The 71,361-nt window shown below is 42.8% G+C and overlaps 3 protein-coding genes and 2 long non-coding RNA genes across 6 annotated transcripts in view; 1 reads left to right on the top strand and 4 right to left on the bottom strand.

The window, feature by feature from the left end:
• The window catches only part of MATN3 (matrilin 3), a 16,013-nt gene extending 12,898 nt beyond the window's left edge, over positions 1-3,115 (bottom strand). The window contains exons 1-2 of the mRNA XM_027640929.1: positions 2,971-3,115; positions 720-1,289 (exon numbers count right to left, since the gene is read on the bottom strand). Coding sequence (XP_027496730.1) covers positions 720-1,289; positions 2,971-3,115 — 715 coding nt within the window. The remainder of the gene's footprint in view (positions 1-719; positions 1,290-2,970) is intronic.
• Positions 3,116-5,119: 2,004 nt separating this feature from the next.
• On the bottom strand, positions 5,120-18,691 carry LAPTM4A (lysosomal protein transmembrane 4 alpha). Of its 2 annotated transcripts, none has more exons than XM_027640946.1 (7): positions 18,329-18,691; positions 11,632-11,752; positions 9,338-9,414; positions 9,123-9,245; positions 7,899-7,994; positions 6,419-6,517; positions 5,120-5,289 (listed from the first exon to the last, which is right to left on the bottom strand). In XM_027640946.1, the coding sequence occupies exons 1-7, from the start codon at positions 18,674-18,676 to the stop codon at positions 5,281-5,283; spliced, it is 873 nt and encodes a 290-aa protein (XP_027496747.1). In that variant the 5' UTR covers positions 18,677-18,691; the 3' UTR covers positions 5,120-5,280. The 2 variants fall into 2 exon arrangements, with proteins under 2 accessions (XP_027496747.1, XP_027496746.1); XM_027640945.1 differs by having other exon boundaries at positions 5,125-5,905.
• LOC113946077 lies at positions 12,933-18,272 on the bottom strand. The gene is made up of 3 exons (XR_003527283.1): positions 17,637-18,272; positions 14,277-14,360; positions 12,933-13,465 (listed from the first exon to the last, which is right to left on the bottom strand). It is a non-coding gene; the product is annotated as an uncharacterized LOC113946077 (long non-coding RNA).
• On the top strand, positions 18,648-21,634 carry LOC113946076. The gene is made up of 3 exons (XR_003527282.1): positions 18,648-18,923; positions 19,864-19,981; positions 21,026-21,634. It is a non-coding gene; the product is annotated as an uncharacterized LOC113946076 (long non-coding RNA).
• A 6,671-nt stretch (positions 21,635-28,305) lies between these two features.
• Positions 28,306-56,699, bottom strand: LOC113946063 (protein LYRIC-like). The gene is made up of 12 exons (XM_027640930.1): positions 56,600-56,699; positions 55,790-56,553; positions 45,361-45,420; positions 44,105-44,195; positions 42,602-42,670; positions 40,561-40,776; positions 39,565-39,639; positions 37,898-37,996; positions 31,410-31,516; positions 30,654-30,773; positions 29,045-29,168; positions 28,306-28,585 (listed from the first exon to the last, which is right to left on the bottom strand). The coding sequence occupies exons 1-12, from the start codon at positions 56,697-56,699 to the stop codon at positions 28,530-28,532; spliced, it is 1,881 nt and encodes a 626-aa protein (XP_027496731.1). The 3' UTR covers positions 28,306-28,529.
• Positions 56,700-71,361: the final 14,662 nt, after the last annotated feature.

Consider the following 71,361-nt stretch of genomic DNA (forward strand, 5'->3'; position numbering starts at 1 on the left):
ACCATCCCCTCTGGCCTAGCAACATCAGTGGAGTTCTAACCTAAACCAAATACATCCAGCATTTTTCCAAGATCAGCCCTGAAAGAGCGAAGATAATTCATCCCATCCCACAGTTCCTTGTCTAAATCAAGTTGCAGAGAAACAGAGAGAGGTGCAACCCTGGCACACTGAAAAAGCACAGCAGTGCCTAATGAGTGAAAGCCTGACCCAAGGTGACCTGCCATTGGGCTTGGACACTTCATCCTGCACCAGATTTCTCAAGCCAGCATGGTGGTTCACCTGCCAGCTTACTTTCCTACTCTGATCCTATAAGGAGCCTTCAGCTCCACATTCCTACCCTCCTGGCTTCCCAGCGACATGGGAAAAGAAACGAGCAGCCTGCAGAGCTCTGGTGTGTGCTCTCAGTAAGTCAGTAAATATACACAGCCAAACCCCGTCCAGATTACCGTGATTTCTCTGGCACTAAATCTGACCACCTGCACAAGGAGGTCCACTCATGTCAGGACTGTTACCTGCGTGGTAAGGTCGCTATTCAGAATGAATACTTGGCCTCCACTGAATAAAAGAGTTTGCTTGTTTACCCAATGGATGGCAAAGGAAATATTTAGATGTGATACATAACACTTCTGAAAAAGAAGAATTTCTTTCTTAGGGAGCAAAACCACAGTAGAAACCAAAAGGAGACAAATTACACTACCCTCCTGGACTGGCCCCCTTACCACAGAAAGTCTCTCTGAATTTCGATGTCAGCTTTTCAATCACACCATAGGTCTCTACATAGAAGACATGTTCATCCAGTGGCTCACTGGCCATTATCCTCAGGGACTGCATGTCTGCCCGGTCCACCCCAACCGCGTAGATCTCAATGCCAGCTGTCCGGGCACTCGCTGCCACCTCTTGGACCCGGTCTTGTGGCCGTCCGTCTGTCACAACAATGACCACCTTGGGGATGTTGAGGGTTGCTGGCCGGGTGCCCATTTCCTCGGTGAAGACTTCATCCATAGCAGTCTGGATGGCAAGGCCAGTCATGGTGCCAGCAGACAAGGGCTCAATGCGAGACACAGCCTCCTTCAGAGAGGCTTTGTCGAAATAGGTCCGGAGAGGGAACTCCACCTTGACAGTGCTCGCGTAATTCATGACTGCCACACGCGTCGTCCTTTCCCCAACATCCAGGGTATCAATCATTTCTGACAGAAAGATTTTCACTTTCTCGAACTCTTCAGGTCGGACACTACGGGAACTGTCTACAATGAAGACAAGGTCCAGGGGCCGGTTCTTGCAGGTGGTGTCTGTCAAGAAGGAAGGGAAACACTTCAGTCGTCTCCTGCACAGGATAGGAGCTCTCACCCAAGAGGAGTGAGTGTTGTCATGGCAAACTACCCCTACCAGATAATGTTGCTTGATTCTTTAGGAAGAGGCTTAAAATTATAGTGAGCAACACATTAGAAATTTTTAAATATTAATTTTGACAAGTAATTAAATAATTGAACTTTTCTAAGTATTAACGGATTAACAGATAGGTGCAGATTTGAACCCTCAAACTGCCTAACCATCCTTGAAACTAAGGGTTGTGGCTTTCATGTAGCAGCCAAAACAGAGATGTAGCAATTATATATAAATGTATTTACTGTTTATTTTTGTAACGATAAAGCCAGAATTCCACTTTTTATAAGATAAAGAAATAAAATGGCAAAAGAACTGGCCAGATCACATAGTGAACAGATCCTAATATCTTTTAGGATAGTAGCAATATAACTTGCTAAATAGGAATTATCTCTCTCTAATTCACAATCCAAAGTACACAAGAAGAAATAAAGGCCAACAGAATAAAGACACAAATGATGATGCATAAAGGTTTCTTTAGAAGTTGTTACTGTTTTAAGGCTTCTAGAGCGTAGAGAAAAATGAAATTACTTATGAAGTAACTTTACATGTAAAAATGGACATTTACACATACTTCTAGCTTCCAAAATTCCTCACTGACATATAAATCTAGGAACAGAGAAGCCACAGCTCAGATCAGAGACAGGCATCACTTTTAAGAAGACAAAAACCAATGAAGACAGCAACAGCAGGCACCCAAAACGTACCCTCCCTGTCCTGATACCCTGACCTGACACTGACGGTGCCATGTACTTAGTTTATACCATCAAGGTTGGATTTGCAGCAGGTTTATGAAAAACACACAACCCAAAAGCAGAGTATTTTCTATAAAAGAGACATTCTGGCTCAAGAGTGCATTAAATAGTAAAATATTAGGTGTTCAGTTTGAATTCGCTCCCTGAGAGCAGTTTTGGGATCACACTTCTCCTGGCTACTGCCAAGTTCACTTTTATCATTCCAGCTGAAATGAAACAAGAAAAAACAAACCCACTTCACAGGTCTTTTAAAAGTAGAGGTGAAAACAGCACTTTTTTTCAAGGCATTACAAAACTTTTTTCTGTTGTTCAAGTGAAAACAGAGGGAAAAAAATCAAATTGCACGAATTCCATCAGCAAGCGCAGCAGCAGAGTTGATTTTGCCTTTGGACAGAATAACAGACCAGACACCAGACAAATCTAGGATCTCATACAGATATATTCTATATAAATCTACATAACTCAGTTTTGCCTTTGGGAAGCTGAGAAAACATGAAGAAATGGCACGTGCATGCATAGCTTAAGACATGAAGAAAGACACACGAGGTTTGTCCTAAAAGGAAAAAAAAAAAAAAAAAAAAAAGAAAAAGACCAAAGGCAGGATTTGTAGGTACAATTCCCTTTTATAGATTAAGGAAAAAAATTTTTTTTCAACACCGTGATCCTTCCGCGAGACTGAAATAACGTTGTTCGGAGAAATGAGCTCAGGTAGGGAAGAGCTATGCGGGTTTTACAGCCGTGCCCGGAGCGGCAGCGGGGCAGCAGCGAGCGAAGAGCGGAGCAAGTGAGGCCGGGGGGCAGCGGGTCGGGGGGTCCCCCCGGGATGCGGTACCTGCGGAGGGGCCGCCGGGGCGCGGCTGCCGGCGCGGGCGGAGCGCGGAGCCCCGAGGGGCCGCGGGCAGCGCCAACGCCAGGCAGCAGCCGAGGATGCCGAGCGCTCGCCCCATGGTGCCGAGGATGCCGAGCGTTCGCCCCATGGTGCCGCCGCCGGCCCCGCGCCCACGGCCCCGTTTTTAAAGCTGCCAGGACGGGCAGGGGGGACGGGACACCGCGGTGGCATCGGCCGCACCCGCCGCCTCATCTCCAGGAAGGGCCGGCTGCTCTCGCTTCCCCGCCCCGGCGGGCGCCCAGCCGGGCGAGCATTAAAGCTCAACGTTGTGTTCCTGCGGTTCAAATCTGGGAGCGGGGGGAGCTGAGGCACAAACCCACCCGTTCTTCCTCAACTGGAAGTGTCTGGTCCAGACTAACTTTGCACTTCAGTCTCCAGGGCAGTATTTGCAAAGAACGTGAGAAAAAGCTCACGGCGTGATCACCGAGGCACAAAGAGCTGCCTCCCCTGTTGCCAAATCTTAACCATGGGCATTTTGTCTGGTTCCTGGCACTGGAAATCCTGCCAGTTCCTGTGGGAAGCTGCAGTGAGTTTTAACAGAAAGCACAGCTTAGGGCACGAATCCACTATGATCTCGCACAATGCTTTAGAAGAGACCTCTGCCAAAGCTGTATCGTGTTGTATTGCAGGACCATCTTCTCTCCCATCACCTCCTTAAGGGGAACAGGAAGCCCCGATTTAGAAGAGGAACCACCAACCCACCAGCTGTACAGTTTCAGGCAGGCACTGACGCACTTCAGCAAGTTCTGCACAGCAGAAGAGGCCACCATGGCATTCACAAGGGCTGCAAACTACATCAGGGAAGAGGGACCACTGCCCTTCATGCAGGGGAAGACCATAGGACAGGGCTCCAGGGGAGTACAATGGCTTTCCTCTCCCACAGGGGGCTGCAGTTTTTTCAGCAACAGCACAGACACACACACCAGACGAGTTTCAGGCAGTGCCTCCTGCTGCCAGACACAGCTCACCCACCCACTTGGGAAGTCTCAATATCCACCCCTTGGCAGGAGCTCTCTGCCCACATCCAAGTTCCACTGGTGCCCACTCATGGTCAGACAGACACACTCACTCAGGACAGATGGATCCAGAGCAGAGCATGTTCTGGGATCCATATCTGAGTAGCACCCAACAGTTTCAGCTGTTTCTCAGGCCACTTGGTTTCATATGGTCTTTCAGCTCGCCCCTCTCTCCCCTCCCTTAAAGTCCCATTTAAGCAGTCTGGCAGCATCTAAAGATCCCCTGGGTTTGGAGTCTCTCTGGGAGTCCAGATCCAATGCAGTTCTTCATAACCTGGAAAACCAAGTGCAGCTGCCTCCAGCCCTGGGTGTACTCCAGGTACCCCCTCAGGGTAACTGGGAGGGCAGGGCACTGCCACAACAGTGGCACAAGATGGTCTTAGACCACTGCAGTTGAAGGTGCTCTCACAGGTGGCATCTAAGGGAAAACTAGGGAAACTATTGCCAATAGCACAGCCAAGACAGAGCAATTTTAAACATGTACAGAGGTACACACTGAAAAGACAATAACCAACAACCTGTAGCAACTTGAATCCTTTTTATCCAGAATTTAATCCAAACTAGACAGCTATTTTTTTCTTCAGAAATAAAATCACTGAGTTATCTTTTACCTCCTTATACCTCTTGCCACAAAAGAGGAAGAGCAGAAAGTTGTTTGTAGATGGTTTGGTTTTTATTCTTTCTTTAGGACATTTCTGAAGTTATGGCGTATCTCAACAATGCTGGATATTTTCCAGTGTAAATAATGATATAGTCCTACTGGGTGTCTGTCCTGCTCTTAATGCCTGAGCTCTCCAGACATCAGATTTCCCCGAGGGCTAGAAGCCTCCAGTACAATTCCCTTTTCCCAGCTCATATATAAGTACCAATCAGGCAAGTAGAAGATGACAGAGTACTTGAACTGCAGAGGCTTTAGTACAGGGTTATGTGTCAGAGGGAATCCATGTTCACCACCCACATGAGGACTTCTGCTGAAGAACAGATCAACCACTAAACCTGTAACTAAGTATGGGGACTATCTGCAGGATACTGAAGCACTTAAAGAAAAAACCACCACCAAACAGATCAACCAAGGCTATGGTAAACATTTTGTAAAAGATTTATTTAAGTATCATTTATCACAAAGAGGAAAATACATAGAAGATTAGAAGCATGCAACCATCTTCCACATTTCTATTTATTTTTCTTGCATTCACAGCATGTTGTAATAGTACTCCTGTGCCATCTCACTTCTTCCTCAAAAATACTATGTTTCAAGACATAGGATAACCAACAAAAACACAATAAAAGGTAAGATAACATATGAGAAAAGTGCAAAGTAAAAAAAGTCACGTATATACCACATTCAAACCCCTCCCCTTCCAAAAAATTGATACAGGCAAACTGTCATTTTGCTGTACGATCAGATTGTCTTTATGAACTACTTTACAAAAAATTAATATAAATTAAGGGCATGATCCTGCAGACACTTATAATTGTAGCTAACTTCAATCAGAGTGGCTCAGTTGGTATTATTAAAAGCCACAAGTTAGTCACATGCATAAGTTCTTGCAGTGTAAGGCCCTAAGGCAATAAAATGTTTAAGAGCATTAAGGAGAACAAAAATTAAAGCAAACAAAATCACTCTCAGATGTGTTTTGCTTAGTAAGTTTATATCAAACATATTTTAAACAGAACAGTTTGCTCCTAAAAGCCCTGAATATTTCTATTACTTAAGCAGTTTTGCAAGATTAAAAGACAAAACCTCCAGGAAGCTGGTACAGATGTTAATTAACATAAAAATTGCTTCAGGCAGGTATGTAGGGAGGTGGAGGTTCCTTCTCAGGCATCTTCACTGCCATTTCATAGGTTGGCAGAACATACTAAGAAAAAGACATTTTGAAGTGATTAGTGCAGAAGGTTTGAAAATAAGAAAAAAAACAGAACAAAAACATATATGCCCCATCAGCAACTGAATCCTCTGTTGCAGAAGTTTTTAAGAACTTACTGCTATTTCTAGTAAGCAAATGAGGAAGTGAAAGAAGGTGCAGGAGCAGTTTAGTGCTCTGCTGAGCCTAACCCTGGGTCATTCATTCCACCCCACTACCTCCTGGCTTTGCAAAGCAGCAAGAAAGGTTTGGACTCATGCAATTAAAGCTTCCCTCTACTAAAACAAAAACATTCTAGGACTTCTCTTAATTAACCCTCTTATTTTAGGCACCATCAGAATGCAACTGAGAAATAACCCACCAAAACATTAGCTGCTTTACCGTTTTTAATCTTTCCAGCCTTTCTTTAGAAAGGTGCACAAGCCTTGGAAACATACAGGGATATGGTGATTTTCTACTTAAAAATTAAACAATGCTGATTCCTTTTATCTGAAACAGAGGTTTTACCTGTGGAGGAGCTTCAAAAGCAGGGTACACAGCGATCTCTGGCAAATTTCTGTTGCTGATGTATTTATAGCAGTTCCATACACAGTTAATTAGATATGCCTGAAAGAAGAGAGATTTCTCTTTTTAAAGACCTCATATGCATTGGCTGAGTCAGAAATTAGATGTTTGATTACATTCCTATGACAAAAAGGAGCATAAATCAACTTAGGCAATACATATCTGAGGAAGGGTTGCTATTTCACAGATCTGGCCACATACCTATTGCTCCCCATTTAGCTTTGCTGTCACGGTGACTCAGAGAGGATGAACCACACAGGTTTTAGCAAAAGAATTCACAGATTCATTCAACTAATCTCTGTCAGCCTCAGCAGTGCTAATCAAATTAATCCCCAACTGGCTCATGCTTCTGTGGATCTCAGTCCAAACGTGCCAGTAGGAGGAGAGGCCAACAGTACAATCCCACTCATCCCCCAGGTAGCACTATTTGTCCAACTAACTGCCAGTGTGAAGGAGAGGACTCAAATACACAGCTGGGCTGGCAGCAAAGTGATGGCAGAGCAAAGCTGGTTGGACTTTGAGTCAACACTGACTGCTGTAGAAAGACACACTACCACGATCTGATGAGGACTTGGGGTTTATATTAATTTGTGTAACATTAATGTTTCCCAATCTGGCAAGTTAGCACTTGGTCATACAAAAAGTATCGAATTTCCCAATCTATACCAAAATCTTATCTACTGTATTAGGCTTCTGCTCTCCCCAGTCAGACATTCCTATTGGAGAACATATAGGTAATTAGTGGAATTATTTTTCATTACTTCATTTTTTCTTAAATGCAATCTGAATGCAATACAAGAGCATTATCAGGGCAAATGTACATTATTAATTCATTTCTCTAATATGATTTGTCTGCACAAGAGTTTCTGTAATTCAAATTAATGCCTCTGTACTTAGATTCTCAAAAAGAAAATAACTGGTAATATCACCCTTCATTAGGAAGGGAGATGCAGCTCTGAATTAACTACACATTTCCTCATTCTATCATCTTCCTCTCAAAACATGCATCCTGGTTTGTCAGGTGCAGTGAGGGATTTTAAAAGTTTTGTTTAGAAAATTGTATGCTGTAACTCAATATTGTTTCACCACAAGTTTTCTAACAAATATTAAAATTATCTTCACATAGGCAAAAAGATGTTATTTGAAGCCTTTATGCATTCTTACTTCCTCCTAAGGAAGGGCAGAGCTGCATAAACATGCCCCACTGCACACACACGAGCTAGCTGAAGACACTAGTACACAAAATATTAGACTTAAGTCATACCATAACTGAACATCCTAACAATTCTGCTTAAAGAAGTTCTTATCTCAGCATTAAGAAGCCAGATGGGTTCTGAATTCAGCACTGAGAATTAATGCAGATTGATAGCATCTTAATATTTAGCAACTCTTGAAAAAGACATATGCTTAAATTTTACCTTACCTTTAAAATGATAAATAAGGCAAAGAACACCAGAACAATAAACAAGAGACAGCTGGAGTCCAAGGAAAGAAGGTCATCTTTGTAAGGGAAATCCGGCTAGTCAAAAAAAAAAAAAAAAAGGGGAAGGGAGAGAAAGGGAGAAGATAAGAATGAACACTGCACAGTCAAATATGATAGAAAAACATCCAAACTTCACACCAAATGAAAAACTCTTGTGTAAACTACTCCCCCAGAAACAAAAAGTTCTGTTTCTCACTAGTTTCTTCTCTATGCTCCCACAAAGCACAGCATTTATCCTGCCTCTATCCTGCAAGAACGGGTCACTACAGCACTGTCCGTGCCCATAGTCACATTATCAGTCTCATGCTAATAAAGATATCCACAAAACTTCCTTTTACACAGCTCCAGCACAGAATTTGTACTTGTGGTCCTCTACAACTCTTTAATAACTTGGTATTAATTACCTCATGGCAGTCCAACCTGTAACATACATGTGTGCAGAGCAAAAAGGTAAAAAGTTGTCCCCAAACTTCAGAAGAGTCAAACAGAGAGCTTCTTCAAACTTCAGACTTCACTTTCCCTGACTACAGTAACAAACACCAATCCAACTTTGTTTTAAAAATTACTTTTTTAAACATCTGCTTGATCAGATCTAAACACCAGCCAGAAAGAGTTTGTGCTCTCTGTTAACTGACAGTGCATTTTATCCACTGAGTCTTCTTGCAGTTAAATTACAGGCAGTGTTAATGAGAACTCCATTCAGTTTCCTTAGAAAGTATTGTTGCAAAATAAGAGCCACACAGAATGTAAAAAGAAAACCTCAATCTCAGATTCCATCCCATAATGCTGCAGGACCTTTCCTACACCTTTCCTCCCCTTCTTTACCAAATAAAGGCCAGTACATTTTAATCTGCAGTAAATTTGCCATAGAGTCCCATTGCTTAAAGGGTTACAAACACCCTTTCAAGTCCAGTTGTAGCCAACACAATTTAAACCAGCAATTCCCATCACAATTCTTTTTTTATTCTCCCTGGCTTTCCTTTAGCAATGATACCTTTGGCCCTTCCATCTCTGATAAGCTCCCGTTCTCATAACCACCCATGGCTGCTGCAGGCTGAATTCCTCTTTCTTATGCACGGGAAGGGAACTGTAGCTCAGTCACTGATCCAATTAAACCAAACCTGAATTTCAAATGTAAAATATCGACTTGAGCTGAACACTTACCAACTGATCCAGGTAATCCTTGATTCTGGGCAAGTAGGTTAGAGAGCTGATGGCAACCAGACAACTGAGCACAAAGTCAAAGAGTTGGTAACAGAAAAATGGGATCAGCCAGCCTACACGATGCTAAGAAGAAACAGAAAAAACCAGCAGCCTGTAAGTTATTTAGTTAAAAATTCAAGTAGCAAGTTTAAAAACAGGACTGTAAATATACTTACAGCAATGGCACCATACACCATCATTGCACTGATTGTGAACATGAGGAGGGAGATGGCAAACAAAACACAGGCATTTTCTGCATTAAAAGAAAAACAATAAGCATCAGTAATTTCCTGGAGTTGTCTCACTGCAGCTGACAGGTACCTCAGCTCTGTCCATTACTATGATCTGTTCTCAACTAGTTCATCTGTGCAAACTAGCAGCAGCAGAATACAGTAGCTCAGATCTCACCTAACAGAAAGAGATCTGGTTCAATAAAACCGAAAAGTATTTGGAAAAATCCCTCTGCCTTAATCAGAAGCCTGACTAAAGCTCAGACACACCAATTACAAGCCTGACATAGTTTGATAGTAATGCACCATAATAATGCTGATTTCCAACATGTGTCAGTGCTGAAAGTATGTGAGTAAATAACTTTACAAATGGAAAGAATTTTAAGTGAAGCTAACCCAGTATCAACCTTTATACTTGAAAATGGCTTGGTTATGTAATTCGGTCATTGGCAGCGGGAGCAGCGCTGCTCCTTCAGTAACACTAAAGAAAACAGGAAATCACTGTGTGGAAGGTATCCCATTATTTACAAGAAAAGGCAGTTGAACAGAAGCCAATTTGTAGGAAAATCCAGGACACTCGTGGAAACTGCATGATAAAGATTCTCCTTGTGCATCACAGTTACTGATGACAGAAGCACAGCTGCTTTCCACGAGTTAGATTATACTTTTCTGCTTTTTTAAACACAGAGAAAGGAACCAGTTTGAGAGTCTACAGATGTGGTAAATGAATGTTTTTTACCTATATTGAAGCCAAACTTTTTTGGTTCTCATGCTTGGAAAAGAGATGACCTGAGAATACTTTCTAGTCTGAAATTGATTTGATAAGACACTATAGAAGTACTTATATATCTAATTCAGTACAAGATAATATCTACATACATAGACTGCATCAAGAAAGAGCCCCCCCTCCCCCCCCCCCGTCTGAAATGCACTGTGTTGATCAGACCTAAGTCTCAGCAGTCACCAACAAGTGTGGTTTTCTTCTGAGAATTTATTACTCTCAATATTCACATGCACAATAAAACCTGTAATATTTCTTCATGCACATAAAACCCTCTAGCCCAGATGACAACATGGGAAATAAGAATCTCTAAGCTAAAAGCATGTGACAGACATTTTACACTAAAGAGTGAAGAACCTTCAGCTTCAGATGCATCTTTCATTCATATAAGCTTAAGGCTACCAAGTATATCAACATTCATTACAGAACATAGGACATTTTACAGACATCTGCTGTAACTTTACTTAATATCTTGGCTTTATGAGGCATTTGGTCCTTTCTCCCACTCTCATTTCATTACTAATAAATGTGAGTTATGGTCACAGGTCAGAACTCACAGATCCTCAACTCAGGTCACGAAGATTTAACACAAAACGCTCAAAACCCACATTTGTGCTGCACTGTTTATCCTTTGCTCCACTGGATCTAACCCTCCCTAAATTTCCATATAATACAACAGACTAAGACAAGGCACCTTAGAAGTGCAACACTAAACATATTTCTGCACATTTAAAAAGAAGAGAAGCAAAATATATGCACAAGTTTACAGATATGATAGTTAAAAAGCTTGGTCATTACAGACAAAAAGCTTGACACCAATTACACTTGTACACATCATACACTCAATAACAGAGTGAAAAGTAGGCTTAATTCTTCTCATGATGCTTTCTGTTTCATTTCTTCTGCAGGTCAAACTTAAAGAAATACTTTGGTTTTACTCCAATACTTTGTGTCCCAATTCTTCCACTTTTCTTAGAAAGACAGCATGGTTTTCCTTTTAGGAAAGTCATACAGAACAGCTCTAAGCTCTTTCCTTAAATCTACAGAGATCAAGAAAAATTCTCAAAGAAAGTCTTTAAAACTGTTTTCTGCTGTTTTACTGAGACAGCAAAGATAGTAAATGTTCACGAAGAAAGCAAGTTAGATATGTAGACATATATGTGTTAGATATGTAGTTAGATATAGAGACATACTTCAAGAGTCAAAGCATTATATGGCCAAGAAATCTTCAGCAATCTTATCATCTGAGAGGCTTAGGCATAATATGAAGTAAAAATAACATTCCATGAAGTTCTTTTTATTCTTGTAGAAGAACTCAGTCCCAGAATAATTTAGGAGAAGTTCAGAAAACAAGACAATCACATTTAAAAGCTCTATGCATATATTACACACTAGTGTAAGGCAAATCCACCACAACACTGCTTTATTTTCTGCTCAGCCAGTTGAGTTATGGACCTACCAGCCATTCTCTCGGAAGCATAGTAATTTCCAATGACTTCATACTGGATATCAACTGTTGGCACTATATTTGGATGAGTCACTTCTACTGTCAACAAGATGCCCATCAGCAAGTTCACCACCTGAGAGAGATCACAGTTACCTCAAGGTTATTTGCATTGCAACAACTAGGATCATCTTAATGACACACTAATAATCCTTTATTTCAGTTAGAACTACACTCTTTGCTTTGCCTATATGTGGAAGAAAAAAAAGAGAGCACAACTTACAATTAAATTTCAAGCTGATTTAGTTAAACCTCTACCAAAACAACCAGAAGAGCACCAGACACTTGTTAGGTTTAAAGAATCACAACAGAATAACTTTACAAATTAAGGGGATGGATAATGTTTGTAGGGATTCAAATGACATAATTAATAATATTATTATAATAATAATTAGAAGAGGCCAGGAAGGTAAAGGTACAGCAGACACAAGACGACACATTTGGAAAGTTTCCACTTTCTGTCACAAATTGAGTTAATTTAACCCACAAATAAAGTACTAAGTTTCTGCCACGTTACAGCCTTTATAGAAGCTGGGGAGAACCATCTCCCTCCCCTTCCTAGAGAATTTATTAAAACCTCATCAGTCCTTATCAGAAAGGCTACACGAAGGAGAAAGGCTACTACAGGAGAAGAAAAACCTCACATAAAGATTGAACTCCAAAATGTGTAAGCATTCAGCACAGGCTGTGTGCTCACCAGTCCTTCTCCTCCCTCATACTGCCACTGAAGACTACTTCTGTTACCCAATTTTGGTACATACCAGAAATGTCTTCAGTAAGAGCTCAAAGAACCAAAAGTAGCTTAAGCCTCTGTAAAATTGCCTTCAGAGCATTTATAACCTATTCAAGACTTACAGGGGCATAGTTTCTGTTACTAATATCTGGAGAGACGTGCCAAAGGTTGCGTAACACAAAAAGCCATGATGGTATTTTCGAGCTGCAGACATTTTCCAATCAGTATTCAGTACAGTCACCACCACCAGCAGGATCTTTTACAATTAGCCTCAGAAGAAAAAAAAACAAACTGGTTTGCAGTTTCTCACAACTTAAGAATATTTGCCAGGGATTTCTTCTTTTACTGGCCTGGTTCCAGGAGGCAATAATAGTAACAGTGGCAAGTCTATGTACAATTATTGAAGCTTTCAGTAAGGAAAAAAGCTGTTAAACATTTAAAAGTTTTAGCTTTTGAGACTCACGGTTCCTATATTTTTACCCCCTAATGGTTTTATTGTTTGGGTTTTCCCCCCACCCCCAATGTTTAGAGATAACGTGGTAAGCTTGCTTGCACTTTCTGCTAAAAGCAACTTTCATGATATCAAAGCTAGTCACTTTGTAGAAATGCAACTTCATCATATATTATACAAACTTATTAGAATTTCCAGCTCCTTTGAGTCACTTGCATACTCCACTTTATGCCTTGGAACATAAAATACAGCAGCTAGTGCAGCTGGCAGTGAAGAAATAGGTTCAACCACCATCTTTAGCCTCGAAACAAGCATATTTTCCCACTCGCAGGACACTGCAGGGTAAACTGTCAAGTTGCTCATCTGCCACTTGTCTACATATTTTATTTTGCTTCACCACTGGTCACATGTACAGAGCACTATAATCTCTCACCTGTTTAGTCCTTCTGTATTGTGGCTTTCTGCTCTCAGTGTATTTTCAACCCTTCCATTTCCTCCTCTCTCCGTGAGAGAGCTGAGGGTATCCAACTATACGTTGGAAAATACCTTCCTGCTCTAACTTGTTTTAAAAAGCCAGTGTCAAGGGGCAGTTGAAATGTTGATCTCTACTTTACAAAACACAAAAGGACATGTTCAATTATAGCTAAATTATTTATTGTTTACACACAGTCATAAGTTTAACTGCCATGATAGGCTATCTGCCTAAAGAAAAAGAGCAAGCAGGACTTGAGTTACTATAGAAGTACCAAAGAACTCAAATGCTTTGGAATTTTGAGACTGTAATTCCACATCTGTCACTTTTTTTTTCATCCTACCCACAGTCCAAATTTAGCATACAAAGTTTTTAGTAATTTCGCTAGTTCCTGATCACAGTTCAAAGTATTAAAGATTAATTTTCTCAACCTGAAATGATGTGAAAGGAAAACAGAAAATAGTAATTCAAAAAACAATCTATTAGAATCAATGAGACAGAATAAAAATAGTAACTTAAAAACAACCCAAACCTCTGCCAATTAACACCCCAGGGTTTCCAGTACTCCATTGTTGCTGTTTATGAATCTGTCACAGCCCTGAGCAATTAATCACATTCAACATATGGATTTCAATTAACAGCTACAGAGCCAGAGCCTGTATTTTAACTGCTTCCATCCTTTCACAGAAGCTTCATACTAGCAAGACCACACGGCTTGTTTCAACTTAACAATCAACTTAACAGGCAGCAAGCAATGTAACAGTCCAGGTCTGGACTGCAAAGCATCACTAGAGCTTCTAAGTATATACCCACTGCAAATCAAATGTATGTTCACAAATGTCTACATGGAGAAGAAGTCAGAAAAAATATAAAACTTGTGTACACATCAGTTAAGGATGAGGATTGAAACCACCACCACCTCTGCCTCAAAAAATCCCACCAACCTTGACAAGACAGCACCCAATGAACAGTGCAATGTTCTGAGATAACACCTCAAATCCCAGCAGGCCCCATCCTCATCCTTTTTGCTGGGAAATCAAAAACAATAATAAAAACATTTGCAAAATGCATGTTCAAACTCTTACTCAAAAGGTGGTTCAATTAATATGAAAAACCCCTTAATGTAGTTTTGTAATATTTTACATTTTAGATTTGGGATGGCTGAGTTTAACACAGTTTGGTGTAGCCTGTATCGAAATTTAAAAATCAAAAAGCTGGTAATCATGTAGAAAGTCAGCATTTATTACACAATGGTAACAGAAATATTAGCTCCCCATATGATTAGAACTCAAAAGACAGTGGGACTATTAAAGAGCATTAACTTTTTAATTAGCGAGTTTCACCTCCACAGGGTACACTTACTGCCTTATCGTGTAAGTGCTTCTCTCAGGAGACCTGAACATGAAGTCGAGGTTTCCCCAAGCACTCAGAGTGACTTGAAAAAAACAAAAACTCCTACTTATAATTTGCTTATTTCCTTTTATGAGGCAAAACAGGCAAATTGCCTTGCACTACTATACTTCATTTTCCTTTCACTTTTGCAATATTTTTCCCTAAACTTGCTCCCAAATAAAAAAAAAAAAACAAAACATGGAGTTTCTGATTTGTTTTGGTTTATTATATTGAAATAATAAAAACTGAAAAAGAATTATTTTAAATAGGGTACTTCAGAGCCTCTAGCACTGTCAGTATTAGATTAGGACCAGTTATATTCCCTATTTCTGTAAGTCTTGTTTAGTGAATAAACGACTCCAGAGATCCCCCCTCAGCCTCCTGCTGAGCAGCAGCAGTTGCATCACTGCCTCCATCGCTGAAGTTTGCTGCCAGAACGCACCAGCCCCTCCCTCCAAAACAATGCTATTGCTTTTAGACTGTTTATTGAACTCTGATCCCACTTTTGCCAGTGCAGTGTTCGTGCTTCCGGTTTCTGGGAAGCACTGTGCCTAATATGAAAGTTTACAGGAAGAAACAAACTTCAAAGCCACACGTTTGCAGTTACGGAGCGAGGAACAGGACGTTTCTTTCTCCTTCCTACCCAGAACAGCAGTGGGTGTTGCGGAGCAAACCAAGCTCTATCAGGTCCTGGATCTCAAGTACGACTCCACTGGAAGTGTCCTTAACTTATCTCTTTGCAACTGCAGCGTTATTTACTGATCACAAACAGCAGCAGCCCTTGGACTGAAGCGGGCTTAAGACACTGATCACACAGCATCAACAGCAGACATTTTAGAAGATAATATCCTTGTTTTCTCTGGACTTGCGGAAGCACTCAACAAGAACAGTGACACAACTGTTTTAGCGAGATGAAAACTTAATCAGATGCAAGACTTAAGAGTATGCAAATAAGCAAGGAATATGAAATGCTGAAATGGTTACATAAGATAACATGCATGTATTAAGTAGACAAACTCTTATCTTAGTAAAACATCTGGAGTAGATTGTTATGAGACTCCATTTTATGTTTGGTATCAAATTCCCTGCACTGCACGGGAACCCAATCTATCCAGTAAAGAGCAAGATTTTCAGTAATACAAACCCATTCTTGAACTAAACATTCTCCCCCACCAAAAAAAGCTACCTCCTTCAAAACAACCCCAATAAAATACAAAAAATACAAACAAAAAAACCACCCAACCCACAAACCAAAAAACACTACCCTACAAAGAAAGTTATTATTACTTGTCTTACTGTACCTTACAAGCAGAGATTATTAAGTTGATTTAGAAATACTTCTCATGAGAATCTGAAAGACTACATTAGTGCTATATTTAAGTGGTGCATTAATTTCTAAACAACCTGACATACTCTTGACCATTTAATTTTTTTTAAAGTTTGTGAGCAGACAGATAAGTCTAATTTTCACTGTCCAAACTGTACATTTTGCCTTCAAAAAGGTATAAATTATCGTTGAATTCCGATTTAAAGCATTAGGTAAGACCACATAAGACTTCATTGAAAGACCTTATTTCAGCTCAAACAGCCAACAGCTGTCTGACTTAAAAGTCCTCACCTCTTCCCAGGTCACAGCTGGGAAGAACTGGATAAAAATTTTCAATGCACAGTTTAACAAAGCGTTTAATACATTTTATATAAACTTTTTTTATAGAACAACACAGCTCTGAAGCACTTCGTGTGCCCCCCGCTACACTGAACTCAACTCTGTTTTTCCCTCCAGCAGACTGAGTCGTTGCACAGATCAAAGCCCCATCCGTCCCTGGAGCAGCAGCCTCATGGGCCCCCCGCGCACTTCTCACCGTCCCCAGCACGCGTTCAGAAAGAACAAAGAGGAGCTGCAGCCAGGCAACAAGGCGAAACATAAGCACAGTAAGAGAGAGGTAGCAGCTGGAAGTACTACCAGGTCTGTGGCCACGGAAACACATCCCTGTCCTCCGCCCCCAGCAAGTTCCTGGGTTCACAGACACTCCCGCGAACAGGAAACGAAGTGGGGAATGCAGCGAGGTGCTTCTGTTCTCTAACAAGGATCACTGTCTCCCTACTGATAACGATTTGTGCTTCTCCTTGAGGTACCAGAAGCACATTTTTGAATTCCATCCATCAGCACGGGGCAAAACTTCCGGAGGTTCTGCAGGTTTCCAAAACAAGTCCGACTCTCAATATTACAGTGAACATTTATTTTTCTATTTTAAATGACCTAATAACAGAACCTAATCAGCACCATGACATTTTTTCCCAATTTCTTCTTGAAAATGAAAGAAATATCCTTTTCCTAGAGTTTTGTTACATTTCCAACCCCCTACCTTGCTTTTTTACTTCCAGTCCTCTCTCCGGCCACTTTATTGTTTGACTTTACATTTTTTTGCGAATCAAAGGACCAAAATGCATAAAAATAAAGGATCTCCCCATACTCGCTGAAGATAAACCATGAACTCCCCAAACTCAAATCCCCATGCCTGTAAAAGCAGTTTCTGTGCATGGCTCTTTCACATCAACCCGTTAAAATTTAGCATTCTCTATTTTTTTACAGTCTGGGGAAGGGTAAAGGACAATACAGGCTTTGGCTACAGCTTCAGGAAAACAGAAAAGTTACGATTCAACTTTTGTAAACTATCCTCTCATTTTTACTGCCCGCGAGGGTAAGGGGAAGGAAAGATGAAGAAATCACTTCAATAAAGGGGAACTCAGGTTGGTAACTCAGCTCCGTTTGAGGGAACTAAGGGAAGTTAGAGCTCTAGGCCTTTAACTTGCTGGTACTGCTTTCACGCTTCTATTTCACCCTAGTTCAGAACTATCTCTAATGTTTCATCTTCATCATCACCGCTCTCTCTTGGAAAGAAACAACTCACCAGGTAGAAAGCAAAGAAATGTTTTAGGAGCCAAATTTGTTTCCATTGCTTCTCAGCCCCTGTGCTGAGAACACCAGAGCATAGAATAGGGAACTTCCCCTGTTAGAAAGCTCTTCGACAAGCAAAAGAAATGCTCATTTTGGAGACAATGGCCTTCCTCTCCGAGCTTACGCACCACAGCTAATCCTCCTATAACACACCCCAAATTCCAGTCTCCCCCAGCTCTCCTCTCTTACCAAGGACACGCTCAGCGCTGTTTAAAAGTCTCAATCCCTCCAACATAAGAATGGCAATATTAACACAACCCCTCCGAGACTCAGATTACAACGCTCTGAACTTTCCCTTTACTTTCTTTTTCCGAGTACAACAAGGGAGGCCGCCGAGGGACAACCGGGTTTGGTAAGGGAAGGAAGAGGGACTCGAGCCCCGCCGGGTGACCCCAGGAAACCCCCTCGTCCAGCTTCTCCTCGGGAAGGGAACAATTCTCTGGGGGGCGGGGGAGCCAGAGCTCCGCAGCCCCTCGAGAAAGGAAACAACTCCCGGGGTGAGGGGAGCGGGAGCCCCTCGAAAAAGAGAGCAACTCCCGGGATAAGGGGAGCGGGAGCACCCCGGCCCCTCAGGACGGCCACGCGCGCGCTGAACGCCCCCCCCCCCCCACCGCCGCCCCCCCCTCGCCCGCCCCGGGCACTCACCATGTACCAGGTGCCCAGAATGATGGTCCCGGTGCGCACATGGCAGCAGCCGCAGCAGCGGGTGCTGTAGAAACGGTCCCGGCTACGCTTGAACGTCATGGCGACTACAGACACCTCCGTCCGCCCGACCCACCACCCGCCCTCTCCAGGCAATTCCCGAGGCCCGGGGCCGTAAAACCCCCGCGCGCGCGTCACCGCGCGCGCTAGCCAATCAGGAGCCGAGAGCGGGTGGCGGGGCGGGTCCGCGTCGCCGCGGCAACGGGTGACTGGCGGCACCGCTGACCAATCGCACTGGCCTCCGGAGTGCCGCCCCGCGCTCACCTGCGGAGGCGGGGCTGCGTCCGCCATTTTGGGTCCCTCCCGCCCATCCCACAGCCCCTCGGGCGGTGCCGCTCCCTGCGGCGGATCCGGCGGGAACACGGGCTGTCCTGCTCACCCGGGGCACGAGGAGCAGCTCGCCGTGCTACACCCGTGCTGCGCCGGTGTGGGGTGACCGGGCCGAGGAGCCGGGGCTCGGCCGCTGTGCAGGCAGCGAAACCATAGGGGTGAAACTGTTGTCCAACGACAGCGCGGTTTCCCTCTGTTCTCGGCGCTGGTGAGGGGCACCTCGAGTACTGTGTCCACTTTGGGGCCCCTCACTCCAAGAAAGATACTGAGGTGCTGGAGAGTGTCCAGAGAAGGGCAGTGAAGCTGGGGAAGGGTCTGGAGCGAAAGTCCTATGAGGAGCGACTGAGGGAGCTGGGGGTGTTTAGTCTGGAGAAGAGAAAGCTCGGGGATGACCTTATTGATCTGTACAACTACGTGAAAGGCGGTTTTAGCCAGGTGGAGGTCGGTCTCTTCTCCCAGGCAACAAGTGATAGATAGGATGAGAGGACACGACCTCAGACTGTGCCAGGGGAGGTTTAGACTGGACATCAGGAGCAACTTCCTCACAGAAAGAGTCATTAGATATTGGAATGGGCTGCCCAGGGAGGTGGTGGAGTCATCATCCCTTGGAGGTGTTTAAGGAAAGATTGTACTTAGTGCTGTGGTTTAGTTGACATGGTGGTTTTTGGTCATGGGCTGGACTCGATGATCTGACAGGTCTTTTCCAACCAAATTGATTCTGTGATTATGGGGCAACCTTTAATTCCAAAATAAAAAACAGGAGTAATGTCTCCTGGTCCTGGTTTGGGCCGGGACAGGTTTCATTTTTTGCAGTAGCCTGGAAGGGGCATGGTCAGGATATGGAGGTTATTCTGTACCTCCTTACAGGTTATTCTGTACCACCTCGTGGCATTGCTGGGGGCAGGGAAAAGGGACTCTCCCTTTCAGGAAAAGGGGCTCGTTGCAAGGGAAAGGCAATCTTACTTTCATGAAATGAGAATTTTTTTTTATTATGAATAGTTTCTTTTCATATACTCTCTGTTATTACTATTGTTACTATTCCTGTTAGTTTTCTTATCTTGTTGCTGTTTCCAGTAAATTGTTCTTTTCTCAACCCATGATCTTTGCATTTTGTACCTCTAATTCTCAATTCCATCCCACCAAAGCAGGAAGGGGAAGAGAGAGAAAGAGCACAGAGTGCAGTTTTTGGAGAGCCGCGGTGGGGGCACTTAATTGGGGAGTACCATTCCTAAACCACAACACCTGAGGAGAGCCTGAAGCTTTGAGGTACTGCTGACATCCCCCAGCTTTCACTGAAATTCAGCCAGTGCTGTAGAAGGTTTGCTATTCTTTTGCTATTCTTTTGCGTTAATTCCTTGGATTAAATAATAAGATTATACTAAGAGCATAGTTCATAACAGGGAAAATAGAAGAGGTGAAATTCAGTCCACAAAGGTGCTTTACTTTGTTGGTGAGTCCAAGGCCCTGTTGATGTCCCACTGAAACCTGCAGTTGCTGTCCATGTTAATGCACATGTTAATTAGAAATAACATGTATGAGTCCAAGTGCTACCTTTGTATGTGTACCACACATACAAAGTGGTGTCCCCACCACTTAGACACGCAGTCTCCTGTTCCCACATGGAGCAGGACCCATAAACTTCCCCTGACCCAAGGGTTTCTGCAGACCTGAGCTGTTGATACAGAAACGCACTGTTTATTTTACTCCTTTATGTAAAGCTGCAAGTATATTCTTCTTGGCAGCGTACAATCAGTTTGAGACACTCACAAAACCGTAAATATTTGCCATGCATATATACACCAAGATGTGTGTCAGTATTAATACTGAGCTTTTTCACCCTGAACAATGAGAAGGTAATGATAGTGACTGTGCTTGTCCTTTTGATATATTCCAGATCCTACAGTTAACACATTTTATTGTTTTAGCTGCTTAGCCTATTTTTAAACATGAGCTGTTGCTGAGTTGTTTGATATTATTTACTTAAAGGCTTTAAAACTGACCTTTTTATTTTAAATCCCCAGTGTTCCGTAATTGGTGTTTTTCTTCCTTAGGGCATATTTCATTTTTGAATAAACATGTTGTAAGTGCTGCTAAGACTGCTGTAATGATCCTATTATAAACTATTGTTTGTTTCTCTAGTGCTCCTAATGTTCTCAGCCCTGTGCACAGATGCCTTAATTATCAACACTCTGATTTAATGTAGCAAAAAGGGACTAATTTTAATCAATATACATGCATCCATGTAAATAAATAGAGAAAGAATGTGCATTTTTTTGTAATCAGTCATTTAAAAAATCAGTTTCCTCACAGATGGCACATTGGGAAGCCTAAGCCAACTGTTCCTGCTGCATGCATGCCTGAACTGATTACATTGTTCTGTGGAGCTCAGAGACTCTCTCTCCTGTTGGTCTGTCCCTGTGTGAAACAGGAATTCACAGTACTAGAATGAGTCAGAAGTGAAAGCCAGAGCCACTTCCCCGAGCTTGGACATCAATTTGGAAACACCTAGATCCCACTCTCAGTCCAAGTGGTTTGTGAGGGCAAGTGTTCCAGCTAAGATCTTGCAGTTGGACACTTTGCCTTTGCTTGGATCATGGCAGCTCTCATGTCAGGCTCAGATCCTCAGGGCTATTTTCATGAGATGAAAGAAATCTTAATTAAGTGTTCATATCTTTGTCAGCCAGACTCAGAATAAAAATTGATGCGATTCCCTTGAGCTTCGCTGCTTGTTATACCCTGCAGACAACAAAGATACTGGGAAGAATAATGTGAATCTCATTTAACATCACAAAGAAGCTTTCCACAGCAGGATAGACTGATGTGAAACCATTGAATGGGCATAGAAAAAACTCTCTACTTTCTCTTCCCTTAAAAAAAAAAAAAAAAAAAAAAGAAAAGATTAAAAGAGTATTTTGAGAATGATTGCATTGTTTCCTGTACTTGGGGAAAGAGAGAATAGGTTAATGACTTTAGTCCTACCCTCTGTGAAAGATTCCAGTTCTTCTATGCCACAAGCAGCCCAGATGACCTCAGGCAAGACACTTCCTTCTAGCTGGTCCTTAATTCTCTCCTTTTTGCTAGTTCAAAGAGGATTTGTGAGGCTAAATATATAAAAACTGAAGGGCTCATCTTACAGCCGTGACAGCCAGAGCAAAATCTTGGAGACAAGAGAGTACTGGTGATAAAACTTTTCCTCAAACAAATAGCAAAAACACTTTAGCATGCAGGACCAAATTCCCACAAGAGCAGGAAGCAGATCTGCAAGTCCAAAGCAGCTGCAAAAGAATGATTGGGATTCCTTTACTAGCATGATACTTAACTCCTTCCTCTCAGCAGGTAGGGAAGGTATGATATTACAGTGTTCCTCATTAGCCAGACTAGTTAGGGCTTTCAAAACCCATGTCTAGACAGGAGATTTGCACTTCTGTCTTGGGAGGACCTAGCAATGTTTTACCAAATACAAATTAGTTTTGAATAATCATATCTTTAATAAGGTGACAGCAGAATAGCTAGGATCAGGTAAATGAGAGACCAGGCTGCAGTCTCCTTCAACTTCTAAGTTCAACACTCACAAGATGTCAAAACCATGGAGCACTAAGGCTGTTTTCTCCTGATTTTTGTAATACCACAGTCTTTCCCTTTTGTGCCGTTCTTCAGTCTGTCCTTGGCTAGGAGATGTTGGTTTAATGCTGTCACCGTTACTTCCCTGTACGCACTGTACTATTACCAGGATGGAAATACTTTGAAGGATGAGGTACGGTTCTGCTTCAGCATTTGCTCTGTTGTGTGAAGGGAAACCTGCAGATCCTGAGCTGATGATCATATGTAACCTCCTCAGGCAGAGTTCATATCAGTTTATAATGAAAATATTGTCACGATTGGGGTCGGGAGACTGCGGCGCGGTGAGATGAACTGATTTGACCAACACTACAGAGGTTAATCAAAGTTCTGGGAACATCAAGCAAGTCCCTTGTGCACTGGATTCTTCACTGGGGAATAAAAGGTGCAGTGCAGGACATGTTGCAGCTCCTCCATCCCCAATGGAAGTCACTTAACTATAAGGGCAGTAACAAGTTACTCCTATATTTTTTTCCTATAACTGTATGCATCTACTACTCTGCATTCTAAAATTAAAAAAGAAAAAAAATGAGGAAAGGTAGCTTCTCAAACTCGGTTATTTTCCACACTGAACAACCATTTTTAAATTAAAAAAGCAAAGATTTTCAACATCACAGAGCAGGTAATATCTTTACATAGATATTGCAATATGTAACACCGTATCCCTTCAGCAGAATTTAAAAAATCCATAGAACTGTTGCAGAAGGTGTGAAAAATATGCAGGCTAAGATCATGGATTGACTTTTTACTTCCTTAAAAGATATAAGAATGTACTAAAGCAAAAGCAAAGCATTAGCATATCAATGAGGGGAAAAATCCCTCAAATAAATTACTCAGGGGAAAACTTTGCTCTTGGTGACTCACACAGTGAAATCCTAGATATCCTGAAGTCAGCATTAACAAATTTTACCAGCCTTTTTCTCCAAGATGGATTCTGCTGGAAGAAAACAATGTAATTTGGAGAGTCAGTGGTTTCTTGTAAAAGAGGTAAGAAAGTAATAAGAATGTGTCACAATGACTTTTGTGGTTATTGAATTTTACTCTTGTTTACTGAATTAATCAACATCACTTTGGGATTCCTAATGTAATGTTCCAAGCTTCTATACTATTTGTTCTAGTTGGTTGCTGTTAGCAATATGAATTACCTTTTACCAGCAAGAGTCAGTTTAACTCAGTTCCAAACCTTTTAAACTAAAGGTTAGAAAATCAGCTAAAATATGACAGCATGATGTAAAATTTCTCTAAGCACAAAACTGTGTTTCTGGGTGACTTTCTCTATGTTCAGGTTTTCTGAATCTCAAACACTGAATAAAAATTCTCATCTTCATTTAGAGAATCAAAATCTGATAAACTAAAAGAGCTGTGGTTCATTTATAGCAGCCTCCACACAGCTGAGGAGCTTTGAAAATGTCTAAAAATAACGCGATCTAAAATGGTACTTGCAATTTCAGATATCTCAGTGCTTTCACATGAACAAACAGTGAGTGCTGGAAAGGGGAAATGTCCTGTACTCACCAACAGCCTCCCCCTTCCAGCCCTCATCCCGGCCCTGCCCTTCCATGAATCTTGGCAGGGTGAATAGGATGAGCCTAAGGACCTGAACGATACCTGTTCAGGGAAGCAGGATGTTCCTTTCTGGTGGTGGTGATTTCTTTACACATTGACTCTGACTGGGTTTGCAATTTGAGATGCCAGCAAAGATTTCCAAGAGGAACACAGATGAGTTGAATAAAGCCATTTATCACTTGTCTCTGTAACATGCACTACAAAGAACCAAAGGAAAATTGTGCATGCAAAGAGAAATTAAAATTTGATAGAAAATAAAGTTTGCCAAATTTCTGATACTCTCTTGATGGGACGATAGAGGGGTCAATTTATGTCACAGTGGCCGTTTCCCCAAAAGGCACAGGGAGTTTGTTTCTGAGCCCAATGCATTACCGTGTCCATTCAATACGGGAGGACCTTCCCCTTGCGGATGAGAACATCTGTGAGGCTGAATGTCAGGGGTGGCACATAGTGCACAGTTCAGTTTGCCTTGAAAATACGCCTGGGTCTGATTCAGTACAATCACAGAAGAAGGACAAGGTTCCTCTATTTGATCTTTGTAGCCCATGACTTCAAAACCCTCTCTCCTCACAACGTCCAGCTACCCTTAGAAAATGTGAGCATAATAAAGAAATTATTTCCTGCCAGACAATTAGCATATGTACCTGCTCCTTGGCTTGTGCAGATATGTTGGCTGTGCCACCAATCTGCAGATTGGGTGGAACCTTGATAATTATAGACAATTACAATGGTCAGTTATGGAAAATTATGGAGCAGCAGGCCAAATTCCTCTCTGCGGTTGCCCCACTTAACCCTGGCAGAGTTACACACATTTGCAGTGTGAAGCAAAGCTTCGGCCTCTGCATCTGCATCCTACTGTCTGCTTGTGAGTAAACACAGCTTTGTAGGTCAGCAGTTCATCGCTTACAGCATCAACCACATCTTAATGCCAGAGATACGATGGATGGATTCACCACGTATGGATAAGGCCCTATTATTAGGGATACAGCCAATCTTTCACCTTCAAAAGGCTGCCCACAAGAAAGAAAATTATTACAAAAATAGAGCAGACTGAGTTTAAGCAAAAGTGGAATCTTAAAGCCGTGTATTTCATCATTTGCTGCTGGAACAATTAATTGCTTTCTCCTAACCAGATCATAGATGTTTCCCAGCCACACTTCAGCCCACCTCCCACACCATGGCTGCACGAGAGGCTTGATTTCCAGCTGCTGGGCCATTTGCAGGCACAGGGAGAGCTTTTGGCTGCTCCTAAGGCATGTGCCTCCCAAGCAGCTAATAAATTGCTTAGGGAAAAGGCAGGGGGAGCCAGCTGAACCTGGCCCATGAACTGAAAATTAAACTACACTGATGGATGACCAGAGAGGCTACTCTCAATTTACTCTTCTAAGGGATAACATTCAACTATAGCTCAAGCAATGCTTCAGCTTGTTGGAGGGATGTTGAATCTTCTGTCTGAGGATTTACCCTAGACTCCAGCTAGCAAAGATCAGAGACTAGGAGAATGTGCACATTTAGCACATTCAGTTAACCCTCCTGGAGCCAGAATCAGCAGAGCAGGCTGATAATCTGCACAGCCTCATAGAAGAGAAGGGGAAACATGTTTTAAGAGCACAGAAACCAGGGAGTAACCTGAACATGTGGTGGTGAAGGAGCGTTTCGTAAGGAACTCAAAGGTCTGCTTTTCAAATCATCTGTGAAGGCAGTTTGATAAGCTGTGTGATGGTCTTTTAGCTTCTGAGGACTGGGAAGAGAAAGAATGGAAGCTGACAGCAGTTGCTGAGCGCTTTGTGTTTGGGTTTGTTTTTTTTTAAAACTCAGTTCTCTCACTTTGGAACACTTTCTCATCACTGAGAGCGTGTGCAGCAGTGGCACTGGGAGGTGTAGTGCGGGAAGGCTTCTGGCACTACCACAGCCATATCAACCAAGCAGAACCCAAAATACCCTTCCCAAGTGCTGACAAAGCAGATGAATCACACAGGCAGGCTGTACATTGCCACCCAGCTTGCCCTGAAGAGTGCTTTTCAATTATTTAGCAAAGCCTCCAATCAAGAGTATTTAGTTGTAGGAGTGTATTTTCTTTGCCTACATTAGAATAGTGTATTAAATAATGTGCTGCTATAACAGCACTATTGAACCCATCTGTATTACTGTGATGGCTTCCCATCTGTGAAGCTGCAGAGCCAGAAGAAAACTGCAGCTCTCCAGATAGCACTGATGTCAGTAAGAGAGGTACTGAAGAATTTGACAAAAAAGCTGGGTAATATAATCTGCTGCTGCTTGTCATCAGCACCATAGTCAACTTGGCAGTGTTACAGGTCTTCATTCTTTTTTCATCCCAACAACAGAAGAATGTCATGAGGATTTCCTAAACATAAAAGGGTTCAGATGAAGGGAATCTCTTAAAAAACATTTATAGTACCTTGAAAAAGCTTGAAAATGAAATGGTTTTAGCCAAAAACACATGCTCTCACTCACACACATACGAATTAAATAAAACTGCTCAAGAGTGCGGGGCTTTGGATAAAATTTTTCATTTTTTATTATAAAACCAGTGACATTTGAAGTCCTGAAACATTGAAATAAAACATAGTTACAAAGACATCAAAAAGTTTGCAAGCAGATATAGACAAAAAAGCAGAAGAATTTATTTTTTTTTTGGATTATAGAAGTTATATTCAATGCTAAGCAGAGACCATGGGCAACATCCTGGCCCCAGTGAGGTCAATGAATTGGCTGCAGAGATAGCAGAACTTTGCTTATTACCCACATACTCATTAGCACATCTAAACCCTTGAACTTGCTGTACCGGCTCCTCCAGTGAGGCCATGTATTTTCTTGTTATGCATCTGCTCCAAACCAGTTACTTTCCAGATAAAAGCCCTTTGGTCTAGTCAGTGCATTCATACACTGCCAGTATTTTCCTACACTGAGACTCAAACACCAAGACAGTGGGCTGCTAATGGTATCAGTTAAGATTACCCCTCCTCTGCCTTTCTGAAACAATCCTGCTGTTCAATCTGAAACAATCCTGCTGTTCAATTTCAGGGCACACAGCTAACTACCCCAAAAATCACAGCACAAGAGATCTGCCCTTTACCATATAGTAGCTAAACTCTAAACACAAATACATTGCTGCGGTTAATTGCTTCTCTGAAGGGTATGGCTGCTTTGACAGCTATGTAACAGATGAAGGCCATCAAGGTAAAAGTATTGAGCTGCAGGTAAATCTCAGATGAGTCGGGATCAGGGACAGGGTGGCTGCCATGGCAGAAGCACAGAGCTCTCCTCTGGCTCCATGATGCAAACAGGAGTGCAGCCGTGGCAGTGTAAAGCCACATCCCTGGTTACTCAGTGTCCCAGTGAAATGAGTTTCGCAGCATCAGCCCAAAGCCTAGAAATGTGCACACATTTAGCATGCATTAGTAACATAACCTTCCCACACCATCTCCAAAGGCAGAGTCAAATGCAGATGGAGATTTGACAAACACTCTCTCATCCTTCGAGGCAGCACTTCTGGGATGGGTCAAGTCTGAAGAAATCCTCCCAGCTACCACCATTATCCTCTAGGGATAAAGGGCTTCTGCTTTTAGTGGTGTCAACTCAGCATTGTTTATAAACCACAGTATTCAATTGTAACACATTCTCTCCTCCATACTGTGAGCTCTCTGACAAGGAGAAATACACACTTGTCAATAAATACTAAACTGACATTTTTAAAAATTTCATTCACAAGTTTAGTTTATATTAGAATATTCAAGTAACACAATGATAAAAACTTCCAAACAACACGTGAAGAAAAATGTTTTTAAAAGTTACCTCAGTCTATTATAAGTATGAATGCAACATGCTTGGACATACAGACTTTAAAATTTAGCCCACCATGAAATCCAAGGAGAAAAGAAGGCTTAGACCAGCTTTCCAAACAAGTTTAAAACCTCCTTTAGAAATGTTCCCTTGTGGAGCAAGCTAGTCTGATGTGGGGTAAAAAGTATAAATATGGCAAGATATGAGGCAAAGTCTGACTATAGCAGCCAACAAGGATTTAAAAAGATTTAGGAGGTTTGAGAATGATCCATGTTATTCTCCCCTTGTCTCTGAACAGTGCTTCCTTCTGTACATTACTAGCCTGTCGATGAGTACCTCTGCCAAAATGCAAGAGTAAGCCAGACTAGCTGGTGGATCCTCCATGGGACCAAAGTACCATCACAGTCAGGTACAGCCCAACTATTTCTACAATGGCATATAACACTACAAGTTGACAAATAACATGACAGTGAAAAACTGAAAGGACCTAATGCAACCAGTCAAACTCCATTCAACACCTTTTGACCAAGGGCAGCAGTTTGCAATGAACAGCCACTCAATGAACAGCAGTTGCAAATGAACAGCCATTTGAACAGCCACTCTGTTTCAAAACCACCTCCTGTGCACAGCCTGCTCACTCTCTCTGTTCTCTCACACACTCATGCTCTCTGGCTCACTGTTCTTCTTCTCCTCTTCCTCTCACTGGGAGTCTCCTGAAGTCTCCCTTTGCTTGGGGCTCAGTGTGGCATCGCAGAAAGCAGAATCCTTGCAGCTCATCAGTATGCCTGCCCCATCGGGTTGTCACTCTGGCAGCTGCATAATTCCCTCAAGTCTCTTTCTTCATTTTCTTCCTCTTCCTCCTCTCCTTTTTTCCAGATACACCTGCCATACACACAACAGGGGCCAGTGCACAAATGTTCCATGTGCAATCACATCCCTGAGAACTGTTGGCTTTTTGCCTAATGAAGGGGATTTAAGGGTTCTTAGATGTGTTTGACAAGGGCCACCTACTTTTGAGGGTAATCCAAAGTCATGGGGAGGTCTCTGAATGTTTTTAGTGGGCTCTGACTCACTAAAACACGTTTCCTTCTGTTTTGTGTTGAAAAAAATTACTGTCACTAAATGCAATCGTAGCTTTGCTCAGTAACTGAGAGGAGCAGGAACAGGTATTTGTCACAGAAAAGCCTCTGTAATACCGAGTAATGCAGAGGTTCTCAAAGAATTAACATATACAGCTAAAGGAGAAGCATTTTGCATATTCACTTAAAATGCATTTGTAAACACTTCTCAGATTACATATTATTCTGAAAATTCATCAGATGTGCAAAAACAATCACTTACCATTACTGGGTGAATTATTAGCAACATCCAAGGATTTTTTGAAGGAAACAGAGACCGCATCACTGCTATAGTTTGTAGATATCAAGTCCCTTGGGCCTTCTTCGATTCTTGTTTGCAAACCTTGCTGGGGTTTAATTGAAACAATATGCTTCACTAAGCATACGAGTTAAACGAAATATATGCAAATACAGAATATGAGAGAAAATGTCATTATTGGGGGACATTTAAAGAAACTGTAGGACAAATTAATTTTTACATGTTAGAATATTCCACATGAGGCATGTCCTCAACCTACCTCCTATTTATTTGTTTTAGAGGGGATTATAGTGTTGAAATTGTCTTTAATTATGATTTTTCCCCTTGCTTCCCCCAGTGAATGGAAGAACAGCAAGAAATATTGAGATGGAAGTACTGTCATTGTGTAGTGACACTGAAGAGTAAGATGAGCCTCGTGTCTGCTAAATGTCCAAAGTCCACAGAAACACTGGATGTAGCACAAGGAGTGTGATGAGCAACTTTGCGGATCTGGCTTCAAAAGTAATTTCATTTTTTTTTGTCCATCTCTGAAGGATGAGCTTGCACAGCAAGCAGACACAAGCATTTGGGGCTGAGATACAACATGAGCTTCTTCTGGCCCACTATAAACATGCCAGAAGAGCAATGCTGTCCTGAGGAGTCTGAGCAGCACTGTTAAGATTATTCATTAAGGTACATACAAAGCTAAACCAACTAACTGGATGTGCAAGAAAGCAAGTAGCCTGGCAGCACTCTGGGAACTGATGGACTGGCCTAATGACTATGTGGATTGTGGTCAGTTAAAACCTTTTTGCTTAAAATGGGAGCATCTGGAGTTCAGGGAGCAAAATTGTCCTGAGGATCATGAGAGACCACAGTGGGTGTGACAGGAAGAGAAATGATCAAAACAAAACAAAACAAAAAAGCTGTACAAGTCCAGAAAAACATATTCTGTGACAAGTGAATGAAATACAATTAGGACATTTTGTGGGATTCACCCTTGCATTTCTCATTTCACAGGACAGCAAGGACATTACAGCCAAGGGCTGCTCCAAAATCCAGTCAACACCCTGTTCCTTTGCACTTCCCATCCCCAATGAACTGACACCCTCCACAGCCTTTCTCGGTTGCACTCTGAGACATTTTTCTCTCAATAAGCTTTTTGCTGGTATAACATTGACCTCTCTTTATCTTCACTGACTTTCAGGAACCACCTTTGCATTACTGTTTATATCTCTGGGCGACCTTCAGCTACAGATAAAACACAGCTCAATTGTACACTAAACTTGGAGTGCATCTGGCTTTAATCATGGAAGAAAAAATGCTTAGCCAGAGGCATTCCAAGTTTAGTGCATAACTCTCTGTACTGTAAAATCAAACTGTTTTGCAAATCTATTAGGGAATACCATGTTGCAAAACCTCGGGGTTCACTGTGCTCACACTTCTTTTGTGGGAAGGCAGGGAGAAAAGAAAAGAGGAAGCCAGAAGATAGAGAGGAAGAAAAGTCTCCCTTGGGTCACAACATCCTAACAGAGAAGACATACCCCTCTGTTCTTGGAAAACCAAACACTACTCTTGAATAAAAAATACTCACATGCTTCAGCCCAGATCCACCCCTTGCTTCCTTCACTTCCATTTTCTTCTTCTTCCGCTGTGTTTTGCTTTCAAGTCCAGAAGGGCAGAAGCGAATCCCTACTTTGCCTTTTGGCAAATCCTGAAAGGATCAGAGATGTTGTAAGAGGAGTCATGGCACAGATAATTCTTGGTTTTTTTCAGGAAAACCAATTACCTCCAGGAGTGTGTTCTGACAGCGCACAAGCAGGGCATCTCTCTGGATAAGGTACACACCTGAGATTAACACAGTTCTTTGCAAAAAGCTCAGCATGCTCTTCCCACTGCTGCCAAAGGGAATATTTCTGTGGGCTTCTAGAAGGCATTTAAACAGCAAACCTTCTGCTTCTACCTCTCTACCCGAGCTACCACTGTAGCACTATCAGCAAACCCTCTTATCAGCAAACTTAAATAAATATGTCCCAGAAGGCTGGTGTCAGCTGTGGACTCCACACCTCTTTTCAGGCCCAGGTGTTTGGAACAGTCAGCAGTGGTAGAAAGAGTTCATTCATGCAGAGTGACCAGCCAACTCCCCCCAGCCCATCCTGCAAAAGTGTCCCCCAGCTCCAGCTATCTCAGACAGGTCAGGGGAGTGACCAGACCAAGCACCTCCTCTCAGTGTGAGAAAGCCCCTGCAACCAGAGGAGCCCAGCTCCAGGGCTGGACTGGAGACCCCAGCCTGGATAAGACTGACCCCAGTGGAGCAGGTCTCCCTTGGCCATCAACATCACTGCCTCACCTTCTCCTTCTCCTCCCCTGTCTGATGTTCCTCATCTCCAGTCCAGTTCCCCCACTCTTCCATGGGAGCTTTCCAGTCAGAGTCCAGGTCAAACGCTGAAGGGTCATCTATTAAAGCAAGTGTACAAATGAGTTATGTTCAAATCCACACTACCTCCAGCCTCACATGAGAAGCACAAATGCTGCAAAGAATACCTGTCACCTTTCTGCTTGCCATTGGGTGCGCATATATGCATCTGTCTTAAATGTACCAAGACATTTACAAATGTATTTTAAAAAATTACTAAAACATACACATTGACTACTAATTCACAATTACTGACTGCACTCTTCATGACAGGAAGAAAATTAAAGAAGGGCGGAAAAACACGTACAGGAACAAAAGCCCTGCCAGCCTGCACTTCAAGAAAACGAGCTTTACAAAACTAATAGCATGGCTGGTCAAATATTTTCTTTTAATCCCATGGAGAAGGATTCAAGCACATCCAGAAACATTGGCAGGCACAGCAGGCTCTTCCACTCACTGCAACACACCATCCTCTGTGCAATTATTTGTATGGAAGGGTAATATTAGCAAAGGATTTGTGCATTCATTAATGCTCTCACTGGTCTTTTCTTTCCTATAAAAAATAAAACGAAGTACATTCTTGACTTCATCTTCCTTTTCCATTTTCTTTTTTTGAATGTAAACCAGAAAAGCACCATTAAGCACTGTTTTCCAAACTTCCCTAACAAGCAACTTTAAACAGGCATGAAGCAGGTAACACCTACTCTGCATCAACTCTGACCATGTCATGGGGGCTACGCAAAAATCTTATCAAAATCTTTTAGATTTCTGTATCTTTCAGCATCTGGTACCTTTGAAAATCTGGCTGCAAGCCCTCAGCTGCCTCTCCACAAAGGACTGGCAAGTGATCCTTAGGCAAGAAGGCAAAACAGACCAGTCTAATTCCTTTACACAAACTGAACGAGGTGCAAAAAAGCAGATAAATCAGCATAAGACGTTGAAAGGGTTACTTGGCTATTTTTTAATGATTTGAATGCAACAATCCTAAGTCTTATCCTAAAAGGGAGAAAGACTTCAAAAACACAGCATATAATAATAACTCTTAGCTGATTATGTGTCTTAAAATAAAAATAAAAAAATTTAAAAAAATCCCAAACCTGATGGAAAAACTTCTAGTTGAAGCAGGGCCAAAACCAAAAGCATGCTGGGGATGATAAAAGAAAACTGTTTCCAAAAAGTTGCTCTGACCAGTTTGCTGCCAAATGTTATAAACATGATTATAAACATTGCTCAAGTTTCTCAGTTTAAAATCCATGCCCTCTGCATAGAGAGTCTTTCCTTCTTCAAAAGGAATATGAACAAGTAATTTTGAACACATTCCCCAGTAAAATTCCAGTCGAAAATAGAATTCAGTCTCCTGAGCTGCAAGGCAGCAGCTCTGCCAGTGGATGCTCTCGCGGGTGTGCAAACAAAACAGACCGTAACTTAACACATGGGAAGTCACAACTGTTGTTTTCATGTATTTAACTTCTGATTTCTCAAAAAGTGCATTAATGTACATACTTTTAAGCATAAAAATAGTTTTAATGGCAATCTGCCTGCAATGGGCTTACATTCGTGCTTCACCCTTGTCACGTGTGGTAATGAAGCTTGGCCAGACTGTGGTGACTCTGCCACATCTCAGAATTACTCTTCCCAAAACTTTGTGTCCCAGGATGTTTAAAGTCAACTCAGAGTAAAATTAAGGGCAATATAAGATTCTTTAAAATTTGCTGGATTTGATGGGTAAATCGGATTAAATGTTCTTATCCCAAAGCTCTGGTTCAAAATCTCTCCTTTTGTGTAGCGTATTTCCCTTCTACAGTGATATGTCTCACAATGCCTTTAAACTTTGAATACTCTCTAGTATTTTTAAATCAGCAACTGATTTTCCTTGGGTCAGAAATTCTCTCACAGTCTAAAACTGATCAGTAATTTCTGTGAACAGGAACACTAAAAGGAACATGCCATGCAGCAGCAAGTCCCCCTGCTCCCCATATGGGCTTAGCACTAATGGGGGCGATATCTCTCCTGGTGCAAATATAGACCAATATCTTGATAATTCCTGGTGTTCATTTTTACAAAAGCAAGGCTGTTACATTTTCCAACTAGGTTCTTGCTTGCAACCCACCTCAATCCCCCAGCAACTCCACCCAGACAAAGCTGTATTCTTCTGCTGGCAGCAAATATTTACAGCATGCGTTTCAGGGCCAAGGTGGTTTCCATATACCCCATGCAATGAAGACACTTTTAGATCCTGAAAGGAACTATGTTGAAGGTTTCTTCAGAAATCAGGGACGCTGCCAGCACCTCTGCAGACAAAAAGTCCATCCCAGCACCAAGCACCTGAATGCTCTTGATCTCCAGTCTCTCTCTGTGTAATGCTGAGGAGCAGCCATTTGCACCCTGGGAGGGCCCCGCAGTATCAGGGTCTGGTCAAAAAGGAACAGTCAGCAAGTTCTCTGTGCCCGCTGATAAGATAGGGTGGAGTACAGTACTCTACAGGCTGACTCTTGTTATCTGGCCTGGAAAATGAAACTGGAAAGTACTGCAGCAAAACTCACTCTATGTCATTGAGATAGGGATTCAAAATTTTCTAATCCAGAGTTGTACATTTGGATTCCGATCTTCCAGCATCCCTCTTGGCACGCTCTCCCTCAATATGGTCAGCAGCAACCTAAGGGAGGTTCATCTGGCAGGGCAGTCCCTCAGTAGGCTGCATATTGTCCATGGCATTGAGTCTTTCTGTGGGTGCTGTAGAAAACCCAGCCCTTTGCAAAAGGCAGTTGACTGTGTAATGAGCACAGTTCTAACCCAAATTCTTATGCTTGGAGTCCAAGTGTAATCCACTCAGTTCAAATGGATAGATAATTTCCTGTCTAAAGCTTGCATTTCTATGTTACAGATCAAAACTATTGCTACCAATAGATGGGTGTAGGATTCCCTCATTTGGCACCTTTCATAATTCAGTAGGGGCAAAGTATCTAACAAATCCCAGACTGAAGACTTCTTTTAGTGGAAAGAAGCTATTGATTCTCATGAAACAAAATAATTAAAATTTATTTTAACCCCAGAACAGAAGGAAGGATGGGAGTCAGGAAACATAGGGTCAAGAGGCATGGGAACTTTCTTAAGGTTCCGGAGAAAATTTGTGTTGGCAATCAAGAAGGACTCATTGGGAAGATGCCAAGACACAGGTAAAAAGCGACTCTCATGGTCATGAAGCGCTGCATTTGCAAAGCAGAATGTGGGTTTTCTGAGACTGCCCTGTGCTGTTGCCAAAGGCCAGGTCCAGTGCACTTGGAAGCAGATACATGGGATAAAATTAGTATTCGCTTTCCTTGGAGCCAGACACAAGTGCTCCAAAACAGCCCAGCCAACTGCGCTGTATGGGTTACATGTTTTGTAACAGCAAAACCAGCCACAGCTTATGATGCATTCTGTGAGACAGCAAAGCATAAGTACATAAATGTCACCAAAGGGGCAGTGGCAGATACGTGGTATAGGTGCACAAAGGTACGATTGGGAAACATAAGCAAGTAAAGCTTCCAAGGCAGAGGCAGGAGGATCCAGAACAACCCTGCAGAAGAGGCAAGAAAGACGCCTGGCAAAAGCAGAGCACTTTCTGGATTCAAAAATGAAGTGAATTATGCCAGGACCAGAAGAGGTTCAGCCCTCTTTCTTTTCTGTTTGTGGCAGGAATGAGAAGTATGCAAACACTAATGATGAGCAGGGAAAAATGATGATGAAAACACTTCCCACTTTGGGGCCCCCTTCCCTTGTGGAAGAGTCCTGGCCACCTCAACCTGCTGGTGGGACTGCTGGGACTGCAGCCATCAGTGTTGACCGTGTGGCTTCAGGTCCAAGATACTGAATGCCCCCAGACAATGAAGGCTTAGATTGCTAAGGACTGATTGTTTGAACATGTAGAGAAAATGACTGATGACAGAATGAGGATTTCAGAATTGATGAGGTTGGAAGGGGCCTCTGGAGATTGTCTAGCCCAACCCCATGGCTCACAAAGGGCTCAGCTGTAGCAGGTTGTTCAGGAATGTAGCCATCAGAGTTTTGAATATTTTCAAGGGTGGAGACTCCGTAACCTCTCTGGGCAAACTGTTCTGTTGTCTGACCATCCTCACCATAAAAACAAAGCCTGTAAGTGGAAGTTCACTTCATACTCATTGCCTCTTCTCCACCCTCTGGGCAGACCATAGGCAACCACCTCATCAGGTTTTTATACACATGGATCGCCTCTGCTGGACCCGCTCCAGTATGTCCATGACTGTCTTGTACTTGAGAGCCCAGAAACGTTTGGAAACCAGGCTGATCGACAGTCTTTTTTCACTCCCATATCGCAGTGACTATTCAGTTCTCTAACCACTAGCTCCCTCTCTACCTCTATGGATATATGCTTTCAGTTGTGACAATACTTTAGCCTTTTGACAACACTCAAGCCTTTTGTGAGTGATGGTGTTATTATTGCTGGTACTTTACAAAAAGATAACCTGATGTGGAGTGGGGAGCCGGCCAAGGCAGCTCTACCGGCTGGGGCAGGAGCAGGAGTCCAGCATCCAGTTCCTTTGGCTGCACCAGCACAGAACAAAGGGACTCAATACATGTACTACTCTGGATTTGATAAAATGACCCCAACTTGTATCCAGGTTATAAATGGATTTTTTTATTATTATTATTATTTTATTTTTTTTTTAGTTTCCAGGCCTGCAAGAGCTAACAGGCTGTGTTTGACTGTCAAAGAGCTCATTTTGCCTGCAGCGCCAACCTTAATGCCAACCATTACCTCATCTAAATTCAGGGAATACATGTTCATGACACTCCCCTCCCCTGCATCAATATCAAGGCTGATGATTCAAAGGAAAGAAAAAATACCAGGACGAAGAAGCAAGCTGTAAGGCAGGCAGAATAATCCTTCCAAATGCTTCTGTTCAGATGTTTGCAGGAGCAACCTGCTGAATTTGCTCCTATCTGTTCTGCTCTCAGACAGACATGGCACTCAAAAAGCAGAGCTCTGCTTGGCTTTGCAACTGCAGATCAAGCCCAGAGTGTGCCAAGTCTGACATGTGCTAGATGCAGTGCAAGGGAACGCTGCTGATGAGCTGCCCACGCTGCCTCCCTCCATCCCGCGCAGGCAAGCCGGGCTCCAAAGTTGGAAAGGGCCAGGCACCCTCTTGGAGCAACACAGCACTAAGGGAAGGGAATACTTGGGGTTGGGATTTTTGTTTTTATTCTTTTTAAAGCAAACAGTGCTATTTATAAAATCATGGCCAAAATGATGCATCTGCTGCAGAGCCTCAGCTACCACTGGGCAGAGAAGCAAGACAACCACAGTCTTTTCTCCTTAATGCATTCCACCACTCTGGCTTCTCCTACAGTTGAGCAATCAGAGCAGCTACAGTAGGAAGGGGTTTGCTCGCTCGTCAGCCATCATGCCTGCAAGAGCAGGGAAAGGCCTCCCAACAACAGGGGTATATATAGATACTTCTCTCAATCCTGGCCAAAAGGTCAAGAGAAAAAGGTCATCTAATACCCACGCTGTTCATGCCAAATTATTCCAGCTACTCAGGACCCACGCTGGTCTTTCAAGCAGATTTTGAAAGTAAAAAACCCTCATTACCAGTCATAAAAAGACTGAAATCCTGATTGCCACAGTGCACTGGAGGTGGATTCTGCATCTGTGTTCAGGGTATTACCAAGGAAATTTAAAGTTTAGGCAAAGGTATTCTGAGCTCTAGAAGCACCCTGTCTTTCCATGGCTCTCCCCTAGCCCAGACTGCAGTTGCCTGGAAAAGGGCCACTTAGCTCCACCTTCCCACCACACAACGGGAGGGAGGGAAACACAATGCTTCAGTTATGAAAACCAAACACAACTTTGAACTCATTTCACAAATTTAGTAATCTGAGTTGACTGCTAAACATAGGGTTTTTTTGAAATGCAGAGCCTATCCTGATGCGTCTGGCTCAGGAAGTCCCTGACCCGCTCTCTGCAGGGTGTGGGGAGGGATCGCCCTGTGCTAACCCTGTTCCTGTGCTTATCTGCCCACAGCTGATAGCAGTGCAACTGCCAGAGAGAGGACACCGCCACAGAAGCCTGCAGGCAGCCTCCCTACGGCTGCTCCTGCTGCCCAGGAGCTCTAATTGCACTTTGCACAGCAGTATGTGTGCACTGAAAAAGACTGTACTTTCTGCGTCCCTTTTTTGTCATCTTCTGAGGAAAAACATAAATAAAATGCATGTTCTTGCTCTTCTCCAGGGTCCCATGTGGGTGCCTCCTGCCTGACCGAGCTCACAGCAGCTCTGGGCACCTGCCAAAAGCTAGACCAACACATGGGAAGTGGCTCCTGATTTCTGAGGCTTGGGAAACAGACTAAAAGAGTATCAGCATTAGTACACTTGCCTTTGAACAGAAAAAGAGCAAAGAGACATACCCTGCCCCTGCCACACATCGTCTGTGGGGAGGAAAGTCGAGCTGCTGTGCCAACAGCATCTGGAAGGACTGTCCTCAGATGATTTACTCTTCATGTTATCTGCATATAGCAAAGTGTCCTTTTTAAAAATTAAAACAAAAACAAAACCAAAAAACCCTCAAACCTAAAAGATAATCACATAGGTATATTCACATTATTAAAACCAATTAATCATGCCTCTATCTGCTCACTATGTCACAATACCTAGATGTTATGTAATTTAAGCCACACATTAATCTATGCTGCTCATCGCAGTGGATTTATTAACAAAGGCTGGACGAGGACACTACATGCATAAGTTATTAAAAACAATTCACTCAGGAGTGACTACATTAGCAATAGTCCAATAGTCATAAAATGTTGGGGACCTAAGAAGGAAGCTATAGTTCCTGCAGAACAAAAGCCACATGCAGTGAATCCAGCTCCAACTCCCACCACCTTCAGTGAGAAAGTTTCTGCTCAAGCTAATAGAAATCCATAATTACTAAATTAATTGCTTCATGAAAGAGAGAGATGAGAGAACTGCTGGGGGAAAAAGAAAAAAAATTTTGATGATTACTTTCAGCTGCTAAAGTAACCAGTAGGATTCACATACCTCCCTGAATGACTCCCCTTAACCCCTTTCTAAGGCTTGTACATAACAGACCAGTGTTTTCTTCACATCTTTCATAAATCAGGGAGATTTTTTCACATCTCTGATCTTTCTTTTCTTCCTTTCAGCTGAAGAACTCCCTGGTTTTGTTCAGTATCAGCTTGATTTTTTGCTGCATAGATGCAGATGGTAACAAATATTTCTCCCTGTTGATTACTTGTACATTAGGAACTGCTTCAATCCATTAATGCAGTGTTGGAAAACAGATTATTAAATACAGTATATATTATATTGATTGCCATGTCTGGCTTTAGATGCTAATTTCAGCATTCAGGCTAACACCACACACGCTGTTTTGTGCACAGATGTATCTATGTTTGCCTTTAGCAAAGATTCAGGACCAGACTTTGCATTCATGATCCAGTTGAACTTTCAGACAAATGTGAGTTTCTGGTAGGCAGGGAATGTATGACCCAGGAGTGCTCCAAGTCAATCAGTGAGAAGAACTGACAGTTGCAGAGATACAAAGTGAAAGCCAGAAACGAGGATCAACTTAATGCAGAACCAGTAGATGTTCCATCCTTCTCAAAGCCACTCACAGAGAGGGTCAACCTGAAAATCCCTCACTGTGCTGGATAGGAAGGTGCTGGATAGGCATCCTCTGACAGAGCTTTTCCAACCTGGGCGTTCGCTCCCTCCCTCAATCTGAAATTCTCGGAATTTTTTGGTCATCACAGCACAACAGAAACCTTCTGTGTGAGTAAACCCAACAGAAAGAATTTGCTGGGGAAGCAATATTTTTTTTTATTTATTCCAAGATGAGATACGAGTTTGGAAAGCACTCAATAAAAGGTCATGATGTCACTCTCTAAAATACTGGATTGCAGATGCAAGCAAGCTCTGCAAGGGAGAGTGACTAATGAAATGTGGCTCCAGGGTAGAAGACCCATGTGTGATCAGTGAGAGCCCTTTTAAGCCAAGCTTCTAAGAAAGTGATAGAAGAATTCAGATAAAAGTCCAAAGAGAGACCACTCACCTAAATCCCTGGACAGATCTGATAACGTCCCAAAGGTCACAGGACAGGATTTTACATCTGCAATATCCCATGTTCCTGCATTTAAAACGCAAACAAACAGTAACCCTAAACCTGATGTCATGTTCACAGCTGGTGGCAGCAGTTTCTACCTCGCTCTCCCAATCTCATTACAGGCCGCCTGTGTTCTCTCCATCCCAAGCCTGCATCCGCTGCTGTTGCTGAACAAGAATCAAGCAAGGAGAAAACACCTTTATGGTGTCCAGTTCCATCACCATGCACACCTTCTCAGCCCTTCAACATGCATGTCACACCAGCATGGCCCTTCTCTGGACTTAAATTCCTCACTCATCTGAACTGATGTCCCCTTTATGCACTACTGGCAGAATTTGTCATCAAGTATCAGTTGGAATTTGGCCTTTTGAAAGCATTAGAGTAAAAATGGTACTAATGTCCTCCCCCTATTGACCCTATACTTTGCAAGAGAAGGACTCTATCAGAGAAGGCAACTCATGTGAGAGCAACCTAAGAGCATTTTCTGAATCACCGGAATACTGGATTACTGCTACTGAAGGTGAGTCATCATATGGCCTTATATACCAATCAGTCCAGCCATCACGCTTGGTTAGTCAGAGAATGGAGTAAAAACTAAATGCTTTTTATTTAGGAATACCCTGCCCCATAGTGCTTTGAAACATGTGGATATATACCCTGCAGTCTAACTCTGCCCATGTAAGAAGAACCTCGGAGGGAAAGGCTTTGGTTGCAAGGGGCCAAACATGAAATACCTGTGGGTAGAAAACAACTTGCACCCTGCAGGTAGTCTACAACACAAGAAATTCCTGCCATAAAGACCCCTCTTTTCACACTGCTGGGAAATAAATGAGAGCTAGCAGGGTGCAAGGGGGGTGGACAACACTGTGTGTGCAGGATGAATGTCTGATGGAAACAGCAATTTGTGAAGCTTTCCCTTGGCAATGCTTGAACACCCACACTCACCTACATTGGAGAAAATATCCTCTTCTGACCGGGAGGGCACTGATTCTTCCCGTGTGGCTCCTGAGTCCTTCAGCGTGGCCCCACACTCTGCCTTGGCAAAGAGAGCACCTTTTCCACCACCACTGGTGTCCCCTGTGAGTGGCCACACCGCTCCCTTCTCATCCCAGTCAAAGGCTGGCTCAACCGCTGAGCTACCCAGGGATGCTCTGCTGGGGTCTTCTCGGGAATAAGCATTACATAATTATTTTTAATTACAAGGAAGAGTTTTTACTGAAGAAACAATAGAACAAAGCCTGTTCTAAACCTGTCAGATGTAATGGCTATTTCTAACTGAAAGTATTTACAGATACAATTGCAGTGAAGCAGAGTGCCCGTGATGGGACTCTGAGGCAGTAAATATGAAGGTCATATGAGAAAAAAGGCGCAACAGAGGCCCTGGATGTCCCTTCCTGAGTGCAAGGGTGGTTCAAGGCCTCTAGAGTCCAGCTGGAGACCCAGAGCAGTGAAGGGAGAGAAAGAGAACAGCTGGACCTCCAAGGAACAAGAAAGCAAACATCTTGGATATTGCTAGTTCACGGCTGCTAGAGAAATCAGTGCCAGGCATATGGATATTTTAAATAATGACAATTATCTCCAACATATTTTGCTTCAAAGGACTCCTAAAGCACTTTGTGACTCCAGCCTTCAGAACAGCAAAGCATTTTCCTGGGGCTCTGGTGGAGAGGGGATCACTGCTGGCAACAACTCCACCTTCACTCACCTTAATGCTGATGCTGATGCTTCTCCTTTGATAGGGAACAGCAACCCGCACTTAGCAGGGTTAGGCCTTCTTCCTAGAATACATCTCACTGCTCTGTAAATGCCCATACTAACATGATCACTTGGTTCAGCATCCTGGACAACCCAGGCTCGAGGATCCCACCAAGGGCTTCTGGTCCTTCAACTACGACTTGATCTACTGAGCTCCCTTTCCTGGGTCAGCAAAGCACTTAATGCCTGCACGACCTTAGAGTTAAACCAGGCATGGTTAACCTTCTGCTTGTGCAGCTGGTTACACCCATGCCAACAGGTCAGTTTACATGAAGAAAGAAATGTGGAACCATCTACTTTGCTGGAAAGCAAGCAGAGACCTCAGCATCTTAATCCCTTAGAGATTCATGCAGGTATTTAACTGTTGATAATACAAGAGTTAAAAATCCAAGGTCTTGATTTAATAAGCAAAAAGTAGTCCTAAAATGTCTGTATATTTTCAGATTAAAATTTGCTGTTCATTTTCCCTTCAATTTTAATAGAGCATCTGAGAGCACTTTAAGACAGTCTTATTGCAGACAGTGCACAAACTCACACATATATATCCAGCTGCAATTCCAAATTCCTATCTTAGCTATATAAGCTATATTACTGTAATATATTAAATTTAGAGGTTATTTTGATTATTTTATCACAGATAATGAAAACATTTCCCAATGCCTTAATTCCAAGACCCATTTCATATAGTGGTTATTACATATAGCATGATTAGTAGAAATGTATGTAGGTATAAGTGCATGGCAGACACCTTGAAATACCCAGAGGAAAAACATGGAGTGAGCAGAAAGTGTTGTTTCATTTTACCTCATTAGGATAAGAGTATATCCCCCTGTCATAGTTCTTTACTCTGGGCAGGCCTGGACTAAAGAACCTGTTTGGAACTGAGCAAATTACATGGGTTTTTATACATCCATTATCAGAAAATTTCTTCTGTCAAGCCAGGCAAAAGTAAGTAACCCACACAACACCAATCCTTTAGTAGATCTCAGATCTAACAGACACCTGCTTTCAGAGTCCTGTAGGTAATGCTATGTGTTTTAATGAGAGCCTGGAGTAAAAGGCAAGCTCACAAGTAAGAGCTCCCAAGGCTCTTTTCTAAAGTAAATAGCCTCAGTAAGTGCAAAGACTTTGCTGTCAAATGAGGAATAGAGCAAACAGAAAGATGCTGGGAAGTGAGGAGGGGTGACAAGCCTGGCCAGATCAGGTGTGTAAACTGAGCCTGTACATTTACCTTTTTGTTTCAGCCTTTCCTTCCTTAAGTGTCTCTTTTCACGGCTGCTGATCTTGGTCTGCCAAACTCCTACAACACAGAGCAAAGTTCATTTTCAAGCTAACAAAGAACTTCCTTTATTGGCTTTACTGCTTAGCCCAAGGTGCATAGCTATCTGATTGTTTCTGATGTTGACTGTAAAAGTGGTTGCAGGTCTCGTGCAACATCTCCCCTGTGTGCAGCCTTTGCTGCCTCTGCAGAAATGTGTTACATAAGAAATCCCCATCACAAACCTGTCTGTTATGTGTCCTGACCCACATAACTGCACATATCCTCCTGTCCTGTGTGTCAGCTGATTTGACACCCCTTTCCCTCAGGGGAGATGTCATAGCAGAGCATCAACCGCCTTGTATATTTGTCAGCAGGGAGAAATTAATGAAAATCTCAACTGTTAAATAAGGTTTCGATTTACTGGGTTTCTCTAGCCCTGAACATACTCTAAGACTTGTTCTGATGTGTGGACAGCCTCTACCACTCAGCTGGTTTCCACACACATTTGTTCACACCAATGGGGCCACATTCTACCTCTGTCCATGCTCTCCATGACCCAAGAAGTCAGAGGAGGGACCTGCAGCACAAATGGTTAATGAAGAAAAAACAGAGTCCCTAGATTTGACCTAGACAAACACTTTCTTTTTCTGAAGCATCCACAAATAACACATGAAACAGTTCAGCTGGCTTATCCATTCAGAAAAACTACAGATCCATTTGAAGAAAGCCTCTACTGTGTCCCCTTTTCCCCCAGCAGCCTTGGAGGCCCTCTGACACCAGGCCCCAGGAAGGACTCCGGACCAACAGCAAGCAAGGGCTTCTTTTGCTCTCACCACCAAACTAATCACATTATAATCTTTTAAGCCCAGAAAAGCTTAGAATTTGTTGTTTTCAATATGACCCTTGGTGGGGGAAGGCACAGAGGGGCTCATGGGATGCAATGTATTTTCCAATGAAATTCTAGCTGCCTGAGCCTTACTGGCCTCTGCCAGATTTCTTTGCAGATCTGCTTGCAAACAAAGATCTTGGCTCTGCTCACTGGCATGCTAGAAGTTGGCTGTATATTATCCCAGTGCCTTTACCAGCCTCAGTCACGGCACAACAATACACTGCCTGGGAAGACCACAGCTCCAGCTGCGGATCAGCATAGCAGGGGCCACAGGAGTAGAAGAAGAGCATGAAGACAGGACCTTGCTGCCCCGTGGGCCTCTGATCACTTCAGAGATGCTTCTTCACCTGCAGATTTGCCACCCTTGTGAAGATGCTCAGGATCTGAGCAGCATGGCAGGAAAGCACATGGCCCCCATCCACATAGTAAGAAGCAGGTGATAGAAACAACTCTCAAACTGGCAACTTTCTCCAATAGTGCAGAACACTGGAACAGTTGAGAAGACCTCCCTGTTGACATATTTCATCCTGTGTTACTGTTTGGTAATATACATCAGGTAACAGAATAACCAAATCTTTTTTTACCTTCCTCTTCTTGTGGTTTGTCTTTTTCCACAGAAAGCAGATCTTTTGGCACTTCCTTGTCTGAGCACTGGGTTTTCCTCTTCTTCTTGGGCTACAGTATACAGGAGATACACAGCAGAAAGATAAAACAGGTATTTGTTACATTTCATCATGAAGAAAAAGAGAGTCAGGGCAGTAGTTTTGAAAGGGAGACCACCCATGGTACTCAAGAGAGAACAAGAGGTTGCTGGAATCCTTAAGTGGGGGCAAAAGTCTTCCTGACAAGATTTTATTGCAAACTCCAAACCACTAAATGCTATCACTTTGGACCTACAAATCTTAATTTATCTGCTAGGTTAGAAAGCTCACATTTTTATTCAGGTACCTGCTCTGTAGAAGATTTGCATTCTTCATTTCTAAGTCCTAATTTTCTGCCTATAAAAGAGAAAACTCTGAAATTATTTACCCCCTTTAAAAGCAGGAATGCTGAAATCAAGAATTAGGACCCTACCAATGCTTAAAAAAAAAAAAAAAATCAAGAACCCCAAAACCATGGAACAGCCTATTTTTAGGCTGTAGTTTACACTAATCTGAAAGGGCATGGGAGTAGCTGAGCCCATTTTCAGTTGAAACAGTAGAGCTAACCTTAAGCCTTCAGTTTTGAATGTTGTAGTTTAAACACAGTGGTTCTTGACTTTTCCAAGATGGGAAACCCCTGCCAGAAACAGTTCCCTGGCCAGGCTCAGGGGGTGCTCCTCATTTAGAATCATAGAATCACTGAAAGGCCTAGGAGGGACCTTAAAGATCATCCAGTTTCCACTGCCCTACCATGGCAGGGACACCTTTCACTAGACCAGATTTCTCTAAGCCCCATCCAGCCTGGCCTTGAACACATCCACAACTTCTCTGGGCAACTTGGAAGCTGGAACTTGGAAGTGTCTTGGCACTGACCCTTTCCCCCACAGCAGTACAACTGCTCAATGCCCAAGATAAAACCCTTAAACAGATCCAAGGACATGTACCCTGTCAGAGCTGGAAATGGAATACAGGAGATCCCAGCACACACTTGGGCTTGGATGATGAGACCATCCCACTTATGGTGACAGTGACAATCACTACAGTGTGACTGTGCCAGAAAATTACATGGTCTTATATTCCTAAGTCATCCCTTAAATGCACCAAAACCAGGAAGAAAAAATTACCTTATAAAAGAGGACATTCTTAAAACAACTGTCTCTTTAAAGACAACATATAAACTCTAAAACTCTTGCTGGTACCTTGAGGAGCTTTTTCTCTCTGATGTTGACTGATGTGATAACTTGGCCATTTACTGGGACCTAGAAGATGGACAGTAAAAAAATGTATTTTGGAATATATATATGCATGTGTTTGTATGCGTAAATATACATGTAAATACAATTACTTCAAAACCTTCCTATAAAACTTATAATACTCTGAAAGACACAGCTAAATAACCTGTTGTACAAATCTGGGCTAGAATTTCTGGCCTTGTTCTAATTGGAGTAATTTATTCCAAATTAATTAGTGTTAGCTAAGCCTTTATGAATGTAAATCCACAAACTCCACATAGATTTATTCCAAAGCAGACATATTTGTGGTTTATCCTAAGATTTGTCTAGGATCAAAGTTGTTTTTCAAATAGGGTAAGCTTGTCTTAAAACAACAGCATAGACAGGAGAAGTCTTATTTCAATTCTTGTTTACTGTTTGGGGTGGACCTTATCAAATCTATCTGACCAGCTAAAAGAATGGCTTTCATCCTACCTAGACCCTGTAAAGTAAACAATTAAAGTTTAAGGACTTTTCAAATTATGGTTTGATTAATGTCTCAGCTGTCTCAGAATTCCCTGGCAATGGCCAGCCTCCAGATACAGAGATGGGAGAGTGTAAATCTGCAGCTGACACAGCAAGGGCTGTGCCAAAAAGGGCCACTGCACACTATGCAGAGCCAGCAGCATCCAAGACAAGGCAGAACCTCCTTCCACTGGTGGCTGCTCACCCTTCTCACAAGTCATCTCTGTCCATGAGACACTGTGGTAGTGATTAGTTACCAGCAAATAAAATCCCCTGGGTGACTGCCCATGCCTGTCCCTGTCAAGCTCAGAGGGGCAGCAGACCTTCAGACTGTTAGTGCTCACCTCTTTGGTATTTTGGGGATTTCAGAGCTATTTTTCACAAGTCTCAGAAAGGTCTAGCTTGATGTGCAAGTTAAAGACAGCATGACAGGCACCTGCATGCTGGCAAGTACTTTGTCCCTGGGGGTGCTTGCTTGGAATTCCAGACCAGTTACAAGCCTGTGGTGGAGAAGGACCCAGCAGGCTGGTGTTCATCTGATGTACCACAATTATTGGGAGGGGAAGCTCCAGAATTGTGGAGTTTGCACACAGACAATATTGATTCTAGATCTTCCAGTAAAATATCACAGTAACAGGAGACAAAATCCCTGCCTGTTATATCAGTAATTAATTCCACCAGCTTCATATTATAAACTTAAGCCAAAGTGGTCCACATCTCTTCCATCTCCCTTGGCTGTCAATTGCAAACAATATTATTGTTACAATTATATTGTTCTGAACATTCACTAGCAAAATAATTACTTCTGTGTTAAAATCCATTACATTTTGTAATAGCTAGCAGGGACACTTTGGATTTTCCCACGGGCAGTCATCTCTCTTCTAAGACTCTCAGGTTCATTTACTAGAGGCACTCCATAAATCCCACCACAAAAGAAACCATTTTCCATCTCCTGCTCTGTTCAAGGAAAAAATCCCACTCTACCTGCAGCAGGGAGGGAAGTAGCCTCTCACATATGATGAGGGACATAAAATACAAAAACAGGAGTATTTGCTGAAAATTTGAACCATGTAGAAATGGAAAAACCTGAGCTTACACTATTCCTTGTTTCTCAGCATATGCTTCTGTCCACTTTAATGTGTGAAAATACAAATAAGATCATGTCTTAGTGAAGAACAATTCCTATGCAAAATGGAATATGGGGGGAGGTGACTTTCCACTATATGACAGAGGACTTCAGGAAAACTGAATTTTATGTGATGAATACAAGAAGGGATGACTGGGGGAAGCCACACAACATGTAAGTGCAATATTCCTTCCTAATCTCATCAAACCCTGATGATTTCCCAATTCTCATAATGAAATCTAAAGGCTTTGTAAATGGACCTCCCAAACAAAGGCACTTTGAGCAAGACTGCCACCGTGGGCACAGAAACAGCAGTGGCAACTTAGGAGGCAAGGAGGATGCTCTCTTGCCTTCTTTCAGATACACACAGAGGATAAGAGACATCCTCCTCCTGTTAGCCTCTCTTTACGTCAAGATGCTTCTGCAAGTATAAAAGACTACAGGCAAAGACAAGGAGATGTCAAGATTAAGGACATGCAACTGCCTTCCTGCCCTAGGCTGCTGTAACGGAGCACAGCCCAAGGCTGTACAGAGCCCTGACGCAGGCAATGAGAACTCCAGAGGGAAAATGTTGAGTGCAACAGAGGATTAAGGAAGATGGAAACTATATTGACTCTGACAGACTTGTCTCAGCTGGGGCAGGATCACGTTCCTAGACCTTCTCTCCATATAAATGACAGCAAGCAAGAAGCTGGAAAAATTGCAGCACTTTGTTTTAGCTCTTTGCCAACCTGACTGTTTTTGTATGGATAAAACCTGTATTCTTTTACCAGACAAGCACAACATTTGCTACTTAAATGTTATTTCATCTGCTAGACAAACATCCCCCTCTCTCTCCATTACTGACTAAGAGGTTAAAAATATACTGTTGACAGTCATTTACTATATTCCAGGGGTCTTCATGGTGACTGACTGGCTGCTCAGCCCTAAGTACCCACCTGGGACTCCTGAACCTTGTTGCATCCTTCCTAATGATCACCTTAGTGCAAAACAATACCACACTTGACCACTGACTGATGCTCTCACCAAACAGTCCACCGCGTTGATGCTCTTCTTTCAAACCTGAAATATTTGTTGCTTCTTCAGCATCCTTCAGTATAGCAGCATATATAATATATACAACAGCAGTAATTCCCTTCCTTTCATCACCAAGAATTTTTACTGAGTTCTACTTCCTTTCAGTGGAAAGGTATTATGTTAGCCTGACCTTTTGTATCAAATCCTGCCTTTATCCAACCCCTTTTCAGGCAGTAAGCTGGCTGTGTGGCTGAGGAACCCCACCCTACCCTATTCTTCCCTTTCGAAGCCCTCAGGGTAAGGGATTAGTCATGCCTCTTTATCATGCCGTTTGGCCATTCTGAAAAGGAAAAAGGAATTTTCATTATTTTATTGCATTTAACCTAATGGAATCATTAAAGAGAAATCAATATTGTCGGGGTAAATTTTTTCTCAATGAAAAATGTAGTTTTGTACAGGGAAAACACATCTAAACCCACCACATAAAGTGACTTTATAAAGTCATCAATGCAATTCCAAATACATTAAATATATGCAGAGAAGCAGAATTGGGACTTTTAGTGGAATAAGACTTAGCATATTAATTTCTACTCACATTCTGTGGAACAATAGGAAGATTATTTTTAGTTCATGGCCATTTGCTTCGTGACCCAGTCGAACAGGATTTCCCCCCCACCCCCTGCCTTTTTTCCCTTTTTATGTAACCTAAGTTTATATTTCAGATGATTGCTCTGAAAGTAGCAATTTCTGATTGATTCTTTTGAGCTAGTGTTTAATTTATTTTATGCTGTTAATACAGTTCTACATAAGGCCTCAAAGAAAGGAGGCAAAGTGACAGGTCTTCAAATGTTACAAAATACTGGGTTTAATCATGAGTATATAAACCGTGTATTTGAAGCCATAAAGCTGTACCCCTAGAGACTTACCTTTATGCATTTCAATAATTTTGTGAGACTAGTCAGTTTTGTAAAACCCAACACCTTTGTAAGTGTCCATCAGATCAGGCAGCCTGCTTTCACATCTCAGTGCCACCAACTGCTTACAGGATTAATTAAAAATTTTGTGAATATCAGCTTCAGGTTCGCTAACTGCCCTTTGTCCCTCTTGGGGAAGGTGCTTAAAATTGCCTTCTTTAGGAAGGCATGGAAAGGTTTGCCCAGTAGAGGGATACTAGGACAAAATAAACCCAGCCTATGAAACCCAAGGGGAGCTATTATATGCTTCACACATTGGAAATCAGGGAATTCATTTAAGAGCATGAATAAAATTCAGAAAATTGTTTTCAGCTACCACTTTCAGAAAACTCAAATTAAGTCGGTTGAACACTGGAAATGAAAGGAAGCAAGACTACCCCATTCTGGCAGGGGGTCTGTGAACACAAAACCATTTCCAGATTTAAGAAATACTTCAATTAAATTGTTTCTTAGTGTTCATTTCCAGTGCAAAAACTATTTTATTTTTTTTCACTTTATATTACAACACAAAATAAATGTGGTGGATTTAGGCTAAAAGGCAATACTGGTATGACAAAAGTAACACCAAAATGCACCAAATTAAAAAAAATAAGGGAAGGAGGAGGAGAAAAGAACAAAAAGGAAAGGAATTTCTAACCAGGGCACTACATAACCTTCCTTAAATATGCTGTGTTATACTGAACAAGGTATCACTACATTCTCAGATTTCTCAGTAGATGTTCAACAAGAACTTCATCACCCTCAACACCCTCTGGAAGATCTGGTCTTTACTCCCTACTCTCCACACTATGAGTTGGATATTTGCAGCACTGGTTGCAGTCCCGTTTGCTCTCTGCAAATGGGTTCTTGTCTCCTGTGCACAGAGTGGGGGCTCAACCACAGGGTGAGCAAACCCAAGTGCTGCTGTGGCCAGACAGCAGCTCGTATTGCTCCATCCGCAGACAATGAGCAACTCGTATGACAAATGTGTTGGGAAATGAAGCAGCACTGGCTCTCATTAATTCTGATCCAGATTTTCATAAATGGAAGCAGACATCCTGGCCAGTCTGGCTTTGCCACATGGTCTTGTGCTGATGATGGACTTCACTCTGGGAGTCTTATTCCCTGTATCAATGGGAACCAGGTGAATGGGAAAGGATGAGACTGCATTTGTCGGAGGAGAAAGGATGGGGTTAGGCAGAGGCAAAGGCCACCAGAGAGACAGGAAAGTATCAACTTCAAAGAAAATTACTCATTCAGTCCTAACAACTAGAGAAAGGGTAACACAATGCCAATTTCTGCTAAGGTGACAATGGGAAGCCAAAAATTCCCCATATTTGGTTCATTAGAAAAGGAAACTGAGGGGTCTTCATGAATGGCAGAAGAACGTAAAGGAGCTTCTTTGTGGAATGGCTTTTCACAACACTGCACAGATATACCTGCAAAGGGGAGGGAAAAGAGAGCAGGATCTTGGTTTGTGATAAATACTTTAATTACTATTAGTAATAATATTAATAATAAGCTTATTATTAATAGCTATTATTTGTATGTGTTAATGGAATGTTTTCCCTAAAAAAATCACATCAGACAAATGTGTTCTGAGTAGGAAAGAAGAGTCTGTTGGAAGGTAAAATTACATGGGAAAAATACACAATGAATAGACAGAATTATATGAGAAATACACACCAGGAATACCTGAAATTTCCCCCTTCGCTTAAGGCCCCTCACTTAGAAAAGAAAGGGGTAGGGCTCCCATCAAATGGATGCTCCAAGAACCACATGGAAAAGGATCAGCGCAGAAAACCTGTTCCTCTGCACATATTCCCAGGGATGAAGTTGCCCATAGGAACCCCTTGAGCACAAACACAGGTTGATGACAAGAAGTGAGGGCCAGAACTGCAGCTGTAGCCATTCATATCCATAAGTAATTTCAAGAGAAAACTTAGGGAAGCAGCCCTAGGATGATGCTGCCTACATTACATATCCTCCTGCTGGCCAGCCTTCCCAGGACACACAAGAAGCCATACACAGCAGCCATAAACACATGGAGCTGACGGGTACCTGCCTCTGTTCAGCTGCTCTTATCATCTGGGGAAAGAAAGAAATCTGTGTGAGTGGATTAAAACCACTGTTGAGAAGAGGAATGAAGAAATCAATTTCTTGGGATCTGCTATTCTGATTAATTAGAGCACCATCCCAACAAGGGATAAAGGCTCCATTTTAAGGAGGCAATTACCAAACTCCAACACTGTTCAGGATACTTTCAAAATTAATTCTCATCCAACACAGCTGTATAAAAATAATTGTGCAACTGTGTTGCTTTGGCATGAAGAATACTGTGTAACCTGAAGAGGTAAAAGAAAAGGTCTGTCTGCAAAACCTCTGGAGCTGAGGGGATGGATCTTTAGTTCTGGTACAGTTAAGCAATCTCTGCAAGAAGCATCTCCACTTCATAAAGACACTTCTGAAAAGCAGAAAGCTTTTTTTTTTAATGCATCAGATAATAAATATTTTTAGAAGTTGCCTACATTTTTTAGAAGTCACTACATTTGTAAAAAAAAGTTCTTATTTAGAACTGACCAATTTGCAGAACAACCCAAAAACTTTGAATAAACACAAACCCCAACACTCAACAGCAATCCCATCCAGATCAGTTGGCTTCCAGCAAGTCTTGCTAGAAATTTCCTGAAAGAGATGAGGGAAAAGGCTATCCTGAAAAAGACTAGACGCCCTCCTGCATAATTTCTAGAAGGTTTTGTGTGTATGTGTGTGTGACAACAGCCAGAATGTAACTTGTTATGTGTGACACATAAAGAGATCACATTTAAAATGTTCTTGTATGATTGTGTGAAGACCATGCATCCATTTGAACAAAGTGGTGGATGAGAGACTGGACATGAGCTGGCAACATGTGCTTGGTAGCCCAGAAAGCCAGCTGTGTCCTGGCTACATTCAAAGCAGTGTGGGCAGCAGGTTGAGGGACAGGATGCTGCCCCTCTACTCCGCTCTGGTGAGACCCCACCTCAAGTACTGCATCCAACCCTGGGGTCCCCAGCACAGGAAGGACATTGACCTGCTGGAGTAAGCCCAGAGGAGGCCACCAAGTTGATGAGGGATGGAACACCTCTGCTATGAGAAAAGGCTGAGGGAATTGGGATTGTTCAGCCTGGAAAAGAGAAGGCTTCAGGGTGACTCTCCTGCTTCCAGCTGGGACGGGGCTAATTTTTTGCAGTACCAGGAGGTGGCATGGCCAGGACAAGAAGATTATTTTACACCACCTCACCGTCACTGCTGGGACAGGGGAAAGGGACTCTCTTCTAGGGAGAATGAGTTCCTTCTGGTCAAGTAAGGGTGGCAGAGGGAGCCATCCAGTATTGTCTATTGTCAGGGTTTTTTCTTTGTCTTTTCCTGTACCCTCTCATTAGTATCCTTGCTGTTACTGTTAGTTTTCTTATCTCATTGCTGTTTCCAGTAAATTGTTCTTATCTCAACCTGTGATCTTTGCCTTTTGCCGGCTCCAATTCTCCTCTCCATCCTGGCACTGCAGGGAAAGAGAGGGGGAGGGGGAAAGCAGGGGAGCAAGAGAGACCAACAGGTGGTTTGGCGAGTCTTGGTGGGGTCACTGAATTGGGGAGTATGATTCCTAAACCACAACAGTGACCTAACTGAGGCCTCCCAGTACCTGAAGGGAACTTACAGAAAAGATGGGGCAAGAGCATGTAGTGAAAGGACAAGGGGGAGTGGGTTCAAATTGAAGGAGAGTTTAGATTAGATATTAGGAAAAAATTATTTACTGTAAGCGTGGTGAGGCACTGGCACAAGTTGCCCAGAGAAGCTGTGGCTTCTCCATCGCTGGAAGTGTTCAAGGCTGGGTTGGATGGGGCTCTGAGCAACCTGGTCTAGAGGAAGATGTCCCTGACCATGGCAGGGGTTTGGAACTAGATGATCTTCAAGGCCCCCTTCCAACACAGACCATTCTATGATTCTGTGAGAGTTTGTTCAATAGACTTATCTCATATGGGCTGTGGAAGCCACTTAGTCTGGGTCTAACAGTGCACAGCCTGCTATGGGACTAGTCATCCCTCCAGGCCCTTACTCTACCATACCTGAAGTTAGCAGGTAATGAGATGAAAGGCATGAATGCTGCCTGCCAGCAGCACTGGCACTGGGAGACACTAACACAGACATGAACTGTTGTATTTTAGTGACTTGGACCTGGGAGGGGTTTAGATGGAGGTGGCTGGGCAGGCTGGGCTGTGGCTCGGAGCTGTACGGGAGAGGAACCCTGCAGAAACCTGAAGGCACCTTCAGCTCCTGGGTAGGTGCTGGCTGCCTAATGGGGAGTAGGGGCACACAGAGGGAAGAAGATCAGTCCTACATCAGACAACTGCAGCTATGTAAGAGCAGATTCCATGGGAAGGCAGTCTCACAGCCCACCCATGGGGAAGTGACAGGGAATCATTGGCAAACTTGCATCCCAAATTGAAAAAATAATTAACCACCTAGCTGCTTTTAATTAAGATCTTGACTTATTCACCACTCCAGGATATGCAGATGTTTGGCTGCTGGGATGTATCAACACACCTGAGCACTGGAGGCAATTGTCTCTTGGCTTCATACCTCAGCAGGCAGCAGAGAGGGGCTCCCATCCTGTAAGACATGCACACCCCATCTTATGGTATTGGTCATGTCTATGGATGGGAGACTTTCTTATCAATAATATCTCTGATACTGCCTTGGTGGAGATTTTCATATGCAAATTTCAGCACATCAAAGGTGTTTTGCTGTTCTGGCATCCTTGCATCAGCTAAGTGCCAAAGCAGCATGCAGTGTTTTACACTTATGTAAGGAGATAAAGTTTTTGCCTCAAGGATATGATGTTCCAAAGACAGAGATAACATGATGGGAAATGACAAGAAGCAGTAGAGAAGGGGGGGTGGGGAAAAGAAAACAAAAGAGACAAATAGAGAAGAGAAAGGGCAGGGTACTGTCGTGGGAGGACAAGCCTCTGTTTTTCATTTCAGCATGTATGATGTTTTCCCTGGGTTATCTCTCTCTAGGATCTTTGAAGTTATTTTTCTTGATCATCCTCTTCTCATCCTTCACCTCCTCAGGACCATGTTTTCTGTACTCTGCACAATAGTCAGTGAGTCTCATACAGAGGATGATGCTACTCTGTGCAAATGCAACTGTTAGAATCTGGCCCCTCAAGAGTAAGAATTGCTCAGTGCAGGAAAAGATGAGATTAATGGCAGAAACTGCAGATAACTGTAAACAAATTCATCCCTTCAGTTTATCTCTCCTCTTCTTTCATTTCTGTTACTCAGGCCTGTGAGATGCAGCACCTCTGATTAGAAGATATCTATCTAAATCAATGTCTTCAGCTTGAACTAATAACCCTGTCATCACCACAGCACCTAGCCTGTCTCTGACATCTTTCTGTTCATGAGAGACAAACACATTTATTTTATAGCACACTTTAAAAAAATTCCCCAAAATTCATTTTGTTTGTCTTTTTCAGAAATGAGACCAGGTGGGTGTCTGCCCTTTCTGTCCTTGGTGGGTCTGGAAAATTTTCATTTGTTCTGCAGCCAAATCAAGTTATCTAGTACTGATAATTATAAAACTTTAATAAAATTGTTGCTGAAATCCCTCTTCACACCTTGACGTGGGCAGTTCTGTCTGGATGGATTGCTTTTTGATTTAATTGCTCTTTACTAATTCAGGGATACCTGTATTGCCAGGCCAATATTCTGCCCTCAGTGATGAAAGAAAAAAATGCTCTAAAATGAAATAGTCTATTAAAATATAATCAACTAAAAGTTACAACTCCCAGAAGAAAATAATAAAACCCTGAAAACTAGTGCTATGATGGAAAGCCTGACATATTTCTGTTCATGAGGAACAAAACCACTTATTTTATAGCACAGTTACAAAAAAATCCCTGCAAATTCATTTTGTTTGTCTTTATCAGAAATGAGACCTAGGAGGTAATAGTAACAGATTAAAATGTTCAGAAAAGCTTAATGTATTATTTTTAAATACATATGCATGTTTGGTATGTTCCCCTGAGAGCTGCACTTTACATATTACAGTGCCTCAATGAAATTGTTTTCTGTAATTTACAGCGAGATTTTCTGCCACAGACAGCTTACAGCATGTCAGAGTGACACAGTCATGACAATGTCATACGGAAACTTCAGCACTGTGCATCAAATCAAGCTCACAGCCTGTATTCAACAGGGTGGCATGGTCATCAGCTCAGAGCCACTACCGCGTATCAGTGCAATAACAACAAGGCTTTGATTTGGAGTATATTATTAGCCCATTGTATTAACACCATAGTGCCAATATTATTCTTGCATACTCCTTCTTTATACGATGAGCATTAACTGGAGTTTTTTTAATTCCCTGCAAAAAGGATGAATCCCATCTGTTGTTATGCTCTTAGACAAAGCGTCGGATGAAAGGCCAGCGCCAGAAATCCCCAGCCAGGTGCTCGAGCAACCTGTCATCTGGATGGCACCACGGGGCTCAGCGGGGAATGCTCAGCCCCTCACCACTATATCACACAGAGAATTCGGGAGGGTGCCGGTGTAGGCGGGATTGGATGAGATGGGATGAGATGGGAGGGCTGCAGCCCTGTGGGGCCGGGAGCAGAGGGTGCAGACCGGACGGTCTGCAGGGCTGTTCTCTGCACGGTGAAAAGGTGCTGGGGAGGAAAGACGGAAGGATGATCGTCCCGTCCCGGGAGAGCGGGCCAGGCGAGACACCCCCCCTCCCCCACTAACCTTACCTGCGCCGTGCGCCTTTGTTCCTCCGGCTGCCGCGACGGCAGCGCCCCGGCGGCCCGGCCGCCGGCCCCCGCGAGGGCATCCTCCCCCTCCTCCTCCTCCTCCTCCTCTTCCTCCTCCTCTTGCTCCTGCGCCTCCCCGGCGGTGCGGCGGCGGGGGGGTCCCGGCGCGGCCCGGCGGCCCCGCAGTCCCCGCAGGACCAGGACCATCAGCGCGGCCGCGGCGGCCGCCAGGACCAGCGCCGGCCAGAGCAGCGCCAGCAGCCGCCCCGGCAGCTCCCCCGCGCCCAGCGCCAGCCGCGCCGCCGGCCCCAGCATGGCCGCGCCGCGCCCCGCACCGGGATGCTCCGCTCCGCTCCCAAAGTTGGTGCCGGAGCCGCGCTCTCCGCCGCCCGGAGCGGCACCAGTGCGGCTGCGGAGCCGCGCGGGCGGGGGGGGACCGGCCGGCCGGGGCGGGGGATGCGGGGGGAGCCGGGGGGCGCGGACACGTCGGTGCTTACGGGAGCCTCGTCGCCAAGGGCTCGGCCAGGAGGGCGGGTGCGCGGTGCGGGAGGGCGGGAGTGGGACTCCTCGGGCGCGTGTGAGGCTGGTCTGGGGGCAGGAAGAGGTTAATGCATCGAATAGATCTTCCCTATGGAAGTGGTACATGATGAAAGGAGAACGCGATGCGGTTCGAAGCAGCAGAGCTGCGGGCATCGGCAAAGGTTTGAGAGCAGATGTTTGGCCGAGGATCGGCGTATGCAGGGATGCTCGCAAGTGATGCTTTTCTGCAAATTTCCCCCAGTCTAGACAGAAGAGTTTTTAGGGATGTACTTGAGTTGTCAGGCACCGTGACAAACAAGTCATTATCGAGCACCATCGCTGTGATGATGACAAGCACTGCCATGTAACGCAGCGCGTGATGCGCTCTCATCTCGGGCTGATCCTCGGGGAAATAGCAGTTTACCGCCGCCAGCAGAACGCTGAGCAGAGCGCCTGGAGCCACATCTTTGCTGCACCGGATAGGAAATTTCTCCACCCACCTGATGAATAAGTGCAGGTGGTGCTCTGAGAAAGTCTTTTTTTCAAAGTCACTGAGCTTCAGTGGCAAGTTGAGTTTTATCTTGGCCGATCTAGGGGGACAACCTCCAAGCAATAAATAAGCAGTGAATAGCAGTGAACTGGAGTGAGTCCCTCATTCAGAAGTGTGTCTCAGTATGTTTGTGACTCACACCTGTCACAAGCTCAGTGGCATTCACTAGGGGCTATTACTACAAAATAAGACAGTAAATAAAGCTTATTTAACTAGAACAACATCAAAAGTTATGTTTGTAGTAAACCCAGCACAGAAAAGGGGCTGATAGGGGAATGGCTTTCATCTATCAAGGCTTTATTTCACCCAGCAGGGACTGCTCTCTCCTGAGCATGGATCCAAGTGCTGGAGCTCAAGCTCAAACACATGCCCATGGAAAAGATAGCAAAGGGGAAGGCTCATTATCCGCCCTTCCATTGGATTACCAACTCTTCAGGGATGAAAGATTTATTATTCCCATGTCCTGGGCCTAATTCCAATATATCCTAAACAAGTCTTGGTCTTGAAAGCACCATAAGGTGTTAAAGCACTCTAGAAATTTCCAGACAAAATAGAGGAGAATTGTCAATGAAATGATGTGCTGAATGACTTTATGGGGAGAAGAAGGTTTTGGGAGGGAGGGAGAAATGCTTAATACACAGAAGAGATCTGTGGGGATACAGTGGTACTTCAAGCACTGTTGTTGGGGTGGGAAGCTTCTATTTAAACGTAGATCCCACAAGTTATCATTTTCTGTGTCTCCTACTGCCTATCTTCTAAAATTCAGCACTGACTAATGTTGTGGTCTGAAACCTCAGGAATTTGAATGGTTTCGTACCTAGCCCTGATACTGATTTCTTATGAGAATATGTTTTTCTTATCTGGAACCCTGAGCTGGTAACTGAGCTCAGTCACATGCAAATGTCAAAGACAGGGGGACTTCTCCTGAAGTTAAAAGTGGCAGTTATCTGATTAGTTTAGATACTTGTCTTTTATTTTTTCCCCGTCTTTATTTCTCTGTTCGTAAAAGGAAGGTAAGTATCTTCAGGTCTGAGCGGTTAAAAAGTGTACAATCTATGCCTCAGATCATAAATAAATTCACTGCTTTCAACTCATCTAAATTAGGTTGCTGTTCTTTTCCTGAGGAAACATAAGCTAAAAGACATTTCAGGAGTCAGCATTGCTTAATTGACTGTGAGATTACTGCTTTGCAACATTCCTATTTCTTTTTTTCTTCAATAAAGGCAATTATTGTGGCTGGCCTCTAATGGCATTTATTCTCAAAGATAAGCATCATCATATTAGACTTTTTTTCCTAGTATTATTACAGTCTTATTAAGCAGCATATCACACCATTGTTCTATGAAAGTAGCACAAATTACAGTCATGTAATGTTATATGGAAAGCCTGAAATTTTATTGCAAGCCTGAGAAAATATTTTTCTATTTATGTGTGACATGAACTAATTGCAAATTTCAGATAGGAAGTTGTTCTCCATTCAGACTTAGACAGAAAATCCAATAATCAGGAGCTGGAATCACATATTTGTTGTAGATCAAAATGTGGTGGATGTTCACAAAATAATGCAGCTGCTAATGCCTGTTGAGTCCTGTTCAAACCTGTCTGCTTCTGCTTGCAGAGTTAGTCATTCAGGGTGCTGAAATGATGAAAGTAGGCTTTGGGAAGTTTTCTGGAGAAAAATTCAGTCTTATTAATGTTTAAATATTTCATTAAAGCTGTTTGATTTTGACAAAACCATATGGCAACAGAAAAAGAAAACACAGCAAAACTTGGTTTGGACAGTTTTCTAGCTGAAATTAAAGCATAGTTTTTATTTCCATTTTCTATTGAATTGTTAAAAAATGAAATTTTCTAAAACAAGCAAGGAAAGAAATGATTATTTTTATTAACATTTCACAGAAATTATAAGGTTGTGACCTGATGTATTAGCACTAGACTTAAGGATTCACCCACAGAAGCCAAGAGAAATGCCCTACTCTGATGCTGCTCCCATTTAATCAACAGCAACAGAAGTGATAGAAAAATCAGTGTTTTCAAACAAGTCAGAGATAGAGAGTGGAAGCTTTTAAACTGCCCCAGGAAAAACCTTTTGAGAGTCACTGAGGAGAACACTTGGCAGTATTTAATACTCTTCAATCCTTTAACCAGGAATTCAGCAAACTGTATATAAAAGGAGGCGGGCGGGTTTTGTTCCTAACAGCTGTTCAGAAAGCCTCGAGTAAGGGCAGAGAACGAGCTGTGTGTCTGTCTTCCCTTCGGGAAGCCATTGATGCTGACCAGGTTATTCAGAACAGACCCTTCTCATGAAGTCACAAGACTTTGCTTTACTCTCTCTCAGACTATGGGGATTTGGGGCAACTACACAGAAAACAGTGGGGGTTTGCACCGGTTTAAGCGACACAGCGCAGGTCTCCTTTTGGTAGCCAGTTGATTAGCCCGGAGATGGGAGACTTTCCCTGTGAGCACTGTGCCGACGCGGGCGGGAGGATGTTTGAATGTGGCCGAGATCAAAGCTCAGATCTCTGTTTCAGGCATTTCTGGGCAATGAAACGCTGAGCGAGGAGGTGTCCCCCAGCTGGCTCCTGTCGCAGGGCCCTTGCCGGCTGCTGCGACTCTCCTGCTCTGCTGGAAGGAAGCTCGTTTACAGGCTGAGATGGTCTCACAACCCACTCGCTTAAGGTCTTGCAGGGGCATTTACACCGAATCCTGAGGATCGTCTGCTGATGTGCAGGAAGTATATTGATTACAAATCTGTGTAATTCACAAACTTTTCTCATTTTTCCTCCTGTCTGAAGCCCTGATGCACTAGCATGGACGTGCACAAAGCTGATCAACTACTGAGCTTGCTTAGCCTGTCGATGAGGAAACTGAGGAAGGTGCTTGCTGCATGCCTGGCAGTAGCGTGACAATAACCAGTAATGAGAGAGGAGTGCTCCATCTGTTCAGACTATTCAGCTCTTTTGCACGGCTGCCCACGTGGCCAGGTATTTGCCATTAAATAAGATGATTAATTCCTTGACAAGTTGGTATCTGGACTAGCAGTCCAGTATTTCCTTTCAGCATCTGTGGCTGCTTTGAGGAATGCAGCTTTATAGAATTTTACTAATTATCTAATAGCTTTTCAACCTCTTGTTTCAGTACAGGGAACTGCTGTTAATTAATTGCAGATCCTCGGCATACCATTCTTAACTGATTCCCCTAGTAAATATGTTTAACACTTGCCTTGGTTTCCTGTACATGATTCATTCGGTTGGTAAGTGATCCATCTTTGTTTGCTGTCAAAGTCTTTGAGTTGGAAGAGGACTTTAATCATGTTACTTGGCTTTCCTGAATAGAGAGAAGAAATGGAGTCAAAAAAGCACGCAATGGTAACGCAGTCAAAGAAAAACCATGGCCTGGGTTTCTTTCACCAACAAAAAGGTTGTGTAACCTTCAATTTCCCTTTCATTTTCATAAAGAACATACTGGAAACATCTATTCAGCCAAAGACATAAAATTAAAACAAAGAAACAAAAACATCTTGAAAGGAGGAAAGGAGGCACTTTCCCAGCTTATGCATTAATTAAGACCAGTCAAAGAAAACAGCTTCAAAGGAAGGAGGAAGCCAGTGGTAAGCACGGCTGCAACTGCTTTAATGGGCTATAGCAATGACATGCATGGCAGGCAGAGCCAGAGCAGACATTAATGCAGCACTGTCAGTTCAAAGGGGACAGAGAAAAAGTTGGAGGCAAAACTGAAGTTACTGAATAGTAAAATTGTTTCACTAGCAGATTTGTCAGTAACACTACAGGACAAAGGAACTTGTTTAGCAGAACACAATCATCTCGAGAACGATAAACACTGCTGGTTTAAAGATAAAATCAAAGGCCTTGAGAGCAAAGCAGAAGACATGAAAGTATGTATAGTTGGCTTTCCTGAAGGTGAGGAGGTTTGCATCCCTGTCAAACCATTCAGAAAGGAGCTGTTAAGCGCCCCAGGTCACTCTTGCACCCTTTAGCACCCACTCTTCCCCTGGGTGGAAGCCTGTGCAGAGCTGCATGAATATACAGGAGCATTTTTAGGTTTTCTGCACATCTCGTCAGCAGTGGTGTTTTGGGAGTCTGGCAGGAAAATTTATTCCCCTCCACCCCACAAAAAAAAAAAACTGAGTGCAACCTACAACATGCTATCATAAATATTTTATACAGTTTAAAAAATTGATTTGTTTAGCAGCAGAAGACAGGATTTTATTATATTCTTTACGTGCATATTTATTCTCAGTGCTGTTCAGTCTGTGTCTTGGATCCAGCTGTCTGGAAAAGCAGCTGGTGGTTTGTCGTCTCTTTTGACAAGCAGTTCAAGTTCTTGTTTTAAAAACATCCTAGGTCCCTTCATCAGTGATCAGCAGCATGTGTGCATTTTTACAGGAACATGATGTCTACAAGGAAGTCTCCTAAAATCAAGATAAGTGTCTCTCCTTGCTTTATTCCAAACTGGCACACAACACAATGAACATGGAGTAAATGAATGATGACACACAATTTATTGCTATCAAGAACAGCATTCAGAGAGATGCAGCTGACACACTGGAGGGAAGTGATCATTACCCTCAGGGAGGTTTTAGTGTCAAAAATGTATGAATATGCATCCGCTGGTAAAAGTGTGGCTTACACTGTAGTGTTCTGGCAGTATCATATTCTTGTGCAATCTGGGTATCCAAGGCCACAGTTTTTCTCTAGATGTGCTCAGATAACCTCTGCATCTGAAGAGGATCTTCCACTTTGACCTGGAGACATGAAGGACTGAAAAATGTACCACATTCACCACATCCTCCATGGTTTCTTCTCATGTTTAGTCATCCTCCATGGAAAAAACCTACATCTTGTTGCTAACTTAATGTTATCTAGCGGTTTCCCACCACTGCTTTCTGTGACTTGCTCTGACAGAGATATCCTTGTAGCTGCTGTGTTCCTTCTGAGAAAGAGCTTCAGTGTCACAAGTATGTTACTTCTTAAAGTCACTTCTGATAAAGATATTAAACTCCTATTTCTCACCAAAAAGCATTTCCACCGGATCTCTTGCTATTTTTCTTGTGCTCCTATTTTGCACATGCCCTCGACATCCTTCTTCTGTGTTGTCATACAGAGAGGTAATATTCAGCCTCTGTAACCTATTCACTTGTTCCTAGACACACAGTGTAGGATCATGTTAGCTCTCTTTTCCTCACTAACACATCAAAGTCACCAGTGGAGCTGGTTACTCATGTTTTTCTTGCTTCCTACCCAGTTTACTAATTTCAACTAAGAATATTTATATATATATATATATATATATATATATATATAGGATTACTAGAGGAAATGACATCGACAAAACCAGCAGAACTTGTTGTTTGCCAGCAGTTGACTGCCCTGTACTTGATTCTTTCCTCTGCAAAGGAGAAATAATGTTTCTACAACACTTAGTCTCTCTTGTCAGCTCAGACTAGTCTCATCACAGTTTTGAGAAGAAGTTTAGTCTTTTTGTGATCAACAGGGAATGTGGAGCACTTGCAGGTAGATTTTTTGGAAGATATTGAAGAGATTTATGGTTGTTGCATAGTCTTGATGGCCTTGGTCAGTGTGAAACATTAGCAGGCAAAACCCTGACGTGTCAGTGCTTCTTTCAGACAGTCTGTCCCATCATATCTATGCAACAGGTTTGATCAGTGGGTTAAAATTTGTTTCTGCACTCTTTGCAGTATCATTTTCTTTAAATTCCTGAGAATAAAAGTAGCTTATGGAGGCTATATTTACATGGTGTTCTGTAGGTACATGGCTGTTTGTTCTGCTCACAGAACAACATGTATCTGCATATACTTCTGTATATCTGCAGGTGGTTGCTGAGATCTGGTTTGTGTTCAGTTGTTTTGACATTTGAGGCAGAGAAATTGTGAGTCTGATTGTAAAAGACCACAGTAAAGTACCCAGAGCTGGCCTGTCACTGGAGCTCGTGCTCTAGAGGGATGACCAGGAAAGCTAGGGCAAATCATCTCAGCATGGGGAGTCAGACCTGAGACTTATGGGGCTGCTGGCCCATAGGTGTAACCTGGTCATAGATGATTCATTGCTTTGTCTTCTCTTCCTTAAGGTCTACTTAATTCTGCATCTCCTTATACCTGAAGCAGATAATCCATCTTGGGCATTGATGTCGAGACAAGCCTCAAAATTTCAGACATTGCAGACTACTCTGGTCTCCTGGACCCACAGAAATGAGTGCCCAGATCCTTAGAGTGAACCCTATATGCTCAGGGAGCTTCCTGGCCTTTGCATAAAACAAAACACGAGACCCTGGTTCCTTCAAGGGAGGTGACACAGCAAAGGGCTGAGCCTCCTCCATGGTTGGCAGTTACCTGGGATATGAATGCTGACACAAAGATTTGCTCTACTGAGAGCCTTGTCCTGTGAGCAGTCAGGCTGAAGGACTGGAGTAATCACAAAGAAGCTTCTGGATCTGGCTCTTTAGAGGAAATCTCTATTAATAACTAAGTCCTAAGGTTTTTTGAACTGCTATTTTGTCTAGATCCCAGGCTTGTGTCCATGAGTTGTGCCCCAAGCATCCATCTAGTCAGGATTTGTTGGGATTGTTGCTCCTCTGCTCACCCTGCACAAAAGAATACAACTGCTTGGGATAAACCCAACAATTATTGTCTCCTTCCACAACCCAGGGAGCCATGATTTCACCATAAGACATGTGACAATTAAATAAACGACAGCAATGGTTTCCCATTTTATAATTGCCATGGCAACTATATTGTAACTTTGACTGATAACATCTCTTTTCTGGGGTTGTCTGTCTTAAAACATGGCATAATTTAGCACTCTGAACCATCCCACCAACCTGCCAGCCACACAATACAGCAACACGTTGTTGCAGCAGTGCTACTGCAGACTCCCATGCAGAGGGTTACTTTTACTTGTTCCTCCACATTTCTTTACAAATAATACAGCATTTAGAAGGGAGGGCTGCGTTTGGTAGGCTTTTTTAGAAGGAAGTATCTTGTAATCTTCTGAGAGTCTGTAGCGAGTGTGTGTTTAAGCCAAGTTCAAGTCCTTTTGCTGTTCCCTGCACCCCAGGTTCTATTCATGTAACGTTTTTCTAAATTTAGCGTATTGAGCTTAGATTCACTGTAAGAGGCATCTCCAGAGATGAGATGTCCCTTTTCTTAGCCTTCAATAACTGTGCTGCCTGCAGCTTACTCTGGTCTTTAGACACCATGCAAAACATGCTATTCAAAGATGCAAACCAGGAAAATAAAATCTGTTTACCCAGCGTGGATCAGAGGCAGTCCTATTTTTAAGTCTAACGGAGGAATGTGGGAAGCAAAGCGTCTCAGGAGGAAATCCAGGCTGGAAATGGTAGGCAGTCATGGCAAGGCTGACTTTTTGTCTGAGTCGTGCTGCTGCTGTGCTGAGCTGTGCTGGCCTCGGGACAGGTAGAAGAGGCAGGACAGGGGCAGATGGCTCCATGCCCAAGTCCACCTGCCAGGTCTGTCCAGCATTGGCTGAACTCCAAGGCCTCTCTCTTACTCATGGTCCAAAAGTCACAGCTACTTCTGCCTTCTGCTTTCAGCCCTCCTGTTTCATTTGCAGTCCTGCTGCTGGTTCAAGGCCTGCTCTGAAACTTCCTTAAGTCAGGAAAATGGGTAAGGTCTTCAGCATCACCTGATGTCTTAACAGCTCTTCTCTGATTAGCCTTAGGCTACAGGCAGCTTTGGAGGAAGGCAGCTCCCATGGAAAAAAGGGGTTGGAGTGGATGGTATGTCCTGTGGGAAAAACTCAAATCCTGTAAGGAAATGTTTACCATCATTATGTCAAGGGTGTCTGCTGACGCTTTATTACGTTTCTATCTGAAAATTAATCACAAGCAAGTTCTAAGATGATTAAATGAAGCAGAGGAGAGACAGCAATGTTAGCCACATTTTCAGTCTGCAAAAAGGGATTTTTTGTTTGTGTTCCTCATATTTTCCATTTTACTTCTCAAGTAGAAAACATAACCTTCAGTTTACGTGCCCCTTGGGGGCTGTGTTCACTTCCTGGCTCTGCTGGGTAACACCGGCCAATCCATTTCAGCTCAGGAGCTAATGGCTTTGCTTTCACATCCTTCATCTGCTTGTCTCCTCAGATCAGCATTCCTCAAACTCCACCAGCCCATGGTCTGCAAAAGGCAGCACCACCCTTTGCTCTCTTTGTGAGCCTTGGTTTTAATTTGTGAATGTCCTGTGCCTGTGAGTAACACTGGAGTAGGTTCCGTGACCCATGGACTAGTGTGGCCAGCAGGGTCAGCTAGTGTGGCCAGTGGGGTGGGCTAGAATGGCCAGCAGGGTCACATTTCAGTGCAGGAGCTGCTGATGGTAGACTGGACACCTAAAGCCTTGGGGACACGTACCTGGAGGAGCACTGGTGTCATGCCCACTGTGAGTATTAGTGATGCTTATTGATCTGGGAGTTCTTCATTATGTAGAGAGAAAAACAAGACTTAAAAACTGCCAAAGTCCTGAAGCAGAAAAGGATTCAAGGTGTATGTGTCTTGGTATTTCTAATTAGCTTGTTTAAACAGCTTCTTGCATGGTGTGCTGTCCAATCTGGGTTTGATCCCTAGGCATATACATCCCCCTCATTATGCAGTCTAGATGCCAAAGATGCCAGGTCTTACAGCTCTCAGTAACAAAATCCTATTAACTAACTGCTCACATAATTCTCTCTCTAAAATGTAAGACATTTCCTTTCCTAATAGTGTTGGTAGATAAGCATGTTAGTGATGTGAGGCAGTCAGATGTAATTATAACAGGAATCAGCAATGGGATGAAGAAGTTCCAGGTCAGTTGTGTCTCTCAAAATATGACATTGTTCCCTTGGAGAGCTCATCCATATACCATCCACCTGATTTCCTGAGCTGCCATAGACAGGCACGGAGTGCAGTGTGCTTGTTCTGCAGTGACTGCCAGGAAGATACCCTGTGTTGAAATTTGAAAACTGAAAATACCTCAGGGAATATTTCTCTGGCCAGTCCTTCCTGGTAGACTTTTGAGCTCAGAAATGCTCCTGCAGAGGATGTGGGTTGCCCTTCTGAGGAATCTGACTACCCAATGCACTCATTTTCAGTTTTCCCACTTTCATGTTATCAGATAGGAGATACTTGTGGTTAAGAGTGTAATCCAGTTTCAGTAACAAAATAATATCTCTATTGTTCAGTCTAGTTTTTAATAGCTCTGTGATCCCGCAAGCCTATAAACAATGGGAACTAAAGTATAATATAAAGCTGAGAAGCTGAAATTGCCCATTCCTCAGTTGCCTGTGCACCTTCTCTGCTCATGGAACTGAAGAGCAGAAGAGAGGTTCAATTTTCTGTTAAAATTTAATATTGCAGAATATGATTCTGCATCCTCTGTGTGTCATATCACCTTTGATACTTCTGAGCAAGAGAGAAAAAGGAAAGCCCTTTCGTGTCCATGCCAAAGCAGAACCCTTCAAAACAGTGAAATAAATGATCCTGGGAAGGTTGAAGCCTCCAATGGGGATGGTGAACAGTCTCTCTACAAAGTGCGTTCCTCACATGGGACAAGTCACAGTCATGTGTGGCCAGGCAGACTGTGCAGACTGTGCAGACCCAGGGAAATCTGCAATTCCAACAGCAGATGGCACAGTCCTAAAACTAAAATCAGCCTGCAAGGGGAAATAGTGCCTGGGCCACGAATCTGAATGCCCCTGAAAGGGGATCCTGTGGAGTGAGTCTGTTGATTTGTCAGACTATGCAAACTGGTTTTGAAAATAGTGTATTTTCTCTCTAGGGGAATTAATTTATAAAAGAAATTGCATATATGGGACAATGTGGTAGAAGTGGAGTTTAGTTTAAGACTCCTAAGTACAGCTGACAGCTTAAGTGTAATTTAAGGTTTTTTTGCATCCATGCCTCATAAGTTACTCTTTTAAGTCATCTTTGTATGATGTAGAAACCATTTACAGTGGTCATAGGTACAAAGAAATGTTATTTATTGGAAGGAAAGTGAAACCTCAGATTGATTCAATTGGACAGTAATGTCTTAAATTTGCTTTTATGCAGATATAACCCTTTTGTGTTTCTTAACCATCATCCAGAATCTTACCAAATTAGGCACAAAAAATGTGTTCTGTTACATTTGGAATTTTATGAACTAAGTGAGATTTGGGTGTATCAACAAAGCCCCAAAGCCCCCAGCCCTGCACATATTGACTAGGCCTGGCACTTTGTTTCTATTAGCAATGAGCATTTGGATGGACAAATACACTTAGTTTGGCACTTCTACAAACTTACAGAATAAAACCTGGAGATCTTCCTGCAGTAGGCAGTATGGTAATCCTGGGTGTATAACTCAGGAAAACTATTTCATGATGTTTAAGGAATTAAGAAACTAATCCATCCTTTTGATGCACTAAGGAATTGCTACAAGAATTGTCTAGTGGTTAGAGCAGGAAATTGTGAGTCAAGACCTCTGTTCCCCCCTTTGTCAGTGAATCATTTCCTCTTCTTCGAGTCCCACAAAAGACCCAGACAGAACCTGTCCCCAGAAATAAATTCTTTACCAGATTTGGTCCCCATGTAGTTCCCAGGCTGCTGCTTGCAGTAGAAGCTCTCATGTGTGTTAGAGTCAGGAAGTCCTAGATGTCAAAATACAAAGATATGTTGTGGTCCTCCTGTACATGAATTTTCCCTCATCGGGCTGCACAGAGCCCAGAACTCTGTTATCAGCTGCCCTGTGAGACCACATAGAAGCAGCAATCTCAGCACGGTCCTAATCTCACTAGATGTCAAAATGCAGAGAAAAAGATTTTCCAGTGCTAAGAAGAATGTAGTTTGTATTAATAACATTAAGGGACCGGACTATCCACCATTGATAAGGATCTAGTGACTGTCTTGTAGTTAGAAAGAGCCTGCTGTATTGAGAGAGATTCAACCTACAATTTTTAAGTTTTTTCCTTGGGATAGAATGAACTGCTTTCTGGAGCTGTCTACTCTTCATAGAAGGAAATGCCAGGCAATTTTACTCCTAATTTACTGTCCCAATTCAGTGCTTAAATGGACATCCTTGACTCCTGCCACAGGAGACAGACCAAATTAATAAGATATTCTTCCTAATTAGATATTAGGAAGAAATTCTTTATTGAGAGGGTGGTGAGGCACAGGAACAGGTTGCCCAGAGAAGCTGTGGATGCCCCATCCCTGAAAGTGTTGAAGGCCAGGTTGGATGGGACTCTTGAGCAACCTGGTCTAGTGGAACGTGTCCCTGTCCAAGGCAGGTGGTTGGAACTAGATGGTCTTTAAGGTCCCTTCCACCACAAACCATTCTGTGATTCTATGATTAAGTATCAGCTCACAAAGTTTTACAGAAGTGTATTTGCCTCTGTATTGTATTTTCAACAGCTACGGTCGAAGCTGCTCTTTTCTCAGTTGCCACACATTCCCTGCCTCCCACAACTGTGCACAGAGCACTGCTGCTGCTCTTCTGTTCAGTGGTGTTTGCCCACAAACCAGCATCTTCCCAGAGGCAGCCTGAGGCAGCAGCAGAAAAACAGTGCAATGCTTTTCTGCCCAACACGCCCATCAGTCATCCTCTCTCACTGCTAATCAAGCAAACAAAAATATGTGCTCTCAGAGATAACAAGGTTTTGCAGTTGTTTCCCACATAGATTCCAGGCATTCCCATACTTGCAGTAATTCCCAGAAGTTTACATCCCAGTTGACTATGCAGGGAGAGCAGTGGTCTTCAATGTTCAGAGAAACACAAGATCTGAGCCAAATAACTCTGCAGAAATGTCTCAAATATTTGAGATTCCTCTTTCAAAAATATCTGTCTGGCATAAGAGGAGATTAACCTCACCTAGCTGCAGCTTTCTAAAAGTTAGGTTGGTGAGCAGGAACCATCAGTAACTGTTGGAGGCAGGGGAGCAATTTCAGAAAATGAAAACATAAAAGAAATAATGCCTTTAACAAGGGAAATACAGTGGCCTATTCTGTTCTTCCTCTGTTTGTCTTAAAAACAATTATAGCTGTAACTTGCTCAGGGAGAAAATAATTTTCAACTTCCTTTCTCTGTTAAAATTCAGTTTTCATTTTCCTGATACCTTCAAACTGGTATGCTTTTTTCTGCTCATCCGTCATCAGAGGCTATAGGTGGATGCAGGTTCAGGTGTACCTGGATTATAGATGTTTGCACCTGATCTACCTATTTTGAGCTATGCTTGCAAATACTTCTACTAAATGGTATTTCTCATTCTAAGGTAGAGTAGGCTTAATGAATAGCACACCGAAATACTTATTTCTCCCTGTTCATAATGGGGAGAGCCTGGAGTCACTAGCTCTGGTGTAGATATCTGCACTGCAAATGTCTAAAATTAGGTGGGATAAATCTCATGCAATGAGCTTGGTACTTTAAGCCCCTGTTCAACAAAGCACTTACTGACAGCCTAAAATGAAGCCTGAGCTTTAATGCTTTGCTGAGCTGAAGCTTCAGTTACTTAGTGAATGAGAAGACAATCATGGGGTTCATAGCAGTAAGGCTTGCACAAGGCTTATGTTGGATTTCCACCATGCAGCCCTAAATATCACTCTACTCTCCTACAAAAAACACTTTTCTTCCTTCAGTTTCCTCCTCCAAACACATTTGTTTCCAACCCCTCCCAGCACTCCCTCTCCCTAGCTGAGTCACCCACTCAGTGTAACCTAAAACAGGGGCAGGCAAGTCAGGGGCACTGCAGACTGTCGGGACCCGCAGCCCTACACCACTGCCTCTCACTGCTTCTTAGCCCTTGGGGTTTTTTGCTTCAGTGTTTAGCATCAAATTCTTCACCACCCAGCCGAGAACTTTGCTCAGGAGTTGCAGGGTCAAATAAATACCTGGTGGTGGGATGAGTGAGCTTTGTGTAATTTGGAGCTTGGTTTGTAACCACTGGGTGTAAGCGGCTGGAGCTGGAAGTCTGACCTTGTCAGGTGTGTTGGCACCAGAAAACTCCACTCTCGCAGGGTGCAGGTCCAAGCACAGGTATTGGTACCCACGTTGTTGGGTCACTGTGGACCCAGTTGACCTGGGTCACTGTACCATCCGTAGTGGCACCTGGGCTCATCCAGCCCCAAAACACCCTCCACATCCTGTCATCCCCTCCTGGCTACCAGGAAAACTTAGATAAGGGAATAAACCTTGAAGTTATGTTAATTCATAGAATCATAAAATCACTTAGGGTGGAAAAGACCTCTAAGATCATCGAGTCCAACCATTAATCAGCAATGCCAAGGCTCTCACTATCTCTGAGCACCACATCTACGTGTCTTTCTTTTAAATACCTTCATGAGTGGTGGCTCATTTAATTTTATAGCCACCTTGTAACTTTAAGGCAGGGATCTAATCATCAGTTATATGCAGAAATCTGTTATTACAGTCATCTCCTGAGCTTGGCCAAGGCTTTTGGGTGCAAACAATAAATAATGGTAGTGATTTGTTATTGTTGTGCTAATGCTGTAAAGATATTAGAGGAGATGTCAAAATTGAATTGACGTGCTTTGTTTATATGTGCCATCACTCTGCTACATGAGAAACATAGAAATTAAATTACTAAACTGAGATCAGCCACTAGAATGAATTACTGCAACCCTGAGGATGTGCAGAGCACAGACTAAGTGCAAATTGATAACTATAAAAATACAGGGACACCAACGTGAAACTTTTTTTCCCCCGTTACTACAATTTAGGCTGTGTATTCCCTGCTCGTTAATAAAATTAACAGAGACACAATCCCAAGTAATTGAGCAATAATGATATTGATAATCACAGACACTTGGATTCACATAAGTAGTTAACTACCTAATAAACCAAATAAGTAAATTAAACCCAAAGGTAGCAACACAAATGTAGCTGAGAATTCAGTTAAGTCCAGTGACTGTCGCTGTTAAGGTCACAGTGACTATGTTAAGGGGCAAGGTAGACTGGGGTCAGCATTACTTGAAATAATCATAATTTTTCTGGGCTAAAGTACATTATGTTTCTTCTCATAACTCTCAAGAACTGAATTCCATTTCCTCATGTCGAGTGGTTATGCCATGTTTACAAATGCAAGTATGACTCATTATCAGATGCATTTTCACTTGTTTTTCTTCTGGTATTTCCTATAAAATGAATGGTTGCAGATGTCCATGCAAAAAAAATTCAAATCATTGTGTCTTTCACCCCATTAGCAGTGAACAGCTTTAGAAGACAATGAGGTGTACTTAAGTTTCTGTTTTTCCCTCTTGATGACATATTTATAATTTTTAAATGTGAAATGCTTCAAATTAATTATTGTGTCAAGTTTTTATGATCAGATTTTTATACATTTAGCAATAAATATTGTATTTTTGCTTTTTTCCACCTCTTATTTGGAAGAAACGATGTCAGTATTCCCAGTAAACTTCAGGCTGGAAAACAGATGCATGTGTGTTATAACTTCCTGACATGGTTTTTGATAAACATAAATAA

The sequence above is a fragment of the Corapipo altera genome, unplaced genomic scaffold (assembly GCF_003945725.1).
Source record: "Corapipo altera isolate COAL_440 unplaced genomic scaffold, ASM394572v1 46, whole genome shotgun sequence".
In the NCBI taxonomy this organism is placed as follows: Eukaryota; Metazoa; Chordata; class Aves; order Passeriformes; family Pipridae; genus Corapipo; species Corapipo altera.

Bases quoted from the DNA above. Each gene is read 5' to 3' on its own strand.
- LAPTM4A (XM_027640945.1), bottom strand. From the start codon at position 18,676: ATGGCGGACGCAGCCCCGCCTCCGCAGGTGAGCGCGGGGCGGCACTCC. The intron at 11,753-18,328 runs GTGAGTGCCCGG...GATCTCTCTCAG, and splicing joins TTCTGGGCACCTGGTACATG to GTGGTGAACTTGCTGATGGG. The intron at 9,415-11,631 runs GTAGGTCCATAA...CTTTTAATGCAG, and splicing joins TGCTTCCGAGAGAATGGCTG to AAAATGCCTGTGTTTTGTTT.
- LOC113946063 (XM_027640930.1), bottom strand. From the start codon at position 56,699: ATGAGAGCGCATCACGCGCTGCGTTACATGGCAGTGCTTGTCATCATC. The intron at 56,554-56,599 runs GTACATCCCTAA...GGAAATTTGCAG, and splicing joins CACGGTGCCTGACAACTCAA to AAAAGCATCACTTGCGAGCA. The intron at 44,196-45,360 runs GTACCAGCAAGA...TGTATACTGTAG, and splicing joins GAGAGAAAAAGCTCCTCAAG to CCCAAGAAGAAGAGGAAAAC.